Source organism: Hordeum vulgare, chromosome 2H (assembly GCF_904849725.1).
Source record: "Hordeum vulgare subsp. vulgare chromosome 2H, MorexV3_pseudomolecules_assembly, whole genome shotgun sequence".
NCBI lineage: Eukaryota > Viridiplantae > Streptophyta > Magnoliopsida > Poales > Poaceae > Hordeum > Hordeum vulgare.
Genome location: NC_058519.1, coordinates 500,479,306 through 500,551,394, shown reverse-complemented (window position 1 = coordinate 500,551,394; position 72,089 = coordinate 500,479,306). Strand labels below are relative to the sequence as shown.

Sequence of the window (72,089 nt, the reverse complement as noted above, 5' to 3'; positions counted from 1 at the left end):
GCCGCCGCCACGAGGCGGAACTTGAGCACAACCAATCTAGAGCTCCAACAGGGTCGTCCTGCCTGGGAAACTTCACTCCCGGAGGGGGAAATCGCCGCCATCGTCATCACCAACACCCCTCTCATCGGAGGGGACTGGTCACCATCAACATCTTCATCAGCACCATCTCATCTCCAAACCCTAGTTCATCTCTTGAAACCAATCTCCGTCTCGCGACTCCGATTGGGACTTGTAAGGTTGCTAGTAGTGTTAATTACTCTTTGTAGTTGATGCTAGTTGGATTACTTGGTGGAAGATTATATGTTAAGATCCTTGATGCTACTCATTACCTCTCTGGTCATGAACATGATTATGCTTTGTGAGTAGTTACTTTTGTTCCTGAGGACATGGGATAAGTCATGCTATAAGTTGGTATTCGTTCGATATTTTGATGTGTTGTATGTTGTCTCTCCTCTAGTGGTGTTATGTGAACGTCGACTACATAACACTTCACCATTATTTGGGCCTAGAGGAAGGCATTGGGAAGTAGTAAGTCGATGATGGGTTGCTAGAGTGACAGAAGCTTAAACCCTAGTTTATGTGTTGCTTCGTAAGGGGCTGAGTTGGATCCACTAGTTTAATGCTATGGTTAGACTTTGTCTTAATTCTTCTTTCGTAGTTGTGGATGTTTGTGATAGGGGTTAATCATAAGTGGTATGCTTGTCCAAGTAAGGGAAGTACCCAAGCACCGGTCCACCCACATATCAAACTATCAAAGTAGCGAACGCGAATCATATGAACATGATGAAAACTAGCTTGACAGAAATTCCCATGTGTCCTCGGGAGCGCTTTACCTCCTATAAGACTTTGTTCAGGATTGTCCCTTACTACAAAAGGGATTGGGCCACTTTGCTGCATGCTAGCTCAAAAAGATCCCCGGCAATGGGCCGGAAATACTTCTGATTGTTCTGCTGTGTATCCCTTGCAACGGCGCTAGGAAGTAGTTGTGTCGACGGCACCAGGAATCCTTCAGCTACGGCTACGCCTTAAGGGACTTCTAGGCAAGTATGCAAAGAGTTTCCCCCGTGGCCTTGGAGCCTTGCATTGGTGTTCCCTCGAAGCGGAAAGGGTGATGTAGCACAGCGGTGGTAAGTATTTCCCTCAGTTTGAGAACCAAGGTATCAATCCGGCGGAAGAGTATCTCAAGATCCTGCACAAACACAAAAGGTTGCAGCCAACGCTATGAAGGGGTTTTCAATCCCTTATAGATTGTTTGCCAAGTGAGAACTTAAAGCAACAAAGCAAAGTAAAAGCGGATATGTAAACCATGGATGTGAATAGACCCGGGGGCCATAGTGTTTACTAGTGGCTTCTCTCATGAAAGCAAGTAGACGGTGGGTGAACAAATTACTGTCGAGCAATTGATAGAAGTGTGCAGAGTCGTGACGATATCTATGCAATGATTATTTCTATAGGCATCACGTCCGAAACAAGTAGACCGATACTTTCTGCATCTACTACTATTACTCCACACGTCGACCGATATCCAGCATGCATCTAGTGTATTAAGTCCATAAGAACAGAGTAACGCCTTATGCAAGATGACGTGATGTAGAGGGATAATCTCAAACCAATGATAAAAAACCCCATCTTTTTACCTTGATGGCAACTGCTTGATGTGTGCCTTGCTGCCCCTACTGTCGCTGGGAAAGGTCACCACATGGCAGAACCCAAAACCAAGCACTTCTCCCATTGCAAGAATCATAGATCTAGTTGGCCAAACAAAACCCAATACTCTGAGAGACTTACAAGGATATCAAATCATGCATATAAGAAATCAGCAAAGACTTAAATATATATCATAGATAATCTGATCACAAGTCCACAATTCATCGGATCTCGACAAACACACTGCCAAAGAAGATTACATCGGATAGATCTCCATGAAGATCATGGAGAACTTTGTATTGAAGATCCAAGAGAGAGAAGAAGCCATCTAGCTACTAACTACGGACCCGTAGGTCTGAAGTGAACTACTCACGAGTCATTGGAGGGGCGATGATGATGATGAAGAAGCCCTCCAGCTCCAAAGTCCCCTCCGACAGGGTACCGGGAAGGGTCTCCAGATGAGATCTCGCGGAAACGGAAGCTTGCGGCGGCGGAAAAGTATTTTCGAGGCTCCCTTGATTTTTTGCGGAATATTTGGGAATATATAGGCGCAAGATCTAGGTCAGGGGGCGGCCAGGGTGGCCACAAGCTTGCCCACCGCCGCTTCCCCCCTGGTGGCGTGGTGGGAGCTTGTGGGCTCCCTGGGGCCCACCTGGCTTGGCCCAAAGGCTCCCTGGTCTTCTTTCGTTCGTGAAAAAATTATTTCGGGGTTTTTATTCCGTTTGGACTCTGTTCCAAAATCAGATCTGAAAAGAGTCAAAAACACGGAAAAAACAGGAACTGGCACTTGGCACTGAATTAATAAGTTAGTCCCAAAAAGATATAAAAAGGTACATAAAACATACAAAGAAGGCAAGATAACAGCGTGAAACCATCAAAAATTATAGATACGTTTGAGACGTATCACTGCACCATTGTTACTTTTGTTACTTGCTACTTGTTGCGAATCATCTTGTTACACAACTACTTGTTACCGATAATTTCAGTGCTTGCAGAGATTACCTTGCTGAAAACCACTTGTCAGATCCTTCTGCTCCTCGTTGGGTTCGACACTCTTACTTATTGAAAGAACTACGATAGATCCCCTATACTTGTGGGTCATCAGAGACCAAAAGCACAAAATAATAATGGTTATATCATGTCACTTTTATGATTTGCATGTGATGTTAATCCTTTTATGCATCTTATTTTGGTTAGGACGACGGTAGCATTATAAGATGATCCGTCACTAAAATTTCAATATGAAATTCTCCCCAATCATGCACCATTGTGAAGGTTCGTCGTTTCAAAGCACCACGCGTTGATTGGGTGCAATAGATTCTACGTTCGCATACAATGGGTGTAAGCTAGTTTTGCACATGCATAATTGATAACCCATAATTATATGGGATCGCAATAGTTTTCTAGGGTAGAGTATTCAACCCTAATTTATATATTCGACACAAGGGGAGCCATGGAATATTTGCAGGTATTAGCAGCTGAGTTGTCGATTTAATCACACTTGGAGATTTAGTATCTGCAGCACACTCGTCAGTAGCACAGTAATATGATAGTTTTGATAACAGCGGTAACAGCAGTAGCAACAGTAACGATAAGAGTGATAGCAGTTTTGTAACAGTTGTAAGAGCAGTAGCAACAATAGTAACTTAGCAAGAATAATATATGAAAATCGTAGGCACTGGATCAATGATATTGCTTGATGATATTCATGATGTATTAGTCATAACATAGGGCGACACAGAACTAGCTCCCGTTAGTCAATATACTATAGGCATGTATTCCGTAGATAGTCATACGTGCTTATGGAAAAGAACTTGCATGGCATCTTTTGTCCTACCCTCCCGTGGCAGCGGGGTCCATAAGGAAACTAAGGGATATTAAGGACTCCTTTTAATAGACAGCCGGAATGAAGCATTAATACATAGTGAATACATGAACTCCTCATACTATGGTAATAACCTGAAAGAATCCCAATTATTGTCACTTTTGGGTACATGGATCCTAACACGTAATAGTTGCATATGACTTACGAGATCGGATCAAGAACATAGATATAATGGTTTCAGACCTGAAATCATGGCACTCGGGGCCTAGTGGAAAGCATTAAGCATAGCAAAGTCGCAGCAACATCAATCTCCGATAGTGGATACTAGGGATTCAGCCCTAAGAAAACTAACTCGACTACATGATGAATCTCATCCGGCTCCTCACCGATCGGCAAGTCTACGAAGGGATTACTCACTCCCGGTGCAGAGCATCATGTAATTGACGATGATGGAGGGTTGGTAATGACGAAGACCGAAGATTCCCCTCTGCACAGCCCCAAACAGACTCTAGATTTGGCGTGCCGATGAACAACAATAGATGGTGGCGGTTTGTATCGTGAAACGCGATGAAACTTCCTCTCCTATTTTTTCCCCGAAAATAGGATTTTATAGTGCTGGAGTTAGGGTCATCCAAGCCCCGTGGTCCCCACTAGCCAGCAGGACGCGCCATGGGGGCTGGCGCGCCCTTGTGCCTAGTGAGCGCTAGGGGCCTCCTCTCTAGTGGGTCTTGGTTCCAGTATTTTTCTTTTATTCCATAAAAAATCTCCAAAAAGTTTCGTTCCATTCTGAGAACTTTTATTTCTACACAAAAACAACACCATGGTCTTTGAGCAAAGACCTATCCTTAAACAGAACATGCCCTTGAAACTCTAGGGGGTCCTCCTCCACACAAGGGTGATCGTGTGTTTGAATTAAAGCAATTACCTGCCACTTTGAAATATGCTTATCTTGATGAAAGGAAGATATATCCTAGTATTATTAGTGCTAACCTTAGAGAGCATGAAGAAGAAAGATTGTTAAAAACTTTAAGGAAGCACCGAGCTGGTATTGGGTATACTCTTGATGATCTTAAGGGCATTGCTCCCACTCTGTGTCAGCACAAGATTAATATGGAACCAGATGCTAAACATGTTGTTGATCACCAACGAAGACCGAATCCCAAAATGAAAAAGTGTTAAGAAATGAAATATTAAAGCTTCTTGAAGCAGGTATAAATTATCCCATAGCTGATAGTAGATGGGTAAGTCCCGTTCATTGTGTCCCTAAGAAAGGAGGTATTACTGTTGTTCCTAATGATAAAAATGAACTCATTCCACAAAGAATTGTGACTGGTTATAGAATGTTAATTGATTTTAGAAAATTAAACAAAGCTACTAAAAATATCGTTATCCTTTACTTTTCATAGACCAAATGCTAGAAAGATTATCGAAGCACGCACATTTTTGCTTTCTAGGTGGTTATTCCGGTTTCTCTCAAATACCTGTGTCACATCTTGATCAAGAGAAAACCACCTTTACTTGTCCTTTTCGAACTTATTCTTATAGACGTATTCCTTTTGGATTATGTAGTGCACCTACTTCCTTTCAAAGATGTATGACTACTATATTCTTTGATTTTTGTGAAAAGATTGTTGAAGTCTTCATGGATGATTTTTCTGTTTACGAAACTTCTTTTGATGATTGCTTAAGAAACATTGATCAATTTTTGCACAGACGTGAGCAAACTAACCTTGTCTTGAATTGTGAGAAGTGCCACTTTATGGTAAATGAAGGTATTGTCTTGGGTCATAAAATCTCTGAACGAGGTATTGAGGTGGATAATGCTAAAGTTGATGCAATTGAGAAGATGCCATGTCCTAAAGAAATTAAAGGTATCCGTAGTTTCCTTGGTCATGCTGGTTTATATAGGAGGTTTATCAAAGACTTCTCTGAAATTTCTAGGCCTCTTACTAATTTATTACAAAAGGATGTTCCTTTTTTTATGATGATTGTGTAGTAGCCATTAAAAGACTTAAGAAAGCCTAAACTTTTGCACCTATTGTTCAACCGCCTGATTGGAACTTGCCTTTTGAAATTATGTGTGATGCTAGTGATTATGTTGTTGGTGTTGTTCTAGGACAAAGAGTTGATAAGAAATTAAATGTTATCCATTATGCTAGTAAAACTCTAGACAGTGCCCACAGAAATTATGCTAGCACTAAAAAAGAATTCTTAGCAGTTGTGTTTGCTTGTGATAAATTCAGATCTTACATTGTTTACTCCAAAGTAATTGTTCACACTGATCATGCTTATATTAAATATCTTATGGAAAAGAAAGATGTTAAGCCTAGACTTATTAGGTGGGTTCTCTTGCTACAAGAATTTGATTTGCATATCATTGATAGGAAAGGAGGTGAGGACCCCGTAGTTGATAACTTGTCTAGGTTAGAAAATGTTCTTGATGACCCACTACCTATCGATGATAGCTTTCTTGATGAAAAACTAGTTGTGGTCAATGTTTCTCATAACACATCATGCTTTGCCGATTATGCTAATTACATTGTTGCTAAATACATACCACCTAGTTTCACCTATAAACAAAAGAAGAAAAATCTTCTTTGATTTAAGACATTACTTTTGAAATGACCCACATCTTTATAACGAGAGAGTAGATGGTGTTATTAGACGTTGTATACCCGAGCATGAAGAGGAAAAATCCTTCAGAAATGTCACTCCTAGGCTTATGGAGGACACCATGTGGGAGATAGAATTGCACACAAGGTATTACAGTCTGTATTTTATTGGCCTACTCTTTTCAAAGATGCTCGTAAGTTTGTTCTCTATTGTCATGAATGTCAAAGAATTGGTAACATTAGTAGACGTCGAGAAATGCCTATTAATTATTCACTTCTTATTGAACCATTTGATGTTTGGGGATTTGATTATATGGGAACTTTTCCTTCCTCTAATGGGTATACACATATTTTGGTTGTTGTTGATTGTGTCACTAAATGGGTAGAAGCTATTCCAACCAATAGTGTTGATCATAACAAATCTATAATTCTTAAGGAAGTTATTTTCCCATGTTTTGGTGTCCCTAGATACTTAATGACTGATGGTGGTTCACATTTTATTCATGGTGCTTTTTGTAAGTTGCTTGCTAGATATGATGTTAACCTAGAATTGCATCTCAGTATCATCATAAGTCTATTGGTCAAGTAGAATTAACCAATAGATAAATAAAATTAATATTGCAAAAGACTGTCAATAGGTCCCGAAAGAATTGTTCTAAGAAATTAGATGATGCATTGTGGGCCTACAGAACAGCTTATAAAAATCTCATGGGTATGTCTCCTTATAAAATGGTTTATGGGAAAGCATGTCATTTACCTCTCGAGTTCGAACATAAAGCTTATTGGGCAATTAAAGAACTCAACTATGATTTCAAACTTGTTGGTGAAAGAGGTTATTTGATATTAGCTCATTAGATGAATGGAGAACCCAAGCCTATGAAAATTCCAAACTATTCAAAGAAAAAGTAAAAAGATGGCATGACAAATGAATCCAAAAGAGAGAATTCAAAGTTGGTGAATACGTTCTATTGTACAATTCTCGTCTTAGATTTTTTGCAGCAAAACTTATCTCCAAATGGGAAGGACCATATATCATCGAAGAAGTTTATCGATCTGGAGCTATTATGATCAATAATCCCGAAGGCACTAACCCGAAGGTGGTCAATGGACAAATAATAAAGCATTATATTTCAGGTACACCAATTAATGTTGAAACAAATATTATCCAGACCATGAGACTGGAGGAGTACATTAGGGAGACTTCCAGAACACTCTAGAACCCTTAAAAAGGAAGAGGTATGTGATATGGTAAGTAAAGGGGCAAGAAAAAATCCGCAAAAATATTTTTCTGGCAGTTTTTGAATATTAGAAAAATTAGGAAACTGAGAAACACACGGGAAGGCAACCTAGGTGTCCACTAGACACCAGGGAGTGCGAGGCACCCCTAACATGGCCTGATGTCTAGTGGGCCCCTCAGGTACCTTCCTGACTCCGTTTTATTGTGTAACACATATTCCCTTGTATAAAAATTCTCTATATGCACTTCCCGATGATTTGACCCCTATACCATGGAGAAATCCTATGTTCTTGTTTTGTGTTGGTTTTCTCACAAATCAAGATTACCATGACCTCATCAAGCTCCTCCAAGGACAAGTTCTTTGAGAGGGTCATCAACCCCTAGTTACCGGGATGTTCAAGGGCCGAAGAAGATGGGAACCATGGAAGCTAGGCTTGAGGCTGTGGATCAGGAGACCTTCACGTGTCAAGGCGTGGTGGAGAGTGGACTCAGTGCCAACCACACCATGATCACGGAATTCACCCGTGATCTAAAGGTGTATGGCAAGCCCTTGCAGGATATCGTCTTCACCCTCAACGATAAAATCAATTTTCTGCAAGGCCAAGTCTTTCAAAACCAAATCTTTGAGTATGAAGTAATGTTTAAAGGTATGAGTTTAGGTGCCACTTGTAGGACTATGGAGACTCATGTATCTTCTTATAATGGTGACGCTGCCAAGGAAGCCGGAGGACAAGTTTGACGCTACCTCATCATCTACACCACCACCTCCATCTTCACCACCAAAGAAGGAGACTTGAGTACATGGGTATGGGCACTCCCCTTGGCTTGTGCCAAGCTTGGGGGAGGCATCCCGGTATCATATCATCATCACTCTTATTTATCTTTATCCATCTTAGTTTGATCTTTAGCTATTTTTAAATTTAGTCAAATAAAAGTTTAGTTCGATCTTTTCCCTTAAAGTGCTAGTTTTGTGCTCTATCATGTTGGAAATATGCCCTAGAGGCAATAATAAATTAGTTATTATTATATTTCTTTGTTCATGATAATCATTTATTATCCATGCTATAATTGTATTGATTGAAAACAAAAATACATGTGTGGATACATAGACAAAACACTGTCCCTAGTAAGCCTCTAGTTGACTAGCTCGTTGATCAAAGATGATTAAGGTTTCCTAACCATAGACAAGTGTTGTCACTTGATAACGGGATCACATCATTAGGAGAATGATGTGATGGACAAGACCCAAACTATAAACGTAGCGTATGATCGTGTCAGTTTATTGCTACTGTTTTCTGCATGTCAATGTATCTGTTACTATGACCATGAGATCATGCAACTCCCGGACACCGGAGGAATACCTTGTAGGTTATCAAACGTTGCAATGTAACTGGGTGACTATAAGGTGCTCTACATGTATCTCCAAAGGTGTGTGTTGGGTTGGCATGGATCAAGACTGGGATTTGTCACTCCAGATGACGGAGAGGCATCTCGGGGCCCACTCGGTAATACAACATCACAACAAACCTCGCAAGCAATGTGACTAAGGAGTTAGTCACGAGATCTTGTATTAAGGAACGAGTAAATAGACTTGCCAGTAACGAGATTGAACTAGGTATGGAGATACCGACGATCGAATCTCGGGCAAGTAACATACCGAAGGACAAAGGGAATAGTATAAGGGATTATATGAATCCTTGACATAGAGGTTCAACCGATAGAGATCTTCGTAGAATATGTAGGAGCCAATATGGACATCCAGGTCCCGCTGTTGGTTATTGACCGGGGAGTGTCTCAGGTCATGTCTGCATAGTTCTCGAACCCGCAGGGTCTGCACACTTAAGGTACGGTGACGTTCAGTATAGTTGAGTTATATGTGTTGGTGACCGAAGGTTCTTTGAAGTCCCGCATGAGATCCCGGACGTCACGAGGGTTTCCGTAATGGTCCGGAAATGAAGATTGATATATAGGAAGTCCTGTTTTTGTCATCAGAAAAGTTTCGGGCTCATCGGTAGTGTACCGGTAGTGCCGGGAGGGGTGCCGGGGACCATCGGGAGGGGTGTCACGCCCCAATGGGCATCATGGGCTGTGGGAAGAGATAAACCAGCCCCTAGTGGGCTGGAATAAGTTCCCACTAAGGCCCACAAGGTTTGAGAAGGAAAAAAACAAGGTGGAAAGAGTTTCCAAGTGGGAAGGAGGAATCCTACTCCAAATAGGATTGGAGTAGGACTCCTCCTCGTCCTCTCCCTTGCGCAAGGGAAGAGAAGGCTGCCCTAGGGCACAACCCTCTCCCTCCTCTCCTCCTATATATACTAAGTGTTTTCAGGGTTTCGGACATAACAGAAAACAGCCACGTGATGCCCTCTCTCTCTAGATGTGTTTCTCCTCTAGTTTCAGCGGTGCTTAGGCGAAGCCCTCCTGGAATAGCACCACCACCACCACCACCACCACGTCGCCGTGCTGGAGAACTCATCTACCTCTCCGCCATCAAGAAGGAGGAGATCGTCATCGAGTTGTACGTGTGCGGAACGCGGAGGTGTCGTCCGTTCAACTCTTGATCGGGGCGGATCGTGGGACGGATCGTGAGACGGTTCGTGGGACGGATCGTGGGACAGTTTGTGGGACGGATCGTGAAGACGTACCACTACATCAACCGCGTTTTTAACACTTCTGCTTAGAGATCTACAAGGGTATGTCGATCCGATCTCCCTCTCGTAGATGATCATCACCATGATAGGTCTTCGTGTGCGTACGAATTTTTTTGTTTCCCATGCGATGTTCCCCAACATATCTATCTATGTATGTAATCGAGTGAGAGTTATATAATAAAGTTTAGTTTGAGTTTTGCTTCTCTACTTTCATGCTGCAATGAAAATAAAGGAAAATGATGAAAAATATCATATGCCAATCTTATAATAAGTAGTGACATCACATAAGGAAAAGTATAAGTGGTAAAATTTGTTGAAGGTTGACAAACATAGCATTGGTCGGCGATGCAACATATGAAATAATTAATAAGGGGAGAGAATATTTACATTCAAATACACTATCCTTGACATCTCTTGTGATTGTGAGCCCCCGTTAATTATAATATGCCAAAATTGTTGACATTGGACAAGGGAGACAACGTAATGATTTATGTTTGTTCACATTCACATACAAGTTATATTGTTATAAATAATCTAATATGTGGTGCTTTCCCAATACCTTTGCTAGCCAAAACTCCGCACTAAGTAGAGATACTACTTGTGCATCCAAAACCTTAAACCCAAATCCATGTTTCATGAGTCCACCATTCCTACCTACGGATTGAGTAAGATCCTTCAAGTAATTTGTCATCGGTGCACAAAGCAATAAAAATTGCTTCTAAACATGGTTTATCATTTAGAGTAAGGGAAATTAAGGATTGTACAATCTTGTGATGGCGATAATAAAAGCGATGGGCTGTATAATAAAGGTTGCCATCACAAGGGGCAATATAACGTAATGTTCCTTTGCACTAAGAGATTTAGCATACAACCAAAAAGCGCATGTCAACTTCTCCTTCACTCTGCGAAGGGCCTATCCTTTACCTTTATGTGTTTACTTTTGTGCAACAGTCAAAGTATTTTCTTCTACTTCCTTTATCTTCTCTTTGGCAAGCATCATGTGGTGGGGAAAGATCTAAACATATATATCCAGCTGAATGTGGGTGGTCATGAGTTATTATTGTTGACATCACCCTTGAGGTGAATACGTTGGGAGGCAACACTATAAGCACCTATCTTTCTATGTGTCCGACTGAAACCTTTTGCTTGTATATATGCGGTGAGTGTTAGCAATCATAGAAGAGTAAATGATGGTTGAGTATGTAGACTTGCTTAAAAGCTCTGACATGTGACCCTTCGTGAAAATATGATGAATTGCGTTGCAAAGTTGACTAAGAACGTAGTTTGTTAGTTTTTAAAAGATTTTATGCTTCATACTTAAATGTTGTAATGAATTGCTACTTGTTTATAAGAATCCTTTATGATAAAAGTTATATGATGAAAATATTGTGATGAAGTATTTTATAAAGTTTTATTTGTTGTTATAATAATGAGCATGTTGTTGCTATGTTTGTATTTTGTTTTTATCAACACCTCTCTCTCTCTCTCTCTCTCAAAGCATGTGGTCATGATTTTCGTTATCGGCTTTCTCTTGAGGACAAGCGAGGTCTAAGCTTGCAGGAATTGATACGTCCATTTTGCATAATGTTTTGTTACTGTTATTTATAGTGTTTTATGCACTTTTCCACTTGGTGGAGTAACTTTAATGCCTTTTCTCTCATAATATGAAAGGTTTACATCAAATGGGAGAATACCGGCAGATGGAATTCTGAACCTGAAAATCCTATGTCACAAATACCTATTCTGCACATATCCAATTCAGCTGAAAATTTATGGAGATTTTTTTATAAAAAATAAAAAATACTGGAGCAAAGAAGTGTCGGAGGTGGGCCACCAGGCGGCCACTATACATGAGGGCCTGCCAGGCACCACTCGCGCGGCCTGATGTCTAGTGGGCCACCTAGCCCACCTCTGGCGATCATCTTCTCGTATAAATTCGCCTTCAACCTAAAAAACTAAGCGGAGGACTTCCGGGACCATGCGCCACCGTCTCGAGGCGGGACCTAGGCAGGAGCACTTTTGCCCTCCGGCGGAGCGACTCCGCCGGAGGAACTTCCCTCTCGGAGGGGGAAATCGAGGCCATTATCATCACCAACAACCCTCTCATCTTGGGGAGGTCAATATTCATCAACATATTCATCATCACCATCTCCTATCAAAACCCGAGTTCATCTCTTGTACTCAATCTTGTACCGGAACCTCGGATTGGTACCTGGGGTGTGTCTAGTAGAGTTGATTACATGTTGTAGTTGATGTTTTATGGTTTATTTGGTGGAAGATCATATGTTTAGATCCATTATGATATTCAATATACCTCTCTGATCATGAACATGTTTATCACTTGTGAGTAGTTACTTTTGTTCTTGAGAAATCATGTTGCAAGTAGTCATGTGAAGTTGATATTCGTTTGATATTTTGATGATTAGAATGTTGTGATTCCCTTATTGGTGTTATGTGAACGTCGACTACATAACACTTCACCATCTTTGGGACTAAGGGAATGCATTGTGGAGTAGTAATTAGAGGGTGGGTTGCGAGAGTGACTGAAACTTAAACCCGAGTCTATGCACTACTTTGTAAGGGGCTGATTTGGATCACTATGTTTAATGCTATGGTTAGAATTTATTCTTAATACTTTTGTCGTGGTTGCAGATGCATGTGGGAGGGTTAATCATAAGGGGGGTTTGTTCAAGTAGGAACAACACCCAAGCACCAATCCACCGACATATCAAATTATCAAAATACCGAACGCGAATTAACCCAACATGACGAAAGTGGCTAGATGAAATTCTCGTGTGCCCTCAAGAATGCTTTGCCTATTATAAGAAATTGTTTTGGACTGTCCTTTGCCACAAAAGGATTGGGCTACCTTGCTGCACCTATTGTTACTATTGCTACTTGTCACTTGTTACAATTACCTTGCTATCAAACAACTTGTTACCGCTATTTCAGTGCTTGCAAAAATTACCTTGTTGAAAACCGCTTGTCACTTCCATCTGCTCCTCGTTGGGTTCGACACTCTTACTTATCGAAAGGACTATGATTGACCCCCTATACTTTTGGGTCACCAGTAACCTCACTAAAAACCAATTTATAACGAATGTTATCGAAGGAATCATCACTGTCAATAAAATGGTGATCCACCATAGGCTGGTGGTCTAGATAAACTCGTGGTAAAAGATAATCATCATGATGAAAGGGGATGTTTAAGTGTTTCGCTAAGTGAGTGGCATAAATACCACTATGGATTTTACCCTTAGATCTGTTAGTGTGTAAACGACGAGCAATAATAGCTCCCAAATTAAAGGTGTGATTGTTATGGAGTGCTCGGCCAACAATGGCAAGGTCACGAGCGCTAAGTATACTACCCTCCTCCCTAGCAGTTAAACACTTTATGACAAATAAAGCAAAGTAATGCACCGAAGGAAATTGCAGGCTAGTGGCAGTGGCTTTTGACACACCTCTTACCTCACCCACTGTTAAAGTGAGCAGGAAGTCCTCGAACTCAGTGGGCTTGGGTTCTCTTAATTCCCCGTCAGAGGGAATTAAATATATCTCACAGAATTCAGTAAGCGGATTTTTGCGAATTCAGCAAATAAACTAAACCGCACAAAAGGTGGATCATGCCTATTCAGAAAATAGAAATTTTGCACAAAGGAATTAGTGAGGGTATGGAATTGGCCACACTCATGTGCGATGAAGTTGGTTAACCTAGCATTTGCTACGAATTGTGTGCACCCGTGGTGGAATCTTGCTTGTTCCACGAAGGGAATGTGTGGCCATTCGCACGACCCGGCTTCCATCAATCGCGGGATGGTGAGTCCAACAGCAGATGATTCACCAACAACCCCCTTGGCATTCTTCTTAGATGAACCCCCCCTGAAGAGATTCATTTTCCTAAGAACAAGTTTCTAAATTTTTTGGGTCATAACATAAAGTTAAGAAAGCTTCACAAGAATGATAGAAACTACTCATAAGGATGCCTAGAGCTTAAAACAAGCATTCAAACTACTTGGAACTTCAAGAATTCAACATGCAAGCTCATCTACAGCAGCACCTAGAGTAGCTAATTACTTCTAAGATAAATCACTAAAGGAAAAACTAATTGGAGGAGTGGGGGAGTTACATACCAAGGAGCAATTCACCAAAACAGTTTCAGAAACGGAGTTTCGAGCAAATAGATCAAAATTTGCGGGATTGAGAGCAAGAACACTCGAGAGAGAGAGATACAGAGATTTTTTTTCTAGAGGTACGTGATTGAGTGAGCTAAAGGGATAAGTGAGGGGACCCCCGAGGGGCCCACTACCCACCAGGGCGCGCTTGGTGGCGGTGGCGCACCCTCATGTCTAGTGGACACCTAGGACACCATCCTGTGATGTTTTTAGTGCCAGATATTCTCAAGTATTCATTAAAAATTGTGCGAAAATTTTAGGTCATTTGGAGGACTTTTGTTTTGGGGCACTTTTCTATTGTACGAAAAATTCAGAAAACACGATAATCATGGAATTTATTGTATTTAACTAAAAAACAGGAAAAATAAAGTGGGTATAGAAAGTTGTGCCTACTGAATTCATGGACCTCATGCCTCTTGAAAATGATTCACTAACAAGGTTGATCAAGTCTTATTAACAATCACTTCCCGATTTTCGTAAAACACCAAGTTACCTCAACAGGGATGTCATATCCCCAACAATAAATATCTCATGTTTATTTTTGGCACTAGGTAGAGGTAATTGAAAACTTCCATTGGTGATAGTCGGAGATTTTTCAATAACATTAACACCATTCACTTGGAATTGTTTCCTCGGAAAGTGCACCATATGTTCTTTACCACTGACAAGAAAAGTGACTTTGCTTTTATTGCAATTAATAACATCCCCTTGCAGTGTTTAAGAAATATCTACCAAGGATAATTGACATGTTGTTGTCCTCGGGCATATCAAGTATAACAAAGTGTGTCAAGATAGTAACATTTGCAACAACAATGGGTACATCCTCACAAATACCGATAGGTATGGCAGTTGATTTGTCATCTGTTTGCAATAAAATTTCAGTAGATGTGAGTTTATTCAACTCAAGTATTTTATATAAATAGAAAGGCATAACACTAACACGAGCTCCTATATCACATAAAGCATTTTTTACATAGTTTCTTTTAATGGAACATGGTATAGTTGTTATTCCTCGATCTCCTAGTTTTTTAGGTACTCCATCCTTAAAATAATAGTTAGCAAGCATGGTGGAGATTTCAGCTTCCGGTATTTTTCTTTTATTAGTGATGATGTCTTTCATATACTTAGCATAAGGGGCCATCTTTAAAAGATCGATTAAACGAGTACGGAAAAAGACTGGCCTAAGAATTTCAGAAAAGCGTTCAAATTCTTCATCATCTTTTTCCTTAGTTGGTTTGGGTGGATAAGGCATGGGTTTTTGAACCCATGGCTCTTTTTGTTTGCCATTATTTCTAGCAACAAAATCTCTTTTATCATAACGTTTATTCTTAGGTTGTGGATTATCAAGATCAACAACACGTTCTATCTCAACATCATTATCTGGTTCCTTATCATTGTCAGGTTGAGCATCTACATGAGCATCATCATTATCATTTTCATTATCACTAGGTGAATTCTCACTACCAGGTTGAGTTCTGCATCAGAGATAGATATATCATTAGCATTAGCAGAAGGTATTTCTCGGTTTCACTAGAAGTATGCAAGGTCCTATCTTTTTTATTTTTCTTTTTCTTCCTAGAAGGATTAGGTGCATCAATATTAACTCTTTGTGAATATTGTTCAGTTCTTTTAGGATGACCTTCTCGATATAGTGGATCTTGAGTCATTGTTCCTCCTCTAGTCATTACTCTAACAACATTATCATTCATATTATTATTCATTTCATGAAGTAGCTCACTTTGGGATTTAACAACTTGTTCTAATTGGGTTGAACCATAGAAGCATGTTTTCCTATGCCTCTTACATCATTGGTGATTCTAAATAACAAGTCACTTAAGCGAGCAATCATATCAGAGTTTTGTTTCAATTGTTTCAAGACATAGGAGTTGAAATGATCTTGCTTTCTAATATAATTATCAAACTCATATAAGCATCGACTAGGATGTTTGTTGTAAGGGATGTCACCTTCATCACTTTAAAAGAGAATTTACCTCCGCCACTTGTGGTGGTGTGTTGAAACCATGTATTTCTTCGATAGGTGGTAAATTCTTAACATCTTTACCTTTAATGCCTTTTTCCTTCATACATTTCTTTGCCTCTTGCATAGTTTCAAGACTACGGAATAAGATACCCCTCTTCTTTGGAGTAGGTTTAGGCGGTGGTCCAAGAAGTGTCCACTCATCATGGTTCTTCAATATATTAGTGTCACGCCCAAGATGCGACCCTATCCTCAATCTGGCACGGGGGCCTCGTCAGGGATAGAAGCGCATCTTGTCGTGTCGCCAGAATGGATATCATTACAAGTACATGTACTAAAAAGAAGAGATATATATATATATATAATTGGCTTACACTCGCCACAAGCTACATCAGAGTCACATCAGAACAATACACAATCATCATGAATAAGAGCAGGGTCCGACTACGTACGGAAACAAACGAGAAAATAAGAACGACGTCCATCCTTCCTATCCCAGGCTGCCGGCATGGAACCCATCCTAGATCGAAGAAGAAGAAGAAGAAGCAACTCCAAATGAACAATCAATGCGCTCGCATCAAATAATCTTTACCTGTACCTGCAACTGGTGTTGTAGTAATCTGTGAGCCACACGGGACTCAGCAATCTCATTTCCAAAGGTATCAAGACTAGCAAAGCTTAATGGGTGAGGCATGGTTAAGTGGTGAGGTTGCGGCAGCGGCTAAGCATATATTTGGTGGATAAACTTACGAGTACAAGAAATAAGAGGGGGGAGATCTACGCATAGCGGACGTGAGCTACTGATGATCAAATGAATGATCCTGAACACCTACCTACGTCAGTCATACCCCACCGTGTCCTCGATCGGAGAAGGATCTCACGAAAGAGACAGTCATGGTTACGCACACAGTTGGCAAGTTTTAATTAAATTAACTTCAAGTTATCTAGAACCAGTGTTAAACAAAGTTTCCATGTTGCCACATAACCGCGGGCACGGCTTTTCGAAAAGATTTAACCCTGCAGGGGTGCTCCAACTAGTCCATCACAAATTACCACAAGCCGCATAGAAATCCTCAATCACGAAGCTCGCGATCTTGTCGGATTCCCTAGTGGAAAACCTCAACTCTGAGATCACCCAAAGCATCACCGGAATCCCGATGCACAAGATATTTCGTCAACGGTAAAACTAATCCAGCAAGGCCGACCGACGTGTCGACGATCCCGATAGGAGTCGCGTATCTTGTTCTCTGGACACGACGGATGAGCTAGACATCGGGATCGCTAAACCTCTGGGTGACCAGAGGGGCGCCGGACATCGCTCAGGTGGGGCCAACACTCATGAGGAGCACTAGCCCGGGGGTTGATTAAATTTCCTCGGGTTAATTACTCCCTATGCAGTTCATTAGTTATTAGGCAAATGTAGTACCAAAGTTGGGCCTTGCCAGACCAGCTTTAATCTAAAACAAATTATCAAGGGGTCCCCATAACAACCCCGATCGTGTTAGGAGCGCTCATTTATGGAACATAACACCGGTAGCCGAAACTAAGGGGGGCAAAGGTGGAACAAAACACCAGGCTAGAAAGGCCGAGCCTTCCACCTTTTACCAAGTATATAGGTGCATTAAATTAAATAGCATTTAAATATGGTGATAAGACAAGGAACCCATGTTATCACATGGAAGCAACTACACCTGCAACTAGCAACGCTAACAACATGGTTAAGCAAGCGGTAACATAGCCAATCAGTGGTTTGCTAGGTCGAACAGGTTGAATGTAATCATGGCATTGTTGAGAGGCTGATATTTAACCTGTGGTAGGCAACAAGACATAATCGATAGAAGCGATAAAACTAGCATGGCAATGATAGTAATGGTATCTGGGGAAATGGTCATCTTGCCTGAGATCCCGCTTGGAAGAAGAACAACTTCGTGAAGTCGGTGAACCAACGTAGTTGAACGGGTCCTCACATTCCGACACTCTTGCGGAACTCTATCGAGACGGAGCAAACCGGAAACAAACATCAACACAGATATTCACCACACGATGCACAACATGATGCACACCCTACTATGATGCATGATCAGGTCAAAATGCAAGGCATGGCATGGCAATTCACCTCACACAAACTCTACACATTTTGCATATCAACGAAAATCCACGTTTAAATATTTAATTTACTCCCGGTTATTTAAGCAACAATATTAAATTGTTGTTAACATGGCAAGGGGTGAAGCGGGTGATTCTACCGGACATCCTAGTCGGTTAACACGCGGAGCATAGATCGGAGCTACGTCACAAGAAGCATGCAACACAAGATATATGCCATGAATGCGTCATGCATGCAAGTTCATAACATCACGGCAAGAAGACAAAGAAACATGACTCGCCACGGCGAATGAAAGGGAACCATGGCGGTAAAAACGGAAATGATGCCACGGCAACATTCCTATCCCGATACTCAACGAGATATCGGTGCCACGATCTGGAAGCGTGTGCGGGGACGCTAAATAACGATGGGGTGATCCCGGTTACCGGGTTCCCATGTGTCGAGGGCACGACGAAAAGGAAGACACCGTGCAACGGGCAAACATATATAGGCGCATACATACGTTACATCTCATACACCATATGCGTTCGGTACACGACGCGTCTCATCGGTATACCTTCGAAGCGCGCATATCGGAGGGGATCGGTTCGTAGCGGTGAAGGTGAACAAAGATCGCCGTGGTCGTCGTGGAAGTGGTGGAAGTCGTGGTACTCGGGTCTCGTCGACGGTAGTCATACTCTTGGCGTCGGTAGACGAACACGGTTCCGAAGATTTCCGGGGGTCGTCGAGGACGTCGTGGACTCGGCGAACTTGTCTACGACCCACGGTGGCGGGGATGGTGCACGCGGTCTTCGGCGACGGAAACCAGCGACACCATAGCAACACCGGCGGCAGCAACTAACAGCAAGCTACGGCATCTAGCACTATAGCTAGCAACAGCATCTAACAACAACTAGCCATAGCAGCTACTAGCAAACAGCAAGAGCAATAAACTACCTAGCAGCAGCAAACAACTAGCAGGCAAGCAAGCGACTAGCAAGCAAAACAAGCAGCAGCTACAGCATGCAGCCAGTAACAACATGCACCGGCTACTAGCAGCAGCACAAGCAACATCTACAATGGCTAAGCAACAGCTCGAGAACAGCAACTAGCGGCGACGGCAGCTAATAGCAGCAGCTAGCAACCTATAGGAACATGCCAGCCATCACGGCGCGCAACAACAGCATAAAGCAGCGGCACAGTAGCTAGGCATCGCTAGCAAAACGGCAAGCAACAACATCTATAGCAGCAGCAGCAAAACGCATCAGCGACAGGTATGTTGCATAGCCACGGCAACTAGCTGGCAGCAAGGCAACTAGCCTAGCATGCAGGCAGCAGCAACACTAAGCAACGGCACCTAAGCACAAGGGCGGTAGCAGCAACTCAGCGACAACAACACGCACGCATCCAGCACAGCGACGACTTGAGGGCGGCTACCGGGACCTCGGCATGGGGCAGCGGGCAGGAGGAGCTCACAAAGAGGAGGCGGACGGGACCCTGGAGGGCTCGAGGCGAGGGCGAGCACGGTGAACGGGTGCGCACCGACGGGGAGAGGGAGAATGCGACACGGCAAGGGACAGCGGCGCACGCGAGCTCGAGGCCATGGCAGGGCAGCGAGCCACCGGCGTAGGCGGCATGGCGGCGCGGGGCCACGCGCGGAGGTGTTGCAGCTGAGGCCGACGGCGACCACGAGCACGGCGGGGTCGGGGCTAGGTAGGCATGCACGGGCACCGGCAAGGCGCAGCACGACGAGGGTGCCATGGGGAGGCGGCCAACGGCGACCTAGGGCACGGAGGCGAGGGGAATCGGGAGGAGAGGGGAAGAACAGAGGGGATCGGGGGAAGACGGGAGGAAGAAGGAGGCGCTGGGAGGAGGAAGACACGAGAGGGAGAGAAGGGGATCGGGAGGGTGAGCCTCCTCTCGCTAGGGCTAGCACGGGCCAGTTGGGCCTGGGCCGGCTGGCGTGGGCAGGCTCCTCTCATCCCCTCCTTTTGGTTTTTTACCTTTTTTTAAAAACAGCAACACACACAAGAAAGGAAAAGGATTAAACAAAGTAGGAAAATACTTTTGGCTCCTTTTTAAAATATACCCCAACTATAAAATAGATTGGGCATTTTTTCAACGAATAAAAATAAAACCTTTTGAAGAATAAAATAAAACCCTTTTTACAAAAGAATAAAATGAAACCCCTTTTATAAATAAAATGCGACTCTAGTGTTGAAATAAAAGACAAGAAGAAATAAAAGAAAAACCCAAGGGGTTGCCTCCACATTTAATAAAAGGGATTTTTTTAAAGTAGACTAACCTTATTTTTAAATAGAGGTTAAAACGGAAACTTTAGCAAAACCACAAAAATGAAACAAGAGGGGAGAGAAGGTTTTAGGTCCGCGGTGTAACATGGTTTAAAGCGGCTGTGCTGCACCCACTCTCATCACTCCAACAACACAATGCCACTCACAAGGCACTAACACCCACAACAAGGAGCAACAAGCAACACCGACAAATAACACAGTTGACACGATGCCATGCAAGATGCCATGATGCAAACTAAATGACGATGCAACAAATAAAAATAACACACGACGGAAACGGAAATAAAGGGGAATCTTCTAGAACGTCGGTCTCGGGCTGTCACAATTAGTCAATAATTTCTTAGCTTGTTCGATGGTTTGTTCCCTGAAAACACAACCAGCACAACTATCTAGGTGGTCCCTAGAAGCATCGGTTAGTCCATTATAAAATATATCAAGTATTTCGTTCTTCTTAAGAAGAAGATCAGGCAAAGCATTAAGTAATTGGAGAAGCCTCCCCTGAGCTTGTGGGATACTGTCTTCTTCAATTTGCACAAAGTTAAATATTTCCTGTAAGGAAGCTTGTTTCTTATGAGCAGAAAAATATTTTTCACGAAGTAATAAATCATATCCTCGGGACTGCACACACAAGCAAGAGCAAGAGTATTGTACCAAGTTTTAGCATCACCCTTTAATGAGAACGGAAATAACTTGAGAATATAGTAGTAGCAATTTTTCTCATCATGAGTAAATAGGGTGGCTATATCATTTAACTTAGTGAGATGTGCCGCAATAGTTTCATTTTCATAGCCATGAAAAGGATTAGATTCAACCAAAGTAATTATCTCTAGATCAACAACGAATTCATAATCCCTATCGGTAACAAAGATTGGTGAAGTAGCAAAGTTAGGATCGTATTTCATTCTAGCATTCAAGGATTTTTCTTTCAACTTGCATAGTAATTTATTAGGATCTTCTCTGTCCTCACAAGTAGGAAAGCTTGTAGTTGTTTCTTCATACATAACATAAAATTCAGGTACTTGAGGCATTTCAATTCTAGGATAGTCATGTCTAAAAGGTGTTTCAATATTTTCAGTTTCAAAGATTTCATCAGTTTCAACATGCTCAATTTCTTTAGCTTTAGCAAGTTGTTCATCAAGAAATGCACTTAGTGGCATAGTATCATCAAGCAAGGTACTAGCATCATCATTAGCATCATTCATAGCAGAGGTAGCATCATGAATAACGTGCGACATATGAGGGTTAATAGCATGTGGTGGTGGTGTTGCAAGTCTATTCAAAACAGAAGGTGAATCAAGTGCAGAGCTAGATGGCAATTCCTTACCTCCCCTCGTCTTAGAGGGAACGACCTTGGTTTTTGTATCTTTCAGATTATTCATAGTGATCAATAAATAAATATCCCAACTGACTCAACAAATATAGTTATGCTCCCCGGCATCAGCGCTAAAAACGTTCTTGATAACCACAAGTATATGGGCCGCAATAGTTTTCGAGGGTAGAGTATTCAACCCAAATTTATAGATTCGACACAAGGGGAGCCAAAGAATATTTGCAGGTATTAGCAGATGAGTTGTCTATTCAACCACACTTGGAGATTTAGTATCTGCAGCATAGTGATCAGTAGCACGCTAATATGATAGTTTTGATAGCAGTGGTAACAGTAGTAGCAATAGTAACGGTAACAGTAATAACAGTTTTGTAGCAGTTGTAACAACAGCATCAACAGTAGTAACTTAGCAAGATCAATATGTGGAAAACTCGTAGGCACTGGGTCAGTGATATTGTTGGATGATACTCATCATGTATCAGTCATAACATAGGGCGACACAGAACTAGCTCATGTTCATCAATATACTTTAGGCATGTATTTTTTAGATAGTCATACATGCTTATGGAAAAGAACTTGCATGACATGTTTTGTCCTACCCTCCCATGGCAGTGGGGTCCATAAGAAAACTAAGGGATATTAAGGCCTCCTTTTAATAGACATCCAGAACAAAGCATTGACACATAGTGAATACATGAACTCCTCATACTACGGTAATCACCGGAAAGAATCCCAATTATTGTCCCTTTGGGGTATGCATATCCTAACACGTAGTAGGTGCATATACTTGCAAGATGAGATCAAGAACATATATATAATGGTGAAAACATAAACGGTTCAGATGTGAAATAATGGCACTCTAGCCCTAGTGAAAAGCATTAAGCATAGCAAAGTCATAGCAACATCAATCTCCGAACAAAGTGGATACTAGGGATCAAGTCCTAACAAAACTAACTCGACTAACAAAACTAACTCGATTACATGATGAATCTCATCCAGTTCCTCACAGACCAGCAAGCCTGTGATGAGATTACTCACTCATGGTGGAGAGCATCATGGAATTGGCGATGAAGGAGGGTTGGTGATGACGAAGACCGAAGATTCCCTCTCCGGAGCCCCAAACAAACTCCACATTTGGCCTCCCGATGAAGAACACAAGGTGGCGGTGGATCCGTATCGTGAAATGCAACGAAACTTTCTCTCCTGTTTTTCTGAAAAAGGTTTTTATAGTGCTTGAGTTACGGTCAACCGAGCCCCATGGGCCCCAATAGCCAGGTTGCGCTAGGGGGATTGGCACGCCCTGGTGCCTAGTGGGCGAGTGGGTCCTCCCCTTTAGTGCGTCCTAGTTCCAATATTTTGCTTTTATTCCATAAAAAATCTCCAAAAAGTTTCGTTCCATTCTGTAAACTTTTATTTCTGCACAAAAATAATACCATGGTAGTTCTGCTGAAAGCAGCGTGAGTCCGGGTTAGTTTCATTCAAATCATGAAAATTAGAGTCCAAAACAAGAGCAAAAGCGTTAGGAAAAGTAGATGCGATGGAGACGTATCAAGAACACTTGGGTTAAATTTGGTGAGCCTAGCATGTATAGACATGGCCTCCGAACACAGGAGACTGAAAGGTAGAATATGAGTCATATAGTAGATATGACCAACATGAAGTTGCTCACCATTAAACCGCCTCATCTCGCATGATGATCGAACTTGGGTTGGTGTATTTGGATCATGTTACACCCGAAAAAACCCGAGGGATGTTGATTTTAGTGGGAGTTCTTTAGTAATATGATTAATTCAACTCATTATCATGAACATAGTCTAAATTGTCTTCCCAAATAATGATGTAGATCAATAGCTCGCGTTGTAGCTCTCGTGTATTTTTTGATGCGTTCCTAGATAAAAACTAAGTTGAAAGATGATAGTAGCAATTATGCGGACTGGGTCCGTAAACTGAGGATTGTCCTCATTGCTGCATAGAAGGCTCATTTCCTTGATGCACTACTAGGTGTGCCACCCCCAAGTGTTGTATGTGGATGTTGTGAACATCTGAGAGACACGCTTTTGATTACTACTTGATAGTTCTGTGTGTCATGCTTTACGTCTTTGAACTGAGGCTCCAAAGACATTTTGAACGTCATGGGGCATATGATATGTTCTAATAGCTGAAATTGGGATTTCAGGCTCGTACACGTGTTGAGAGGTATGAGACCTCTGACAAAGATTATTTGCCTAAAAGATGAAAGAGAATAGCTCAATCGGTGAGCATGTGCTCAGATTGTCAGGGTACTAATCACTTGAATCAAGTGGGAGTTGATCTTCCAGATAAGATAGTGATTGGCATTGTTCTCCAAGTCACTGCCACCAAGCTACTATATCTCCATGATGAACTATAACATGCGAGGGATGGATATGATGATCCCTGAGCTAATCGCTATGTTTTACACCATGAAAGTTGAAAACAAGAAGGAGCATGAAATGTTGATAGTTAGTAAAACCACTAGTTTCACGAAGGGCAAGGGCAAAAAGGGAAACTTTGAGAATGGCAAGCTAGTTGTCGCTCTAGTGAAGAAACCCAAGGTTGAATCCAAACCTGAGATTGAGTGCTTCTGTTCGGAGGAAAGCGGTCACTGAAAGCGGAAATGCCACACATACTTGACAGATAAGAAGGCTAGCAATGTCAACCAAAGTATATTTAATATACATGTTATTGATGTGCGGCTGACTAGTGCTCATTGTAGCCTGTGGGTATTCGATACCGATTCAGTTGCTAATATTAGTAACTCAAAATAGGAGTTGTGGAATAAACGAAGACTAGCTAAGGGCGAGGTGTCGATGTGTGTTGGAAGTGTTTCCAAGGTTGATGTGATCACCATCGCACACTCTATATACCTACGGGGTCAGTGGTAAACCTACATAAATGTTATTTGGTGTCTGCGTTGAGCATGGACCTTATAATGATTTTGTTTATTCTAAAAAAATTATTTATGTAAGTTAAATAATAATGTGTTATTCTATTTACATGAATAATATCTTATATGATCATGCACCCAAGATGAATGGTTTATTAAATCTTGATTGTAATGATACTATTGATGCCAAAAAGATGTAAAGTTAGTAATGATAATACCACTTACTTGTGGCACTGCCTCTTAGGTCATATTGGTGTAAAACGCATAAAGAAACTCCATGCTGATGGATCTTTCGTCAACCTCAAATTCTTCATACTAATAAATCTTCACCTGCTTATTTTGTGCCTGCATACTGTGCAAACCGATTCTCATAATCTTCATCAAGTAAATTGTTGTTGTAATCTTTACACCTCTGATCCTGCGCTATTTCCACTGCACGTTATTCATCGGTGAGGAATTTCCTCAAAAGGAATTTCCTCAGCATTGAAATTCTAAAAATCGCCTATTCACCCCCCCCCCCTCTAGTCGATATAACGCACTTTCAGTACTGCTCGTGAGTGGTACAGTAATCCTGTCTTAGAGGTCATGTTGTTGCACAACAATGAACCTACAAGCTATGGAGAAGCGATGGTGGGCCCGACTTCCGACAAATGGCTGGAGGCCATGAAATACAAGATAGGATCCATGCATGAAAACAAAGTATAGACTTTGGAAGAATTACATGATGGTTGTTGTTAGACTATTAAGTACAAATGGATCTTAAAGAGGAAGAGAGACGATGATGGTAAATGTCACCATTTATAAACCTCAAGTTGTTGCAAAGAGGTTTCCGACAAGTTCAAGGAGTTGACTACGATGAGACTGTCTCACCCGAAGCAATGTTAAAGTCTGTTGGAATTATGTTAGCAGTTGCTGCATTTTTCAATTATGAAATTTGGAACATGGATATCGAAACATTGGTTCCTTATCGGTTTCCTTGGCAAAAGGTTGTATGTGATACAACCATAAGGTTTTGTCGATCCTAGGGATGCTAAAAGGCATGCGAGGTCCAGCAATCCATTTATGGACTGGTGCAAGCATCTCGGAGTAGGAATAAGTGCTTTGATGAGTAATCAAGGCTTTTGGTTTATACATAGTTTATGAAGAAACTTGTATTTACAAGAAAGTGAGTGGCAGCACTATAGAATTTATTATAAGTATATGTGGATGCCATATTGTTGATCGGAAATGACGTAGAATTTCTGGAAAACACATAGGGTTATTTGAAAGGAGTCTTTCAAAGGAAAACCCTGGATAAATCTACTTAAATATTGGGCATCAAGATCTATAAAAGATAGATCAAGACGCTTGATTAAACTTTCAATAAATACATACCTTCACAAGATTTTTGAAGGAGTTCAAAAATAAACCACTCAAAGAAAGGAGTTCTTGGCTGTATTGTAAGGTGTGAATTTGATTAAGACTCAAAACTCGACCACGACAGAAGAAAGAGAAAGGATGAAGGTCGTCCCCTATACCTTAGTCATAGGTTCTATAGTATGCCATGATGTGTACTGCCCTGGTGTGTGCCTTGCCATGAGTGCGTCGAGGGGTATAAGAGTGATCTAGGAGTGGATCATTGGACAATGGTTAAAATTATCCTTAGTAACTAGAGGAATAAGAAAATGTTTCTCGATTATGGAGGTGATAAAAGAGTTATTCATAAAGGGTTACGTCGATGCAAGCTTTGACACCAATCCGGATGACTGTGAGTAGCAAACCGGGTTCGTATAGTGGAGTCGTCGTTTGGAATAGTTCCAAGTGGAACATGGTAACATCATCTACAATATGACATGGAGATTTGCAAAGTACACACGATCTGAATGTTGCAGACTCGTTGACTAAAACCTCTCTCACAAGCAAAAATGATCAACCCAGAACTCATTGGGTGTTAATCACATGGTGATGTGAACTAGATTATTGACTCTTGTGCAAGTGGGAGACTGTTGTAAATATGCCCTAGGGGCAATAATAAATTGGTTATTATCATATTTCCTTGTTCATAATAATCATTTATTATGAATGCTATAATTTGATTGGAAACTCAAATACATATGTGGATAGATAGACAACACCGTGTCCCTAGTAAGCTACTAAACTAGCTCATTGATCAAAGATGTTTAAGGTTTCCTAGCCATAGACATGAGTTGGCATTTGATAACATGATCACATCATTAGGAGAATGTTGTGATGAACAAGACCCAACCGTAAGCATAGCATTTGATCGTATGACTAACTTTATTGCTATTTCCTTCTACATGTCTGTCTATCTGTTCCTAAGACCATGAGATCATGCAACTCAGTGACACTAGAGGAATGCCTTGTGTGTATCAAATGTCACAACATAACTGGGTGATTATAAAGATGCTCTACACGTATATGTGAGGGTGTTTGTTGAGTTGGCATGGATCAACACTGGGATTTGTCACTCTGTATGACGGAGAGGTATCTCTGGGCCCACTCGGTGATACAACATCAACAAGCTTTCAAGCAATGTCACTAAGGAGTTAGTCACTGGATCTTCTATTACGGAACAAGTAAAGAGACCTAGTGATAATGATATTGAACTAGGTATGGAGATACCGACGATCGAATCTCGAGCAAGTAACATACCACTGGACAAAGGGAACTGCATACGGGATTGATTGAATCCTTGGCATCGTGGTTCGACCAATGAAGATCTTCATGGAATATGTAGGAACCAATATGGGCACCCAGGTCCCTCTATTGGTTATTCACCAAAGCAGTGTCTCGGTCATGTCTACAAGATTCTCGAACCCGCTGGGTCCACATGCTTAACATTCGGTGACGCTGGAGTAGTATTGGGATATGTACATTGGTAACCGAATGTTGTTTGGAGTCCCGAATGAGATCTGAGATGACACGAAGAGATCCAAAATGGTCCTGAGGTAACGATTTAAATATGGGAAGTCCTATTTTGTCTACCAGAAAAGTTTTGGGCATTACGAGTAGTGTACCGGGGGGGGTCCATCTGTGAAGAACAAATATGCGCTCCCCAAAAAGTGAAAAGCACATCCGTGCTATCAAACAAAAAGTGAGAAGCACAGTTGTGCTTCTGTTTTTCTGGGTTTTTTTACTTTTTTGGGGAAAAAATTGTTGAAACCTATTAACATGGGATTTTAGTTTTGATGATATCGATGCAAGAAATAGAACGATGAAAGTGGTTCATGATTTGAATGCACACTTCATAAAATAAAATGTTTTAGAACAACAAAAACAAACACACGTAAAACTTCAAAATTACCACAAGTGTTGTACAACCACTTCACGACTTCAACACAAAGGACAACGGGAGTGATCTTTATAGGGAGTTGTGACGCCCTAGATTTAATCATACGCTAATCATACACGCAAATACGTACGATCAAACTCAAGGACTCACGGGAAGATATATCACAACACAACACTAGACACAAATAAAACATACAAGCTTCATATTACAAGCCAGGGGCCTCGAGGGCTAGAATACAAAAGCTCGATAAACACACAAGTTAGCGGAAGCAACAATATCTGAGTACAAACATTAAACATGGGGTGCCTTCGAGAAGGCTAGCATAAACGATACAACGATCGAACGAGGCGAGGCCTCTCATACGTCCATTTGGCATCATGCTTTCATGTTGATACTTATCGCTTTATGGACTGTTATTATACTTTGTGGTACTATACTTATGCCTTTTCTCTCTTATTTTGCAAGGTTTATTTGAAGAGGGAGAATACCGGCAGCTGGAATTCTGGACTGGAAAAGGAGCAAGTGTGAATCCTCTATTCTGCGCAACTCCAAATGCCCTGAAAATCAACGTGGAATTTTTTGGGATTATATAAAAAATATTGGGCGAAAGAAGTGCGAGAGGGGAGCTGCCAGGGGCCCACAAGCCTGGTGGCCGCGGCCTGCCCCCTGGCCGCGGCCTGCCCCCCTGGCCGCGGCAACAGGGCTTGTGGGCACCCTGGTGGCCCACTGGCCCCCCTCTTCTGCTATATGAAGGGTTTCGTTCGGAAAAAAATTAGGGCGGAGCTTTTTCGTGGATTCTCCGCCGCCACGAGGCGGAACTTGAGCAGAACCAATCTAGAGCTCCGGCAGGACGATCCTGCCGGGGAAACTTCCCTCCCGGAGGGGGAAATCGTCGCCATCGTCATCACCAACACTCCTCTCATCGGAGGGGACTCGTCACCATCAACATCTTCATCAGCACCATCTCATCTCCAAACCCTAGTTCATCTCTTGTAACCAATCTCCGTCTTGCGACTCCGATTGGTACTTGTAAGGTTGCTAGTAGTGTTGATTACTCTTTGTAGTTGATGCTAGTTGGATTACTTGGTGGAAGAGTTTATGTTCAGATCCTTGATGCTACTCATTACACATCTGATCATGATTATGATTATGCTTTGCGAGTAGTTACTTTTGTTCCTCAGGACATGGGATAAGTCATGCTAATAATAGTCATGTGAATTTGGTATTCATTCGGTATTTTGATATGTTGTATGTTGTTTTTCCTCTAGTGATGTTATGTGAACATCGACTACATAACACTTCACCATTATTTGGGCCTAGAGGAAGGCATTGGGGAGTAGTAAGTAGATGATGGGTTGCTAGAGTGATAGAAGCTTAAACCCCAGTCTATGCGTTGCTTCGTAAGGGGCTGATTTGGATCCACTAGTTTAATGCTATGGTTAGACGTTGTCTTAATTCTTCTTTCGTAGTTGCGGATGCTTGCGAGAGGGGTTAATCATAAGTGGGATGCTTGTCCAAGTAAGGGCAGTACCCAAGCGCCGGTCCACCCACATATCAAACTATCAAAGTAACGAACGCGAATCATATGAACATGATGAAACTAGCATGACAGAAATTCCCGTGTGTCCTCGGGAGCGTTTTTCCTCCTATAAGACTTTGTTCACGCTTTTCCCTTGCTACAAAAGGGATTGGGCCACTTAGTTGCACCGTTTCTATTACTTGTTACTTGTTACTTTTCACCTGCTACGTTTCACCTCACTACACCATCACTTGTTACCGCTACTTTCAGTGCTTGCAGTTATTACCTTGCTGAAAACCGTTTATCAGAGCCTTCTGCTCCTCGTTGGGTTCGACACTCTTACTTATCGAAAGGACTATGATTGATCCCCTATACTTGTGGGTCATCAAGACTCTATTCTGGCGCCGTTGCCGGGGAGTGGAGCGCCTTTGGTAAGTGGAATTTGGTAAGGAAACATTTATATACTGTGCTGAAATTTATTGTCACTTGTCACTATGGAAACTGTTCCTTTGAGGAATTTGTTCGGGGTATCTTTACCATGAACGGAAGCACGAGGAGTTTCTCCTCAACCTAAGGTACCTACTAAAAATATCTTTTATGAAATTCCTTCGGGTATGCTTGAGAAACTGCTGGCTAATCCTTTTACAAGAGATGGATCATCACATCCAGACTTGCATCTAATCTATGTAGATGAAGTTTGTGGTTTGTTTAAGCTTGCAGGTTTGCCCAAGGATGAGGTAAATAAGAAAGTCTTTCCTTTATCTTTGAAGGATAAGGCATTGACATGCTATATGCTATGTGATGATACTGGTTCATGGGACTACAATCGGTTGAAATTGGAATTTCATCAAAAGTTTTATCCTATGCATTTAGTACATCGTGATCGGAATTATATTTATAACTTTTGGCCTCGTGACAAGGAAAGCATATCTCAAGCTTGGGGGAGGCTTAAATCAATGCTATATTCATGCCCCAATCATGAGCTCTCGAGAGAAATTATCACTCAAAACTTTTATGCTCGGCTTTCTCATGAAGATCGTACCATGCTTGACACTTCTTGTACCGGTTCTTTTATGAAGAAGGATGTTGACCACAAGTGGAATTTATTGGAAAGAATCAAATGTAACTCTGAAGATTGGGAGCTTGAAGAAGCTAAGGAGTCAGGTATGAATTTCCAGTTTGATCGCGTTAAATCTTTTGTTGAAACAAACACTTCTAGAGATTTTAGCGCTAAGTATGGACTTGACTCTGAGATAGTAGCCTCTCTATGTGAATCTTTTGCTGCTCATATTGATCTTCCCAAAGAGAAGTGGTTTAAGTATCATCCTCCTCTAGAAGTCAACATAGTTAAATCCAATCTAGTTGAAGAGAAAGTCATTGCCTATAATGATCCTACTGTTCCTTGTGCCTACACTGAGAAACCACCTTACCCTCCTAGGAGAAAGTATTATTCTAAAGCTCCAACTGTGATACGTAGGGGTTACATTAGACCACTTGCACCCCCTGAGGAAATTAGAGTTGAACCTAATGTTGCTATTATCAAAGATCTCTTAGCCGAAGACATAGACGGGCATGTTATCAAATTCTGTGAGGACTCCGCTAGAATTGCTAAACCTCACGCGAAAGACAAATACGGACCTGTAGTTGGCCTGCCCGTTGTTTCTGTCAAGATAGGAGATCACTATTATCATGGTTTATGTCATATGGGTGCTAGTGTTAGTGCAATACCCCGGTCCCTTTATGATGAAATCAAAGATGAGATTGCACCTGCTGAGTTAGAACCTATTGATGTCACTATTACGCTAGCTAATAGAGACACTATCTGCCCTGTGGGAATTGTGAGAGATGTAGAGGTCCTCTGTGGTAAGACGAAGTATCCTACTGATTTCCTCGTCCTTGCTACTGCACAAGATAACTTTTGTCCTATCATATTTGGTAGACCCTTTCTCAACATTGTCAATGCTCATATTGATTGTGTTAAACAGATTGTCACTGTTAGTTTCGAGGGTGTGTCTCATGAATTTAACTTCTCCAAGTTTGGAAGACAACCCCATGAAAAAGAGTCGTCTGGTAGGGATGAAATCATTGTTCTTGCCTCTATTGTCGTGCCTCCTATGGATCCTTTAGAGCAATATCTACTTGAGCATGAAAATGATATGCATATGGATGAAAGAGATGAGATAGATAAAATTGTTTTAGAACAATATCCTATTCTTAAGAATAATCTGCCTGCTGAGTTGCTTGGGGATCCTCCCCCACCAAAGGGTGATCCTGTGGTTGAGCTAAAACAATTACCAGATACACTTAAGTATGCCTATATTGATGAGAAGGAGATATATCATGTTATAATTAGTGCTCGCCTATTGAATCACGAAGAGAAGAAGTTATTAAAAACTTTGAGGAAGCACCGTGCTGCTATTGGATATACTCTTGATGATCTTAATGGTATTAGTCCCACTCTATGTCAGCACAAGATTAAAACCGATCCTGATTCTAAGCCAGTCGTTGATCATCAACGGAGGTTAAATCCTAGGATGAAAGAGGTCGTGAGAAAAGAAATATTAAAGCTTCTGGAAGCACGAATCATTTATCATGTTGCTCATAGTGATTGGGTAAGTCCAGTACATTGCGTACCTAAGAAGGGAGGTATCACCGTCGTTACTAATGATAAGAATGAACTAATCCCACAGAGGATTATTACTAGCTATAGGATGGTGATAGACTTCCGGAAATTGAACAAGGCAACCATGAAAGACCATTATGCTTTGACGTTTATCGACCAAATGCTAGAAAGGCTATCTAAACACACACACTTCTGCTTTCTAGACGGTTATTCAGGTTTCTCGCAAATACCTGTTGCACAGTCTGATCAAGAGAAAACCACTTTCACCAGCCCCTTCGGTACCTTTGCGTATAGACGTATGCCTTTTGGCTTATGCAATTCACCTGCCACCTTTCAAAGATGTATGATGGCTATATTCTCTGACTTTTGTGAAAAGATTGTTGAGGTTTTCATGGATGATTTCTCCATTTATGGTTCTTCTTTTGACGATTGCCTTAGCAACCTTGATCGAGTCTTACAGAGATGCAAAGATACCAACCTCGTCTTGAACTGGGAGAAGTGCCACTTCATGGTTAATGAAGGCATCATCTTAGGACACAAAATTTCTGAGAAAGGCATTGAAGTTGATAAGGCTAAGGTTGATGCAATTGAGAAAATGCCTTGCCCCACAGATATCAGAGGTATACGAAGTTTCCTAGGTCATACTGGTTTCTATAGAAGGTTCATTAAAGACTTCTCTAAGATTTCTAGGCCTCTTACCAACCTCTTGCAGAAAGATGTTCCTTTTGTTTTTGATGAGGATTGTGAGGAAGCTTTCGAAATACTTAAGAAGGCCTTGATAACCGCACCTATTGTTCGACCACCTGATTGGAACTTGCCCTTTGAAATCATGTGCGATGCTAGTGATTATGTTGTTGGTGTTGTTCTAGGACAAAGAGTTGACAAGAAGTTGAATGTCATTCACTACGCTAGTAAAACTCTAGAAAGTGCCCAAAGAAACTATGCCACTACGGAGAAGGAATTTTTAGCAGTCGTGTTTGCATGTGAAAAGTTCAGATCTTATATAGTTGACTCCAAAGTCATTATTCACTCTGATCATGCTGCTATTAAGTACCTTATGGAGAAGAAGGATGCTAAGCCTAGGCTAATCAGATGGGTTCTCCTGCTAAACGAATTTGATTTGCACGTTGTTGATCGAAAGGGTGCTGATAACCCTGTAGAAGATAAGTTATCCAGGCTAGAGAATGTCCTTGATGACCCACGACCTATTGATGACAGCTTTCCCGATGAGCAATTGAATGTTATCCGCACTTCACATAGTGCACCGTGGTATGCTGATTACGCAAACTATATCGTAGCCAAATACATACCACCCAGTTTCACCTACCAGCAAAAGAAGAAATTATTCTTTGATGTGAGACACTACTTTTGGGATGATCCTCGCCTTTATAAGGAAGGAGTAGATGGTGTTATTAGACGTTGTGTGCCTGAACATGAACAGGGACAGATCCTGCAGAAGTGTCATTCCGAAGCCTACGGAGGACACCATGTTGGAGATAAAACTGCTCATAAGGTACTGCAATCAGGTTTCTATTGGCCCACTCTCTTCAAGGATGCACGTAAGTTTGTCTTCTCTTGTGACGAATGTCAAAGAATAGGGAACATCAGTAAACGTCAGGAAATGCCTATGAACTATTCACTTGTCATTGAACCATTTGATGTGTGGGGCTTTGATTATATGGGACCCTTCCCGAGTTCCAATGGGTATACTCACATCTTAGTTGCTGTTTATTACGTCACTAAGTGGGTAGAAGCTATCACCACTAGAAATGCTGATCACCACACCTCTATTAAGATGCTTAAAGAAGTCATTTTCCCAAGATTTGGAGTCCCTAGATATCTGATGACTGATGGCGGTTCACACTTCATTGATGGTGTTTTCCGCAAGATTCGCTAAGTATGATGTCAACCATAGAGTTGCATCTCCTTATCATCCTCAGTCTAGTGGTCAAGTGGAGTTGAGTAATAGGGAGATCAAATTGATCTTACAAAAGACTGTCAATAGATCTTGAAAGAATTGGTCTAGCAAACTTGACGATGCACTATGGGCTTATAGGACTGCTTATAAGAATCCCATGGGCATGTCGTCATATAAAATGGTTTACGGTAAGGCCTGTCATTTACCTCTTGAGCTAGAACACAAAGCTTATTGGGCAATCGAAGAGCTCAACTTCGATTTCAAACTTGTCGGTGAGAAGCGGTTGTTTGATATCAGCTCATTAGATGAATGGAGGGCCCAGGCATATGAGAATGCCAAGTTGTTCAAGGAAAAGGTTAAGAGATGGCACGATAAAAGAATACAAAAACGTGAGTTCAATGTAGGTGATTATGTCCTGCTATACAATTCTCGCTTGAGATTCTTCGCAGGCAAACTTCTCTCTAAATGGGAAGGTCCCTACGTTGTCGAGGAAGTATATCGTTTTGGTGCCATCAAAATCAATAACACGGAAGGTAATTTTCCGAGAGTGGTAAATGGGCAAAGAATCAAGCATTATATCTCTGGTACTCCCATAAATGTTGAGAGCAATATCATCAATATCATAACTCCAAAGGAGTACATAATGGATGTTTATCAGCCTGTTTCAGACTCTGAAAACGAAGAGGTATGTGTTTCAGTAAGTAATTGGACTCCAAAACTTTTCCAGTAGGAAATTTTCTCCGTTTTGGAATTTATGGAAAAATAGAAAAATAAAAAGCAGTCCGGAGAGCGCACGAGGCGGCCACAAGCCTGGTGGCCGCGGCTACACGGCTTGTGGGCACCTCATGTGCCTCCCGGACTCCGTTTTCTTGCGGAGCACTCCTTCTGGTCCAGAAAAAATCATTATATATACGCCCAAGGGTTTTGATCTCCGTATCGCACAGTTTTCCTCTGTTTTCGTTTCGAGCCTGTTTTCTGCCGCAGATCTAGGTCAAGATGTCTTCTCAGGATTCAGAGGGGGAGAGCTATGTGGCTGATTACCTTGCTAACCCCAAGGTTTATGGGGACTTGGAACCATATGGCTGGACCACTGACGAGGAAGAGGACTATGATCCCAAGGGGAAGGACCAAACGAGTTCCGATGAAGAGGAGGCTCCTCTACCTCAACCTGGACGCACTCATGTGGAGTTCAAGAAGTCGAGCCTCCCTGACTCAAGGAAGAAGCCTAAGAACTTGTTTATCCCTTCTCATTTCTTGCAGGAGAGTAAGCAGGAACTTTGTCAAAGGGTGTTGAAGCTTGAGGAGGAAAATGATGATCTGAGAGAGCAGAATTTTATGCTCAAGTGGAAATTAGACAAGCTCAAAACCTCTGCAACAACTCCTCCGCCCCCACCAAAGGAAGACAACTGAGCATTGGTATGGACAACTCCCTTGGCTTGTGCCAAGCTTGGGGGAGTTGCCCTGGTATCGTATCACCTTTATATATTTTGCTTTTACCTTTATTTTAGTTCTTTCCTTTTCAGATTTTATTTCTCCTCTTAGTGGAATAAGCTTTAGTGTTTAGTTTGAGTCTTTTGCATTGTGTCTCCCCCGATGTATTCGAGCTTGCGAGCTATATAATAAAGAGTATCTTAGTCATGGGCTTTGTTTTGTGCCGTGATCAAAAGTATGAAAAGAACGATAGCATGAAAGATCATGAGATGATCTTATGGAAAGTGATAGCTTGACATATAACAAGTATGATGATTGAAACTTGTTGAGAATAGCCCAACATAGACCCCAGTCATTGTTGCAATTAATAAGGAGTAATAAGGAAAGAGAGGTTCACAAATAAATATATCATCTTAGACACTTTCTATAATTGTGAGCACTCACCAAACTATTACATGCTTAGAAGTAGATGTTGGATAAGGAAGACAACATAATGAATTGTGTTTGCTTGGTTCCAAACAATGTTATATGTCTAGAGATCCCTTAGCATGTGACGATTGCTTCCACCTCATATTAGCCAAAACTCCCGCACCAAGTAGAGTACTACTTGTGCATCCATAAACCTTCAACCCAGTTTTGCCATGAGTGTCCACCATACCTACCTATGGATTGAATAAGATCCCTCAAGTAAGTTGTCATCGGTGCAAGCAATAAAAAATGATCTCTAATATGTATGATCTATTAGTGTGTGGAAAATAAGCTTTATACGAACCTGTGATGAGGAAGACATAAAAGCGACATACCGCATAATGAAGTTCTTTATCACAAGAGGCAATATAAAGTGACGTTCCTCCGCACTAAGAGGACACGCATCCAACCTCAAAAGCGCATGACAACCTCTGTTTCCCTCTGCGAAGGGCCTATCTTGTACCTCTACCTTTTGTCCTTGTGAAAGTCATGGTGATCAACACTAATTCCCTATTCCGTCTTCATCTTGGTGAACGTCATATGCTAGGGAAAGATCTATATTCATATATCAACTTGGAGATGAGTACTTATGCTTTATTATTGTTGAATTTACCCTTGAGGTAAATGGTTGGGAGGCAAAATTATAAGCCCCTATCTTTCTCTGTGTCCAACTGAAACTTTGATACCATGAGTACCACGTGAGTTGTAACAATTGTGGAAAACAAAAGAGATGATTGAGTATGTGTATTTGCTTTACAAGCACTTATTTGGCTCTTTCTGATGTTATGATAAATTGCAATTGCTTCAATGACTATGGACTGTTGTTGGCTACTTCTCGGTAAGGTTTTTGTTTCATACTTTGCTTTGTGAAGGAATTGTTACTTTCCCATAAGAATCTTTATGATGTATTGTTGTTCTATGTGTAATCATGATGCCCTCATGTCCGTATTATGTTTTATCGACACCTTCGTCCCTAAACTTGTGGACATGTTTATGGATCTTGGTTTTCGCTTGAGGACAAGCGGGGTCTAAGCTTGGGGGAGTTGATACGTCCATTCTGCATCATGCTTTCATGTTGATATTTATCGCTTTACGAACTGTTATTGTACTTTGTGGTACTATACTTATGCCTTCTATCTCTTATTTTGCAAGGTTTATTTGAAGAGGGAGAATACTGGCAGCTGGAATTCTAGACTTGAAAAGGAGCAAGTCTGAGTCCCCTATTCTGCGCAACTCCAAATGACCTGAAAATCAACGTGGAATTTTTTGGGATTATACAAAAAATATTGGGCGAAAGAAGTGCCACAGGGGAGCTGCCAGGGGCCCACAAGCCTCGTGGTCGCGGCCTGCCCCCCTAGCCGCGGCAACAGGGCTTGTGGGCGCCCTGGTGGCCCACTGGCCCCCTCTTCTGCTATATGAAGGGTTTCGTCCGGATAAAAATTAGGGCGGAGCTTTTTCATGGATTCTCCGCCGCCACGAGGCGGAACTTGAGCAGAACCAATCTAGAGCTCCGGCAGGACGATCCTGCCGGGGAAACTTCCCTCCCGGAGGGGGGATCCGTCGCCATCGTCATCACCAACACTCCTCTCATCGGAGGGGACTCGTCACCATCAACATCTTCATTAGAACCATCTCATCTCCAAACCCTAGTTCATCTCTTGTAACCAATCTCCGTCTCGCGACTCCGATTGGTACTTGTAAGGTTGCTAGTAGTGTTGATTACTCTTTGTAGTTGATGCTAGTTGGATTACTTGGTGGAAGAGTTTATGTTCAGATCCTTGATGCTACTCATTACACCTCTGATCATGATTATGACTATGCTTTGTGAGTAGTTACTTTTGTTCCTGAGGACATGGGATAAGTCATGCTAATAATAGTCATGTGAATTTGGTATTCATTCGGTATTTTGATATGTTGTATGTTGTTTTTCCTCTAGTGGTGTTATGTGAACGTCGACTACATAACACTTCACCATTATTTGGGCCTAGAGGAAGGCATTGGGGAGTAGTAAGTAGATGATGGGTTGCTAGAGTGATAGAAGCTTAAACCCCAGTCTATGCGTTGCTTCGTAAGGGGCTGATTTGGATCCACTAGTTTAATGCTATGGTTAGACGTTGTCTTAATTCTTCTTTCGCAGCTGCGGATGCTTGCGAGAGGGGTTAATCATAAGTGGGATGCTTGTCCAAGTAAGGGCAGTACCCAAGCGCCGGTCCACCCACATATCAAACTATCAAAGTAACGAACGCGAATCATATGAACATGATGAAACTAGCATGACAGAAATTCCCGTGTGTCCTTGGGACCGTTTTTCTTCCTATAAGACTTTGTTCAGGCTTGTCCCTTGCTACAAAAGGGATTGGGCCACTTTGCTGCACCGTTGCTATTACTTGTTACTTGTTACTTTTCACCTGCTACGTTTCACCTCACTACACCATCATTTGTTACCGCTACTTTCAGTGCTTGCAGTTATTACCTTGCTGAAAACCGTTTATCAGAGCCTTCTGCTCCTCGTTGGGTTCGACACTCTTACTTATCGAAAGGACTACGATTGATCCCCTATAGTTGTGGGTCATCAGCCTCCTGCCTCGGAACCTCCTAAACTACTCCTGGTCTTCAGCGATCTCCACGAAGGAGTCACCATCGGGGTGGAAGGCGTCGGCAGGAAGCTCCATCTCCCGGGCTCCATCATCTGGTCGCAGCAACGGATCAAAGGGACAAAGGGGGAGCAAAGCAACGGTGAGTATTCATCCGAAGTACTCGCAAGTCTTACATCATAACTAAGCTAAGTATGCATCAATATCAAAGAAGGGGTTTATATATGTGGACTGACTGCAACAATGCGAGAATAGGGAGAGAAGCCTAGTCCTATCAAAGACTAGCATCTTCAGGGTCTTGCAGCAATAGACGAGAGTAGATCAAGGTAACACAATTAATAGTCATATTGTTGCAGCAAAATTCATATGAGATCACGCCCAGAGATCCTCCCTCGACTCCCTGCGAGGAAGCAATCCCAGGGCAACTAATTCGAGTTAAGTAACAGTTGTAGTTGTATAAGATCAGGGCACAACTCCAAGTCCTCCTGTAACCGTGGACACAGCTATCCGAATAGTTAATTTTCATCCCTGCAGGGGTGCACCAAGTTTCCTGTCACGCTCGATAACACTCTGGCCGGACACACTTTTCTGGATCATGCCCGGCCTCAGAATATCGACATGTCGCAGCCCCACCTAAGCTCAGCAGAGAGGCCAGCCCGCTGGTCTAACTCCTAAGCACAAAGGGTTCGTGGCCCACTTGCCCTCCGCACTCCTCCACGATGCGTGGGCGAGCGAGGTCAGTCCAAGCACCCCTTAATCACAAGCACAATGCATCTCGGGACCACTCGGGTGCGCGACGCTCCATTGCTGACGTCTGAAGAGCTTCGGCTAATACCGCGACGTCGAGTACCCATAATTCTTCCCGCGTAGCCGGTTAGTGCGAAAAGGTCTCCGACCAACCCAGATCAAATACCCAAATCCATTGTCATTTTAATTATGGTCATCAACACAAACACGCGGGAGTCCACCCGCCTAACATCTATTCATCAAAGATCCCAGTAACATGGTCAAGTAACTGCGTGGTTGAAACATCGGGGGAATCCGAGGTGTCACCCTCGTTGGATTCCGAATGATGTAATCCGTCAAGGTGGACTTAGAGGAATCACCCTCGAGGGTTCCACACTTGAGGGGTTGCACGACAGAGGCATCGTCGGGAATGGTGACAGAGGAATCACCCTCAATAACCACGACCGACTAGCTGTACTACAGAGATTTCATGAGGAGTACTTCGCGAGGTGTCACCCTCGGTACCCGATATTATCTCTGTAGCCTCGCAACAACTAAGGGGGTGTAAGTGTTGTGCCGGGTCTGGCTCGTCGATCAGGGATCGAGATTTGAAAACAAAGCGGGGCAACTGGACTACGGGATCAGAGGGGAAGACTGTTCCACCTATACTAAACAGTATAAAATTACAGTACTGAAAGTAGCAGTTTATCAAAAATAGGCTATGCATCAGATATATGAGCTAACTACAACAGTAGCAAAATTCTAATGCAAGAGGAGGAAGAAAAACATAGGCGATATAGGGATGATCAAGGGAGGTTTGCTTGCCTTGTTGCTCTGCGACAAAGGGCTGGTCGACAGGGTCGTAGATGTACCCGGCAGCAGCGTCAGTCTCGGAGTCTATCGGTAAGAAGATGGGGGAGAAACAATAAATAACAGCAAAAGGTGCAACACTAAGCATGACATGACAATATGCAGACTAGGCATGAGCTAACGCAGTAACATCCGTCATAGACGGGTCGGGAAAATATCAGATGATATTTCCCGGGTATGTGGCTACTACCGGTTAGACTGAAAACGATGGAAAAGTTCCACGTTTGCTATACTAGGAATGCGTGATACACAAATGCACCGTGTATCCGGGTTCGTCTCGTTCTGCTGATCAACTTTCATGTTGAAAATATATTGATCTGACTTACGGTTTATATTATATTAATTTTTTTAAAGTTTTATTAATATTTAGCAATTAAAAACAGATTTAATTAATTATTAAAAACTTAAATATGACATCGCGATGATATCAGCATGACATCATCAATCAACAGAGTTTGACTGGTCAAATATGACGAGTGAGCCCCGTCGTCATAGGCACATTTTAAATGTTTAGATTAACTAATTAATTAATCAGATTAATTAGTGGGGGCCCAGTTGTCATACACTGATTATGTTATTTTAGTTAGCTTAAATAACAGATTAACTAATGATTTATTTATTTAATTATATATAATCTTTAAACATTATATTTAATCATGTCTTGCATGGTAGGGATCTCCTTAGGGAAGGACACATTTGGCGTATTGGTGATGGGTCCATGATAAATATACATCAGGCTGGTTGTAATGAGGAGTATCATATACTAGTATCATGCATATGATACTAGTGTATGATAGTACACCCGTAATGAATAGTATAATATGTTACTAGGATAGGTCATTTATTGTCATGCATGACACATAGTAGCACAACATTTAATATGATACGGTATCATGATATGATACTCAATCCTCTCTTTCTTCATTTAATTCTATGCCACCTCATCAAAATTGCTTAGTTGGTATGCATGATACTAGCTGTGGTACTCCCATTACGACAAGCCTCGTGCAAGCTGGATACCGAGAAGTGGTAGTATGGCACCAATTGGGCAGGTGCACTTGCAGGGTGTGACAAAAGTGGCAGACTTAATTTCTAGGGATGGGCGTGCTTGGAATGATGGAAAGTGGATGTCATGTTCACAAGTGATGATGCCAAGGACATCTAGCAGATAGCAATTGGTGGACCGGGTACACAAGATTACGTGGCAAGAAACTTCATCAAGAATGAAAATTTCAATGTCAGGTCCGCCTACCAACTGAAGATGTCAATGGGCAGATCAAGAACTGGACAGCCGGAGGAATCCAGCTCGGTGTACAAGCATATTTTTTAGCGCTGTGGGATACGAGTTTACTGGCTAAGGCCAAGATTCATATGTGAAGGTTGGTTAAGAATGGACTGGCGGTTGGAGCGGAATTATATCGGTGTGTTATTAAGACAGTAGTTTTTTGTGTTGCATGCGGGAGGGAAGAAACAATCTACCACCGTTTCTGGGCATGCCAACATTCAACCCAGTTCTGGCAGCTTCTTCACTCAGAGAAGGGAGATGCGGTGGCGATCCCACCGTGCACGTTTGACTCCTAGAGTGGTTTGGCCGCGTGGTTGCTTGGTTGGTTCGCTGGTGTATGTGATGACGAAAGGGAAATGATGATATGCGCTAGTTACGAGTTGTGGCTCGCATGAAATGAAGTACGGGATGGGAAGAGAATTGCCCCTCCACATGATATATTGACCTGTGTGGTCATGAACATGGAAAAATGGAAGACTGTCCATGCTATTCCTCCTAAGGCACCGGTGCAGAAAGTGACACAAAAATGGGAACCTCCTGATGAGGGGTGGCGCAAGGTGAATTCGGATGAGGCAGACGCTCGACATGGCGAACAGGGCGACGGCGGTGCTATGATTAGGGATCACAATGTTGCGTTTCAGGGTGCAATGTGCCATCTATTCCAAAACAACGAGGATGCGGAAGTGGTGGAAATCCCAGCCTGCAAACGTGCACTGGAGGTAGCAACACAGGTTGAGGCACACATGATGCACTTGGAGCTGGACTCCCAAGGGGTGGTGCAGATGTTGAATCAAGCTCACAGGAACTTGTGTGCTTCTCGAAATCAAAGGCACTACTTCGGTCTTTTGCCGAGTTCAAAGTTTGTTGGGTTCGTCGGTTGACTAACGACGTCGCGCATAAGTTAGCTAAGGTAGGGGTTAGTCATGAACTATGTAAGGTTTGGTTGTAGGATCCCCCGGACTTTGTCCTAGATGTAATTTCGGATGAGATTCTAACGTTTGAATTTTAAATAAAGCAACGACCTTAGCCTAAAAAAAAATGCTTCACAAACACCCACGCTGTTGTGGGCCTGACCAGCATACTGTGGTTTCAGGTCCTTGTGCGGGGCCGAACTGCTGTGATTCAAGCCCAAAAGGCCGCAGCCCGCAGGGCAGCGTATCGTTTTCTCTCGAACGAGCGAAGCACAGGGGTAATTATGCCAATTCACGATGGCTAGGGCAGCCCCCACTCGTTGCCACCCCCTATATAAGCGCACCCAGCATCATCCAAAGCCTCATCTATCCTCCGCCGCCAGTTGAGTTCTCCATCTTTTGCCTTCCGTTTATTATCTTTGTTGATTTGTTGGCGACTCTGCTTCGCGATTTCTTTTCTCCACGGAGCATCTTGATCGGGGCATGTGACGATGATGATCTTTTCAACTTACCATCAAACTCTGAATCGGTACTATGTCGATTACACCAAGTTTTCGTGAGTCTAATGCTATCTCATGTATTCGTTTTGTTGGCAGCTTTGCTTCGCTATTTCTCTTCTCCACTGAGCATCTTGATTGGGGCGTTAGACGATGATGATCTTTTCAACTTACCATCAAACTCTGAATCGATACTATGTCGATTACACCAAGTTTTCGTGAGTCTAATGCGTTCTCATGTATTCGTTTTGTTGTCCTTTTTTTGGTTTCTAGATTCGATTTACATCCTTTGAAGGCAATAAATTAGAGTCTCTGGTGCGCTTCTTAATAGCGTAATTCAGCGCTGTACGTTGCCAATATGAATCTTTGGGCTAAGATTCTGGCACAGACCATTCTTCGAGATGGTTTGTGCATTCAACTTGTCCATACATATCTTCTATGTTTTCGAGATTTGTTTGTGTCTTTTTTTGGTGATTTTGTTCATAGTCTTTTGATATTTTTATCTGGTATTTCAGACTTCTTTACCCAAATCAGGAAAAATAACAGGACAATTTACTGAAATGAGATGCTTATATATGCCAATTTAAGTGCAATGTAAGCATACTTGGTTAAACAATTCCAATGCAATGAGATTGGATTAATTTCAAGGGATGATAGTTTCACAGTAAAACCCCAACCCTGTCTATACTTTCACTTCGATCTGATAGATCCATCGCACGAAATGGGTGGTATGAGATTTGTGTTTGGCTAAGCTAGCCCTTTGCAGAGAAACCTGATGCAGTGATCTATGTGAATGTTTGTTTTTGCAAGATCAGCTTCTTGTCTGGATGTTGTAACTTGCCATTCCAGCCAATCGGCAAATCGTCCTGCCATCTTGCTAGATTGAAAACACAGTCGGCTTTCAACTCACCTGGATCTGATTACTCAATGATTTTCCGGGCCCTTTCCGTCGGCATATGACCTAATAGTTTTTATCTTGTTATGATGCGATGATGATCCATATAGGTTTTTGGCAGTGGTGGCTACTGTCACCGTGAGCCTTCAAACCAAAAACGACTTCTCTTTCCACTGAGCATAACATTGTTCCAACCAATTCCGTCTTTTATAGGTTTCTCATTTCTGCAATGCCAGCATCTTGTCTCGGTGAAGAGCTCTAGACCAGGAAGTGCCGTATGACACTGTAAACAGCAGCTGCTTCTATGTTTCTGCAAGTGTCCATCCCTGTATCATAACCTTTGTGGTTTGCTCTGGGATGGAAATACCCATTTGCACCAGCTTGATTCAGCTGTGTGCGTGATTTTAAACGGGTCTCTGAGAGATTTCTGAAATGCTTTATAGTTTATTTTCTTTGGCCCGATGCCACGTCTCCAGTAGCCACAAGCCTTGATCGGAGATGCTACATTGTGCCAACAGTGAGTTTTTGGACGTCTCACATTTGATAGGAACCTGTGGCTGTGATTCTGTCGGTGCACAGAGCCGTTTTTTGTGACTACACTTTAATTGGCATACTTAAATCGTGACACCTCGGTATTTGTTGTAGGTTTATTTCATTGAAAATAGGTGAAATGGATGGCTGTGATGATAGAACTAAGGCTTGTTTCTCAAAACATTCGCAGATGCCGCCTAAGAGCTTTCGCCCTGCCAGGCTTGAGAGCTTATGCTGCTAATTCCTTCCTTGGATGTCTGAGCCATGCTTATTTCCTCACCTTTTAGTTAACCAATCGTTGCAAAAAAAACCAATGTGCTTAGACTGTTTTTGATGCAAGTAGACTTGCTGAAGATTCATCAGAGCTGGATGTGATCATGCTGTTGAGGTAGATACTCATGACGTTGTTTCTCAGAACATTTGAGCTGCTCCTGCTAATTGCTTGATTTCTTTGAACCATGCCAAGTTGTTTTTTTTAGATGAACAGGGAGGCAACCTTTCATTGGAAAACGAAACCAGCATGAGTACAAACAGCCTAAATCTGTCTAAGGATATTTAAGACTGAAAAAGTAAAAGCGCAGGCAAGCAAAAGGATCACAGAGCAATAGTTCATCCCTAGATGCATGGGTGCAAGACCTCCTAGAATAGTTGGCTTGTGAACTCCAGCTTGAAGACGCATCGTCAGAGGAATTGAAAATCAGACTGATGCTTGAAGATGGAATCACCAGAGAGGATTCCACTACAAGTCCGCCACAATCCAGGTGCAGAAATAGCTAAAGGCAATGCAAGCCTGATCCTCTCAAGAACGAGGCTAGAAGGGGAAACTGACCGACCATGGGGCACCACGGGCGAGTAGAAGGCGACCCAACAGCCTCATCTTGCGAAGGATTATGCAGGTCCAGGCACCTTTGGCACGCTTTGTCCGGGCGAGTCAGCCACCGGCGCCGACAGTTCCTATAAAGCAGGGATTAACCCATAATTATTTGTAACACTCCTAATCTTGGCTTATTTTATGAGCATCATCTTCATAGAAACTTCTCCAAAAACGTGGGAAAGATATGATAAGAAAGTTGTTTGATATGTGACGGCTTTGAAATCATAAAAGTTTCTAATGAGGTATCAACATGACATATTTTCTATTTTTACCCTTTGGGCTTTTTAGACAAGTATATACATCATTTTCTTCTTATTTCCCCCATCAAATTCCATATTTTTGAAATGTAAAAGTTGTTACCTCACGTTATTGTGCATATAGCAATTTGCTTATTGCATAATCTATTTTCATCTAGGTTACACAAGAAAGATGTAGATCTTGGCAACACTAAGTAGAAACACTAAGCTTGTCTATGATTTGACATAGCGGAGATCTCATCAATGTATCCAGATTTGTCCGTAATGAATTTCTAACTTGAAAAACATCAATGTATCCAGATTTGTCCGTAATGAATTTCTAACTTGAAAAACGATACTCCCTTCGTCTTGGTGCATTAGATATCTTATGAAAATCAAATAATCCCAAAATGATAAGGCACATTACATGCATATTAATTAGACCTCATCTATTAATTCAAGGACCAATGCATGCAATTTATGCGACATGTTTTTTGGATTTAAAGAGGTCTTCTAATTCATAGCATGTTTTTAGTTTAGAAAGGAATAGTGTGATTGGCTTCCTCTACAATTTAATTTCTTCTCCTACCCAATCTCTACATGCCAGATTGCAGTGCACCTTCTAAGGCCCTTCCGAGTGCATGAGAGATTGAGCTTAGCAACAACAAGTAAAACACCTATGCATTGAAAAGTTGAGTTGCTAAGCTATTCAATGCTCTTAGCATCACATCTTAGCACCTTTGCATTGGAAGCAGCCTACTATGCCTAATGCATCAAGACGGAGGGAGTATCGATAGACATTCTTGAGTCCCATCCAATTATGTTTGGTGGATCCAACGACATTATGGAATGTTGAGTTCCAATATATCATTTTCATCATCTCTTGATCTAAATAGATCTTTCTCTACATTTAGAGCATGAACTACTATGAGAATTATGGATGGATAAGATTCGTCCATAATGAATTTCTCTAATATATTTTGGATATAGAAAACACCATAATGTATGAATGAAGGTGCTCAAGTTGTAGTAGGTATTTTGGTTTATCCAAAACCTTCATTTTAAATCTGTCATTTAGATGATTACATGTGTCGTCATTACAAACACAACAATAATTGAATAATCATCGTTGTAGGAGTAATCCTTCTGTATAAGGAACTCATTATGTCGGTTGTACCATATGTACTTATTGATTTTTTTACACATTGCGTTTTGCATTTTGCATTTTGATTCAGAAGCGAGATTCCAACATGAACCATTTATGTCTGAATCTAGTGATCCACATGGATACGTAATCAGTACATCTATCCACTGCATAGATAGATGATTTTGTATTGCCAATGATATAAGTTAGCAAAAAGAGATTCCAACCGTGAAGAATAGTTGGGTATCTGCGTGAATCCTTGCACTACAATGCTTGCTCTATGTTTCACCACCTCATCGTTCTCAATTCTGTTTCCAGAAGAAACTAGTGTAGGTATTGTTTATTTAGGATTATAACCTTGTGCTACAAGCTGTTACCCACCATGCATGCAAACCTTCCCATTATTGAGAAAGATTATTTCTATCAGATTATAACCTTTGCTTGAGTTAAGTCCGAGTGTTGTTCATACCTTGCCATGAGCATGGTCTTTGGACCTGAATCATGTGAAAGGTTTTGCAATGTAGTTGAGAAATGTATGTCAACGATTGTAGACTTCCGGTTATATGATTCTTCAAAATCTATATAACATTATAGAGTTGATGAAAATATCGTTACCCATGATGAGTGCTTGCGATTTCCCAATGCGATTGAGTCGGTATTTCGATGTCCCGGTCATTATATGCACTATGACCTGGATTGGTGGAGGTTTCCCATCCACTGGGTATACTACCCATTAGGTGTGTGTCAACGTGAAGTTGATTTGCATTTACCGATTCAGAGGCCATGATATCCTTGTTTGCAAGAAACTGAATCCTGATGTACTATTGTTGTACTTCTCCCCCTGTTGCTTTGAAGGGGAGTTGAGTGGTTTTAGTTGGTACCTCCACTCTTTTCGACATATTTTTGCAGGATTGTAGGATTGCATGACACCTTTACGTCGAGTAAATGAATTTGGCAGGTTATTTGCAGTGTTTTTCAAATATGCTAAACACATAGTTTAGATCTTTGAGTACGTGGATTTGAGGCACAAATGTGTTCAATATTCCACTAATTTCCTTGCATTCTTCATGGTAATTCTCTCCCTAATTCCCGGAAATATTCCTCATTGAATCAGCATACTAGCCTTGAATAACTCCCCACGCGAGGGCTTGAGGTATTGACGGAAATACAGTTATTCCTCACATAGATCCCAATTATATGTTGATGACCAGTGATGTATGCGAGGTGGTGATATTGGTATGCAATCGAATTACCGTAGATGGGAAATACTTGGTAGATTTCCACGTATCAAAGATAAAGGGGAATAATACTATGAAGTCTGGTCATGAGCGTGTAAAACTGCATGACTCCAACGTAAAGTTGGTAAATTGCAATTTCAAAGTAAAGATCCCGTATTGAGGTTAATTCTTTGGATAGGATTATACCAAACCATTTTGAGTCTAGACTAATAGGACAGAGTGCAAAACTTCAATTATAGGGCCAAGTTGAAGGCACACAAGGAGAATTCTACAACTTGTCCCTTCAATTTGCTTGAAATCGATGTCAGGATAATGAGCCAATGGTTCCGTGTGAATAAAGCACACACTTAAGCCAATGGATGTGGAAGATGCACTCACCTCGACTTGATCCATTCAAGGAGTTTGAGTGGTTCAACATAGACTTTAAGGTGCGCGAGCCTTAAAATTTCGACGGACACCTCTATAGTTTAGTAGGGTACGAGTTAAACTAGGAGCAATAAAGCATCGTGACGTTACTCGAGTACCGAGAGGGATAGTAAATTTCACTCGAGCTGTCAACAAATACCTCATCGCGTCTAGCGATTTTAAAATATCTCCTTTTTCTAAATGAGATTGGAATTTTTTTACTTCCCTCGGTATAGAGTTTGTGGTGCATATGTCCACGAGGCACATATCATCTTTCATCAGATTGACTCCCGTAGACATGAAGGTTCTCAATATGAAAATCATTGTCAGATATATAGAATAAATATAACAATACTTATGTTGTTAATACAACATCATAGATGGACATAGATAAATATTGACCACTTAAGAGATTGAGAGACTATTTATAGTCTCCAAATATGTCGGTTGAGGCATATTCAACCATCACATTCTCCGTGCCCATAGGGTCACATCATCATTATTGATGTGAGGTTGAAGGTTGAAGTGAACTTCAAACCTTTGCCATTGAGGTTCATTGTGTCCGAGGAATTGCTCATACAGAATAACCAGATGTTGAGATGTGAATCAATATATCGCCTTATGATGTATAAGACAACATTCTTCTGTTAGCAGCGTGATCCTGACGAGAGATGAATCTTACTGTCTTGGATTTCGCACATTATCCCACGAGACACAAGAGTGATCATGTTGTCCTTCGCCCAGGAAGGGCAGCGGTGGCCGTTGAGGGCGATGCCTCGAATTCTCTAGCCATCGGTTACTAGAGATAATTAATTTACGATGAGTAAATTAAAGACCATCATATTTGATGTTCTAATGAACTTAGCAAAATCAATGGGTATTTTAAGAAGTTATCTTGAAACCATTAGTGTGAATCTGAAATTGCTAAATATGACACCTTGGAGATAATTTTTAAAATGGAGTGGATCTCTGAGCACTAGGGAGTATAATGTGATGAAATAAGTAGATACTCACTCGTAATGCCTTATGTCATGACTTAGAAAAAATGTGTGGGAGAGCACTTTGTAAAGCAATCATAATGTCGAAGACAAAATGTAGGCTTTATGAGTAGTCATCGATAATCTGCGTAGGCACTAGATCCATATGACTACCTTGTAATCCCAAGCATCAATTTAAAGAAATCACTTTGAATTTTGCATCTGTCTTTGCAAGAAATTGAAAATCTCAATTGCAAATAGACGTATTAATCTCGACATGTAGCGAACATGAAGATACATACATTCCGGAATACATAGTACTCAACACAAATACACTATTATTATAATGAATAGTAATGATGTTGGAGACTTGATATTCAAGTGAAAAACTTGAATTATATGGACCTCTAAATTAAATGAGATGATCTTGTATCTAGTTGCAAGATAATTCAGCAAAATAAATTAATATTTTGTAAGAAAAAATAAATAATCTCAGTCGCAATGATGTTGTTTTGCGAGAGAAGAAAATTCTCAATTGTAAATCTATACTTTAGAGGTATTGAATTTATCTTCACGAGGGGTAAAAATCTCAATTGCAAATAATAGATGTAATTAGTCTCAACATGTAAGAAACATGAAGATATATTACATCAACATATTATATGGAATACATAGTACTCAATATATTTACAGAAATTTAAGCACTAGTGTGGTCAACTAGTCGGATAAGAGAGAGAGCGACTAAAGAAATCCAGTAGCTTTCTATCCCAAATGCACATCGAGGCAGGAGGCGACGCCAGCGCCGGCCGGATGGCCGCATCACCGGAGATGAGAAAATATCCCGCCGCGCTCATCCACAGAGGAGGAGCCACCATGGAGGTGTATGCCAGGCGCAACAACTTTGAAGGCGCTGTTCGCGAGCCCGAGCGTCGCTGGGCTCCATGTGCCAGCGCGGTCGGAGTGGCCGCTCGACGGTGGGCTAGCCACCAGGACGGCGAGGGACATGAGGCAGTGGTGAGCGCTTCACAGCGAAGGCGGACCGCGGCGGTGCTAGAGGAGCCGCTCACGCGGAAGCCAAAGCTTAGGACGGAGGCCCTAGTCGACACTAACACGAAGGCGAGTGCGTGATAGGTAGCGACTCGACGTCGACGACCACGGAGGTCGGAGACGGCAGCGATGGTGCCAAAGATGGCCGGGCAATGGGCTGCACACCGCTCGCCGTCCTCAAGAAGCCAAGCTAGGAGGAGTGCTCGCAGCCGCCGAATCGGCTGCCCACCGCATCGTAAATAGCTTTGGCCGTTTCAGCGGCTGCGCTGCACGGATGGCGAGTGGCCGCTAGTTCCAACGCAATGGAAAATAGGAAATCACATGCTACTTACTTCCCTTTGCATTAGTGGTTGTTTACGTTGATGTGCCTGAATACGTGGAAAATGGAGAACCACTTCATTGCTGTATGGCACAGATCCAGTCCTTGAATCAATGTTGGAAATAAGTCGTGACGAAGCACGGTGCGACAAGCGTCGGTGTGCTAGGTCGGGTTCGTAGCGGTGCGGTCGGCGTCGGTGCGTCAGGTCGGTTCCACGAGCTGGGTCATGACAGTGCGTACATGTGTTGCGATGGTGTGTGTGCATCTGAGTCCGCTGCAGCCATTGGCGATCTGTTGGAAGGCCAAGTCATAGTAGACTAGTGTGAGCACGTCGTGCGCTTGGCCGCAACGGAATCGAGCAAGTGATGTTAGTCGTGCATGCACAAGTGGCGGTTGTGGCCGTGCATGTAGGTTGTTAATGCATGCATGGGTGGATTAGTTAGCCAGAGACCGATTAGTTAGTGCGTGCGTGGTTAGCAGTCGGATGTGACGGCAAGGTTAGTGTGCACGCATGCGAGTCGTGGAGTTTGTGGCTCGGGCTGTACGTGTAGGTCAGCTATTTAAGTTGTAACTCTGGTTGCTTTGAGGGGGGAGTTAGAGCTCTTGAGTAAAAGGCTGTACGTGCAGCCGGCCGTTGGTCGGCGGAAAATTTCCTGTGTTCAGTGTTCAACTCGCTCTTCTTCTTCTTCCTTCGTCCAGGCCAAGAGTGAGAGAGCAGTCCCAACATTTGGTATACAGAGCTTCGTTGCGATCCACTACGTCGACCATGTCCATCGTCCCGTACGGCGCCGGAGGGAGCACGTTGTCGCTCCCCGTGCCGATGCTCACCGGTGACAACTATACCGTGTGGGCGATCAAGGTGGAGGCCAACCTCGACGCGCAAGGGTTGTGGGAAGCGGTGGTTCCGGCGGAGGACTCGGCGGCGGCGGTCATCGCGAAGAAGGACAAGCCGGCGAGGGCATACCTCCTCGGAGCGCTCTCCGAAGACATCCTGCTGCAGGTGTCATCGAAGAAGACGGCGGCGGAGCTATGGGCGAGCCTGAAGACGCGGTTCGTCGGTGCGGACCGGGTGAGGGCGGCGCGGCTCTCCACTCTCCGTGGTGAGTTCGATCGCCTGCGCATGAAGGACGGCGACGAGCTGGACGCGTACGCCGGAAGGATCAGCGGCATGGCAGCAAGGTATGCGGCCCTCGGAGCGACGCTTGACGACGCGGCAATGGTGAAGAAACTGCTCGACACTGCGCCGGACCGGCTGTACGCAGCGGTGGCCGGATTTGAGCAGTTCTGCGACGTCGACAAGATGCCGTTCGAGGAGGCGCTCGGTCGGCTGAAGGCGTTCGAGGAGCGAATGAGGCGGCGCGCTCAGGACAATAGCGGACGTGGCGGTGACCAGCTCCTACTCACGGCGGCTCAATGGGCGGCAAGGCGACGTCAGCACGGCGGTGGCTTCGACCACGATGATGACGGCGCGGGCAGCACGACGTCGGGCGGCGCAACAAAGCGACGAGGAGGCCGTGGGCGCTGCTACAACTGTGGCCAGCGTGGACATTTCCGGCGGGAGTGCCTGAAGCCACGTCAGGCAGAGGCGGCGGAGCACGCGCTTGTCGCGGCGGTCGACGACGACGTCGGGCCGGCACTCCTCTAGGTCACGACTTAGGGGGTGATTGTTGGAAATAAGTCGTGACGGAGCACGGTGCGACAAGCGTCGGTGCGCTAGGTCGGGTTCGTAGCGGTGCGATCGGCGTCGGTGCGCCAGGTCGGTTCCACGAGCTGGGTCATGACAGTGCGTACATGTGTTGCGATGGTGTGTGTGCATCTGAGTCCGCTGCAGCCGTTGGCGATCTGTTGGAAGGCCAAGTCATAGTAGACTAGTGTGAGCACGTCGTGTGCTTGGCCGCAACGGAATCGAGCAAGTGATGTTAGTCGTGCATGCACAAGTGGCGGTTGTGGCCGTGCATGTAGGTTGTTAATGCATGCATGGGTGGATTAGTTAGCCAGAGATCGATTAGTTAGTGCGTGCGTGGTTAGCAGCCGGATGTGACGGCAAGGTTAGTGTGCGCGCATGCGAGTCGTGGAGTTTGTGGCTCCGGCTGTACGTGTAGGTCAGCTATTTAAGTTGTAACTCTGGTTGCTTTGAGGGGGGAGTTAGAGCTCTTGAGTAAAAGGCTGTACGTGCAGCCGACCGTTGGTCGGCGGAAAATTTCCTGTGTTCAGTGTTCAACTCGCTCTTCTTCTTCTTCCTTCGTCCAGGCCAAGAGTGAGAGAGCAGTCCCAACAATCAACACATCATTGTCAGGTTTTCCCCTCGCCAGCAGTAGCTCTCCTACGCGCTCTCTCTTCTCCAGCTCGAACCGGTGGAAGGAGAAGGAAGAAGTGGGGGTAGACGAGGGGTAGACTTAGGGTTTCTGGCGCACGAACGCCACCTCGTGTATTCCCTGAGCTCGGACTCAATACACTCCCCGCTGTCCATTACATCACGTGAGGGAGGAGTGTTTATAGCCGCGATCGCAGCGCTCCACACCGCGCCCACGACGCACACTCACCCCACGTCCCTGCGCTCTGGCCCGCGCTCCCGCCGCGCGCGCACGCGATCCGCGCGGCCAATTCCAACGCCACGACGCGGTCCATCCTCGCGCCCGTTGCGCCAACAGACACCCTGCACACGCGACACCTGCGTAGACATGCCCACGCAGCTCCTACACGCACGCACGCACGCCTACGTCGCGGACCCGACGCGTCCAGCGTGCCCGGCGCGCGCCCATACACGTGCCCGGCTCGTTCGACGCCTCGCCGCGACTTATTTCCCAACAATCATGTCGCCGTCGATGAACTTTTCTTATTCGGATTTCTTCTCTATCGAGATTGTTGCAGCTACGGACATGTATCATGGCCTGGCCGTTGGCGTCATCTCCGACAAGCATGCGTCGTCATCACTTCTTCAATTTCTTCTGGATTTCTATGCTAGGCAAAGCGGTTAGTTTCTCAATTAATCATGGAAAGAAGTACTAAATCAAATTCATATTCTTGATTGATTTCTCCTTTGCACGAGCATGCATTCCCTTGCCAACACATGCTCGGATGATGTGGTTGCAGCGTCAGAACGCCATCGAGAGGAATCTCCTTTCTTTTGACCTCTGTAGAGGGCCGACGGCTTCTAGCGTCGCCGATCTACACGGCTGCTCTTCGGACGTCGCCGGCGGGACCTCCTACTTCCCTCGTTGCGGTCAACTATTGAGCGGACGCACACGGGGTCGTCCGACTGGGCCGACCTAGATTTTTTTTTCTGTTCCTTTTTTTCGTTTCTGTTTTTTTTCTTTTTTCCTTTTCTTTTCTAATTTGAAGCAAATTTTTTTTAGATTTTGTAGAATATTTTTTGAAAATTCAGAACATTTTTTGAAATAGCAAACATGTTTTGATTTTTTAACAAATTTTGAAATATGAACAAATTTCAAATTCACGAACAAAATTATAAAACCGTGAATAATTTTTGAATCTGGAAAACTATTTTGTAACCATGAACAGTTTTCAAATTGTGAACATGATTTTAAACATGAACACATTTTGAAACCATAAGACATTTTTTCAACTATAAAATTATAAAATTGATTTTTTTTCAAATTTTGAAACATTTTTTAAAATTTCAGAATATTTTTTCAAAATCCGGAATATTCATCAAATTACGGAACATATTTTCAAATTATGAAACATTTTTTTGAAAAAGCTGAAATATTTTGATAAAAATTCCAGAACAAATTTTCAAATTCAGGAATATTTTTTCAGAATTACGGAACAATTTTTTAAATTTCGGAACATTTTTTAAAATCCGGAACATTTTTTCAAATTCAGAAACATTTTTCAAATTGCGGAACTTTTTTGCAAATTCCGCAACACCTTTTCAGATTCTGGAACTTTTTTGCAAATTTGGAACATTTTTTCAAATTCCGGAACACTTTTTCAATTTTGGAACATTTTTTCAAATTAAGGAACATTTGTTGAAAATCCGGAACATTTTTTCAAATTCCGGAACATTTTTTCAAATTTCAGATCCATTTTTCAAATTCTGGAACATATTTTCAAATCCCGAATATTTTTTAAAATTCCGGAACATTTTTTCAAATTCCAAATCTTTTTTGAAAATCCAAACATTTTTAAACAGAAACAGAAAAAAAGAAACAAAAAAGAATAGAGAAAAAAGTTAAAAAATGAAAAATCGGTTCGGGGAATCTTCTAGAAAGTTCTTAAAACCGAAAGAACCGGTTGGAAAACTCTAGAAAGTTCACAAAACCGGGATTGCTAATGGCCGGCCTGAACCCGTCGGTGGCTGGGAGCTTGTGTGCGTTTGCCCGCCTATTTGACGCAAAGAGCGTCAAATAGGGTTTTCCGTCACCGGCCTTAGACTTCCGCGTCGCGTTGTGAGGCCGATGGGATTGCTCCACCGGGAGCGTGCTGATAACGTGTTTGAAGTTGAAAAGAGAGAGATAATGAGAATCGTTAATCCTTATTGATGAGAGTGTTGTTATATATACAATGTCAAGTGTAGAAGATTATGTTTAGGGTGTGCAAATATTGATTGATGCACTAGGCACATATATATAGGTACAAGATGGGCCTCTATCTCAACTATAGAAAGGACTACATCCACAAATATATATTCAATACCCCGTGCAGTCGAAGCGTCATGAGAGACACACACTGGAACGAAACTCCTCAAAGGTGGAAGTAGGCAGTCCCTTAGTCATCACATCGGCGAACTGTTGTGCAGTCTGAACATGAAGGACTCGGATGTGACCAAGGGCGACTTGTTCGCGCACAAAGTGGATATCAAGCTCGATGTGCTTCATTCGGCGATGATGAACTGGGTTGGCAGAAAGATACACAACAGAAACAATGTCACAGTAGACAACCGTGGCCTTGGCGACACCGTGATGCAACTCCTGGAGAAGCCGTTGAAGCCAGGATCACTCGATGACGACATTAGCGACTGCTCGGTACTCAGCCTCCGCGCTGGAGCGCGAAACGGTTGGCTATTGCTTGGACGACCATGAAATGAGTGAAGGAGCGAGGTAGACACAGTAGCTGGATGTGGAGTGTCGTGTGTCAGGACAACCGGCCCAATCAGCATTAGAATAGGCCACCAGATCCAAAGAGGGAGACGCCGTGAGGGTGAGTCCGAGGGACATCTTGCCACGGATATACCGGAGAATTCGTTTCGCGAGAGTCCAATGGGAGTCACGAGGGGCATGCATATGAAGGCACATCTCATGCACAACATACTGCAAGTCTGGTCTGGTGAGCGTCAGATACTGAAGACCACCAACGATGGAGCGATAGAATGGAGCATCCGACGCCAGCTTACCCTCCTGAGCAGAAACCTTGGCCTTCGTGTCAATAGGAGTAGCAAGAGGATGACAGTTGAGCATACCAGCGCGCTCAAGCAGTTCATGCGCATACTTCTGTTGATGAAGAAAGAACCCGTTGGGTCGAAGAACGACCTCAATGCCAAGGAAGCAATGAAGAGCACCCAAATCCTTGATGGCAAAATCGTCACGTAGTCGCAGTGTGATCTGTTGAAGGAGAGCTGCCGAGGAGTCCGTGAGGATGATGTCATCGACATATAGTAGCAGGTAGGCAGTGGTGTCGACGTGGTGGAGAACAAACAAGGAGGCGTCCGACCGAGTAACATGGAAGCCGAGTGTTTGTAGAAATCACGCAATACGCTGGTACCAGGCGCGTGGGGCTTGCTTCAGGCCGTAGAGAGACCGGGACAACAAGCACACATGACTGGGAAGTGTGGCGTCGATGAAACCAGTGGGTTGTTCACAGTAAACCTACTCAGCAAGGTGACTATGAAGGAAGGCGTTGGAGACAACCATCTGATGAACGGGCCAGCCACGAGAGACCGCTAACTGTAGAACAGTGGGGATCGTGCCTGGTTTCACAACCGACGCAAACGTCTCGGAGAAGTCAACACCAGCTCGTTGACGGAAACCGCGGACCACCGAGCGAGCCTTGCATCGCCCGAGAGTGCCATCTCAGCGGGTCTTATGGCGAAAAACCCATTTGCCGTTAATGACATAGGCGTGAGGGGGCCGCGGAACCAAAGTCCAAGTGCGATTCCGCTGAAGGGCGTTGAACTCTTCCTGCATCGTGGCTAGCTAGTGAGGATCACGGAGCGCTATCCGCAGAGAAACAGGAAGCGGCGACGGCTCGGAGCTGGATGCTGCAAGAAGATATTCATCGCTGGAGTACCGCTGGTTCGGTCGGTGGACACCGGCCCGAGCCCACGTCAGGGGGCCAACTGTAGAGGGGCCGACTGGCAAGTGACCGGCTGTCGAGGGGCTGGCGGACGAGGGGCCGACTGTGAAGGAGCCGGCAGCCGAGGGGACAACAGAGGAGCCGGTCGTGGAGGAGTCCGAAGCCATGGTTGTTGAAGAGGAGTGGTCGACAGTCCGGTCCACGGCGCGAGGAGTGTTGAACCCTGGCGGTGGTCCAGGAGCCAACCAAGACCGGCCACTAGAAGAGGGTGTCGAAGGGTCGCCGGTGGCCGGCGGTAATGCGACAGCTGCAGGTACCTACTGAAATGGAAACACCTTCTCATCAAAGTAAACGTGCCGTGAGGTGAAGACACGGTGGGAGACGGGATCATAGCAACGGTATCCTTTTGTGTTGGGTGGGTAGCCAAGAAAGATGCAAGTGACGGAGCGAGGTCCGAGCTTATGGGGCGGAGTGGTGGCGATGCTAGGGTAGTAGAGACAGCCGAAGATGCGAAGCTCAGCATAGGAGGGTGGTGAACCAAAGAGAAGACGGTGAGGTGCTGTAACACCCAAGATGCGATCCTATCCTTATTTAGGCACGAGGGCCTTGATAGGGATAAAAGCGCATCTCGTCGTTTCGCAAGAATGGATATCATTACAAGTACATGTACCGAAAAGATGAGATATATGGAATTGGCTTACACTCGCCACATGCTACATCAGAGTCACATCAGTACAATATATAAACATCATGAAGAAGAGAAGGGTCCGACTACGGACCAAAACAAACGAGAAAAGAAAACGACGTCCATCCTTGCTATCCCAAGCTGCCGGCCTAGAACCCATCCTAGATCGATGATGATGAAGAAGAAGAAGCAACTCCAAATGAACAATCAACGCGCTCGCGTCAAGTAACCTTTACCTGTACCTGCAACTGGTGTTGTAGTAATCTGTGAGCCACAGGGGACTCAACAATCTCATTTCCAAAGGTATCAAGACTAGCAAAGCTTAATAGGTGAGGTATGGTTAAGTGGTGAGGCCGCAACAAGCGGCTAAGCATATATCTAGTGGCTAACTTATGAGTACAAGAATAAAGAGGGGGATGATCTACGCATAGGGGACGTGAACTACCGATGATCAAGTGAATGATCCTGAACACCTACCTACGTCAAACATAACCCCACCGTGTCCTCGACCGGAGAAGGAACTCGCGAAAGAGACAGTCACGGTTACGCACTCAGTTGGCATATTTTAATTAAGTTAACTTCAAGTTATCTAGAACCAGTGTTAAACAAAGTTTCCACGTTGCCACATAACCGCAGGCACGGCTTTCCGAAAGATTTAACCCTACAGGGCTGCTCCAACTAGTCCATCACAAATTACCACCAGCCGCATAAAAATCCTCGATCACAAAACTCGCGATCTCGTCGGACTCCTTAGTGGAAAATCTCAACTCTGAGATTACCTAAAGCATCACTGGAATCCCGATGCACAAGATATTTCTTCAAAGGTAAAACTAATCTAGCAAGGCCGCCCGACGTGTCGACGAACCCGATAGGAGCCGCATATCTCGTTCTGAGGACACGACGGATGGGTCACACTAGGAGAAACCAAACCTCGGGTTGCCCTGCGGTGGCCCCGTAGTCTGCCAGTTTGGACCAACACTCAAGGGGAGCACTGGCCCGGGGGGTTGATTAATTATCCTCGGGGTCCGGAAAGTCCCTATGCAATTTTATTAGGTTATTAGGCAAATGTAAAACCAATGTTGGGCCTTGCCAGACGAGCTTTAATCTAAAACGAATTATCAAGGGGGTCCCCATAACAACCCCGATCGTGTTAGGAGCGCTCAATTATAGAACATAACACCGATAGCCGAAAACTAAGGGGGCAAAGGTGGAACAAAACACAAGGCTAGAAAGGCCAAGCCTTCCACCTTTTACCAATATATAGGTGCATTAAATTAAATAGCATTTAATATGATGATACGACAAGGAACCCATGTTATCACATGGAAGCAACTGCACCTGCAACTAGCAATGCTAACACATGGTTAAGCAAGCGGTAACATAGCCAAACAGTGGTTTGCTAGGTTGTGAACAGGTTGAAGGTTTTCATGGCAATGTTGGGAGGCTGATATTAAACATGTGGTAGGCAACGAGACATAGCGACAAAAACGATATTACTAGCATGGAAATGATAGTAATGGTATCTGGAGAAATGGTCATCTTGCCTGAGATCCCGCTTGGAAGAAGAATGACTCCGTGAAGCAGACGAACCGATGTAGTCGAACGGGTCCTCACTTTCCGACACGCTTGCGAAACTCTATCGAGACGAAGGAAACCGGAAACAAGCATCAACACATATATTCACCACGGCACATGCACAACAAGATGCAATCCACATATGATGCATGATGAGTTGAATATATGCAAGACATGGCATGACAATTCACAACAATCAAACACTATACATTAAGTGAAGTTCAATATGCAATGAAACTCCACATATAAATTATTTAGTTCTATCCCGATTAGGTACACAACAATATTAAATGGGGTTAAACATGGCAAGAGGTTAAGCGTAATTAATCTACCTATATAGGCATTTTAAATGAGGTCGGAAATGACATATAACATCTCCGAGATGACCTCATGCGTTAATTTATAATTCTGACCAGATCTGAATTAACATGTTTTAATGTTTGTTAAACAACAAAATAAATAGGTTCACATGGTTCTCCGCGTCGTTACAATCAATTTGCACATAGAGAACATCTCCAACGAAGCTACAGTTCAAAAGATACGAACACTGCAAGATATGATGACATGAATGCAAAATGTTTGCAACAACAGTCACAAGCATCCCAAGACATACAATCAGCAAGATAATATGAAACTACACGAAATTCTAAGAAAGTTTCATATAGAACACGACCAAAACGGAGCAACGGTTCAACAACTACGAGCTAAACAAGAAATAGACATAATCTGCCAAAATTATCCACATAGCATTTTCTACACCCTCGAACAACTAGCTACACAAATCCAAAATGCTCAACCAAGGCATGAGGAAATATAGGTCAAGATTAACTACAACATACAACTAATAACATTTAGCACGGAAGCATGGATCACTAGGAAAAGAACTCACAAAATGGCATCTCACACATAGTTTCAGACTTGATGAAAATATCAGGTTTGACAATGTAGTTTTCGATCTGAAGGCATATCTACAACAGCAAAACTATAAGCTACAGGAATCCAAATGTCATGAAAATTGACAGCATGCTAGACAATCTTAAGGTCTACAACTAACTCCATTGTACCAACCTCAAAACAGCTACACATCACCAGATAAACTCATGACAAGACATGAACAAAATATAACAGATTTCAGACTTAGAAATATTTCAGCATCTCCAAATCAGCATTATTTTCTAGCAAGTTTAGAACAAGCAAACGACACCTAAACATGGATTTCTATCGCAACCAAAATTACCAGAGGCTAGCCTACACATCCAAGGACAAATCTCAAGTTGACAACCCCTTCATATCATGCATGGATTAAATCACATAAAATAAACAAAAGGGCAACATGACAAAATATCACGCGCACTAGTTTGCTCAAAAGATAAAACTAAATGCACAGTTAAATTCTATGAATTTTTCTATCCCGAAAACATATATAACAAGTGGGGTGGCAAAATAAAAATATTGCCACACGTATATGCGGGAATATGTTCTAAACATGATATAACAAACTAGCGATGGAACCTACATGCGAAAATGCAAACAACTACTCTAAAATACCTGGAAAAAGGTCCCTAAAAATGTGAGCATTTAAACTACGGGTTTTGAGCAATCCGGACACGCACGAAAATAAATACGGGTGACTAACAATATTAGGACATCACACTAAACTAGGCATACGACAAGTCAAACTATTCCAAACATGCATACAAATTGCAAAATATTATTCTACGTGAAAAACTACACGAGTTACATATATAATTCAATGCGATCCCACACACGGTTAAATAACTACGGCCGTTTGAAAATCATGCAATTTTCTGAAATTAATACATCTGAAAAAATCCCTAAAACATATATACTAACGGGCCTAATCTGATGCGCAAATTAACTGTACAGCGCATGGGCGAAAAATAGGGGTGATTCTCACCTCGGGCCTGGGCCCGGTTGAAGAAGAGGTCGAGCTGGGCTGAGGCAACCGAAGGAGCTGGGCCAGCGACTGGGCCAAGGGAGGGAGGCTGGCCTGGGCGGCGCGGCCCAAGCACGCGAGCCGACCCAGTTGCGCGGCGATGCGGTCAACGCGGGCGAGCGGGAGGCTCACGCGAGCGAGCCGCTCCTCCCGATCCCAATCGGGATCGATGGGGAGCTCGGCAACAGTGGCTCTAGCAGCCGACGGGCCTGGAGGATGCGACGACGCCGGCGGGATTGAGGCGAGGCCGACCGGATTTGGCAGCTCGAGGACCGACGGGTCCGTTCCCGACGGTGGAAGGGCCGACGGCGAGGCGGCAAGGTCGACGGCGAGCTCGGAAGTTCGGCTAGTCGGCGGGGATCCGGCGTCGGAGGCAGGGCGCGGCGGGGCAGCTGGCCGACACGGCGGCTGGCAGCAAGATGCGGCGGCGCATGGCGGCAGGGAGGCTCTCGGGAGGAGCTCGCAGTGTGGAGGAGAGAGGGACTGTAGATCGGGGCGGCGCGATCCGGGCCTGGGCGGGCCCCGGATGGGTTTCGGTGGGCCCGGTGCGCTGGTGGGAGGAGAGAGAGAGGAAGTGCCGGCTAGGGTTTGGTGGGGGTGGCGCGGTTTTCGAGGCAAGGGGGGTTGGTTGTCTAAAAATGACATGTGGGCCTATTTATAAAAATGGGGGGGGGAGGGCTAGGTTTAGCAGAATTTCGCTCCGGTCTCAACGCGCAATCTAAATCGGACGGTTTCGCACGCGGGGACGGGTAAGTGGATGTGTAGAGTAGGTTAGCCGGAGATGAGAGGGAAAGCGGGCACCCGACAACTATTTGAAAACACCGAAAAACGTCCGACGATAGACCGAATACGGTGCCGTTACGGTCACCCTTCGGGTACCAGACGGACTCCGATTGCGAAGAAATTTGGCAGACGACCTACCTACATCTAAATAAGACCGCACGTCAAGTTTCAACCCAATCAGAGGAAGTTTTATACACCCTTCTAAAAACAAGATTTAGACGAAGCCGCGGGCGCGTGCGAGTGTGGTCGGGCTCAGAACGGGCAACGACGAACACGGAGCGAACCGACAACTAATAGCAAATGCAAGTTTGAAAACTGGCGGCAACAGAGATGCCTATGCAATGCAGATGATGCAAATGATGTGAAAAATAAAATAAGCCACATGACGAAAACGGAATAAAAGGGGAATCTTCTGGAACGTCGGTCTCGGGCTGTCACAACAATCGTACACTACAAGAGGATCTCGACGCGAGATCCAAGAATGAAAGGGGGAAGAGGATGAGAAAAGCAAAAGGTAAAACTTAATTGCTTCTTAGACAACGAGTGAAACCAACGATCCTTGAAGGTTGCAAAGAGATGAAGAATGACATGAGGAACTAGAAAGAATTCACACAAAATTTCGACAGCACTTCGGTAGGACAAGGGGAACAAAAATTCACAAGATGGAAAGATGTTGAAAAGATTCACAACAAACTAACTAAATTGAATAAGCAAGGAGAGAACATGATCTTGATAGAACAACAAGATTGACCCAAAAGAGCAACATCACAATGCCTCCGGAACAAGAGAATAAAACTAGATCATTGGGATCAAGGAATGAATAAGAGAATGACAATTACTATCACAATAGAATTTAAGATCCTCCAGACAAGAAGAATTGACATAGTTGTTGGAAAACAACAACGAAAAGAACAAGCTTGTAGTGGACTTATGAAAATCATCTCAACATTTATGAAGTGACAACCAACCACTAAAAGAAACAAGGATAGTTTGAGAGCAAAGATATCAAAACTTCTTACACGAAGAGGAAACATTGACAACTTGGATCAATGAAAATCACCATAATAGCATCATTCCATAGGAAAAGCTTTGGTGAAAACTTTGCTAACCCTTGCACCAGTGGGGGGAGGGTGGCTTATATAGAGTGCGCTGCCCTCCACAATGGTCCGGTGTACAGGGGTGGAGTAGTGGCGATTAAATGCCTACGTTACAGGTAACGTACGTCTTAAATGCTAATAAAGGCACATGGAAACGTATGACCGTTTCCCTCCAAGGGGGTTACGATGCACAGAGTGGAATCCAGTCGATTAGTTTGATATACTCCGAATGCTAGTCTCCGACTGGATGGTCGAGGACCTGTTACCGACTGGACGATGGGAACTCCTTAGTTCAGTCGGAACTGACTAAGGGCCTTGTCCCTTATGAGGGGTAGTCCTTGGGTAGGACCTACAGGGCAGGCCTATGACCCTACCCTAGGACTATAACCCCATCAATGATGAAAGAATAAGATTAAAGGCCTTGCAATGATTTAGATGAAGCTTCTCAAGGAGATACTTGATAGAACTTGGAACTTCGGAAAAGAAAGATAAGCACTTGAGAAAAGAATTGATATCACGAGCCACTTCGAAAGAAAAATTTAAACCATTTGATGAAGCAAGAATAAGAATTATGTTATGCTTATCCTTCATCAAGTTAAATTGATGACAAGCAACGAATTTAGCATACCACTTACTCTTCTTGGAAAGATTGAGGAGATATGAGCACAAACTGAAGAAATCTTCAATGAAGCACCGGTAAGAATGCAAGCGAAATGGATACCAAGAATGCATGGAGACACATGATAATGAAGAGATCATGATCCACCTGAGAGAAAACTGGAACAAGGCACCCGAATAAATGAGAGATGAACGAAGAGACAACAATTGAGAAAAATTGAGGATGAAAGCTGAAAGCTGAGAACGAAGAAATCTTCTAAATGATGGCCTTCAGAGGATCAAGAAATAAAAACAACTCAAAAATGCACCGGATAGCAAGAAAGAGATTCTCATGACTGGGAACAATTAATATGATGGCACACAGCTGAAATGATGAATCTTCAAGAGAATGAACCAAGATTTGAGAGAAACACTCCTTCGGTCTTCCAAGCTGAAAAAAGATGAGGAGAACACCACCAAGAATAACTGAGACACTCTGGAATAAAGAAGAATGAAAGGTTGAGCGAAATATGAGAATTAATTCAAATAGATCTTGGAGAAGGGATATGACTGACGGAAATCATTCTTATGTCATATTTGAAAAGAATTAAAGAGCTCCGGAAAGATTACAGGAGCCAGACCAGATCCTGGGAAAGAACCTGTGGGTTATGGGCCCACTCAAAGAAATCACCGTTGAACAGATAGCTTAGAAAGAGAGATATTGCACCGGTACCAATGAAAACTAGATGATATGAGATCCTCGAAATAATATAAAGAATTGAAAACAAGAAACTTCTGAGATAACTTCAATGTTCCGGATAGAATAGAGAGAAATGACAACAAGAAGACTGATAAGACTTTCCAACACAGGAAAGAATTACAAGGATGAATAGGATATGATGAACACGGAAAACTAAATTGGATTCACCGGAAAAGACCACAAGAATGAAGAAAGATGAACATGAAGCTCCTGAGAATATTCAAAATGAATCACCGAATACGATACGGAAGAGAAGAGAGTGGAAGCATTGATGAAAAGAAAGGCATTGGATTATAACGAATCATCGAAGAAAAGGGCGGGAGGGCAGGAAAACAACGACCACTTGGGGCAGACGAGATGAACTCCGGAAAGAAAAGAGAGCTTGATCTTGCAAAATTGGAGAGGATAGAATTCACTGAAGAGAAGCACACCGGTTGGAAAAGAATTGATATGACGACTCCGGTTGACAAGAATTGAAAAGACACTTGATGGAGCAAGGAAATTGCACTCCCATAAAAATATGAGAACACCTTTTGAAAAAGATATGAATTCACCATTTTACATCGAAGCAACTCGAATTACCATATTCCAACAAAACAAAGGGGTGAGGCTTATGAAACAAGCCGGAACAAATTCATGAGAGAGATTTCGCTCGATATTTTCGTGGACAGGATCGCACGAGCTCGATCATTATAGTAGCCATCCTGTGCAAGGCAGCGCACACGACACACGAAGGGTTCCCGAGTCGTAGCAAGCTACAAGGACTCTTTAAGACACAACAAGAACCTCTGTAAGTCGACCGTGAACAAACGAATCTGCTAGATGTGGAACCCCAACCTAACATCATGCATTTGTTGGAAGATTGTCCTATAAGTAACTACTTGAATTCCCACCTAAGAACTCCTGAAATTTCTGGTCATGCAATCTGGTCCACGGATACAAGGAGTAATATATCACTCAACTCCTATACTAACCCATCCAGTGTATCACATCCGTCAACACATAACCAGAATCTCGGAACTTCATCTATCACAGACCCTCGTAATCACAATGATACTAAGTATGGCGATACATCCGGAACTCTTTGCACCAGTACTGGGGAAGCCGGACTCCTCTCGCCACTACTAGTATTGAAGCAATTTCGAACATCCTTCGTCCTGAGATACTAAGAAATCCGAATGATAACGATGTGCTCAAGAATCCCGTGGAGCTCAACTTCCCGAAAGAAATCAAGTCAGACAGGAGGCACCAAGACAGAACTCCGTCACATCGACATCATATAGATTCCAAAAATATCCGCATGATCCTAATTTTTTTGAGTGAGAAGAGGAGTAGAATTAAATTATTACGTCAAGATTCCTCACGAGAGCATAGAAGAGGAGAAAAAAGAATCCTACTCTCCGATATATAACTAGACTCAAAGCAGTTTTCACTAGACTCGACTCGGCCAAGTTCGATCAATCAAGGGGGCTCCTAGGTCGGTACTTCTCTGATACCAACTTGTAACGCCCAAGATGCGATCCTATCCTTATTTAGGCACGAGGGCCTCGACAGGGATAGAAGCGCATCTCGTCGTTTCGCAAGAATGGATATCGTTACAAGTACATGTACCAAAAAGATGAGATATATGGAATTGGCTTACACTCGCCACATGCTACATCAAAGTCACATCAGTACAATACATAAACATCATGAAGAAGAGCAGGGTCCGACTATGGATGAAAACAAACGAGAAAAGAAAATGACGTCCATCCTTGCTATCCCAGGCTGTCGGCCTGGAACCCATCCTAGATCGATGATGAAGAAGAAGAAGAAGCAACTCCAAATGAACAATCAACGCGCTCGCGTCAAGTAACCTTTACATGTACCTGCAACTGGTGTTGTAGTAATCTGTGAGCCACAGGGGACTCAGCAATCTCATTTCCAAAGGTATCAAGACTAGCAAAGCTTAATAGGTGAGGTATGGTTAAGTGGTGAGGCTGTAGCAAGCGACAAAGCATATATCTAGTGGCTAACTTACCAGTACAAGAATAAAGAGGGGCATGATCTACGCATAGCGGACGTGCACTACCGATGATCAAGTGAATTATCCTGAACACCTACCTACGTCAAACATAACCCCACCGTGTCCTCGATCAGAGAAGGAACTCACGAAAGAGACAACCACGGTTACGCACTCAGTTGGCATATTTTAATTAAGTTAACTTCAAGTTATCTAGAACCAGTGTTAAACAAAGTTTCCACGTTGCCACATAACTGCGAGCACGGCTTTCTGAAAGATTTAACCATGCAGGGGTGTGATACGTCCATTTTGCATCATGCTTTCATGTTGATATTTATCGCTTTTTGGGTTGTTATTACACTTCATGGTATAATACTTATGCCTTTTCTCTCTTATTTTACAAGGTTTACATGAAGAGGGAGAATCCCGGCAGCTGGAATCCCGGCAGAAGGAGGGTTTTGTTCCAGAAAAAATCAGGAGGAGGTTTTCGGGAGGAATCGCCACCGCCAAGAGGCGGAACTTGAGCAGAACCAATCTAGAGCTCCGACAGGGTCGTCCTGCCGGCGAAGCTTCCCTCCCGGAGGGGGAAATCGTCGCCATCGTCATCACCAACACTCCTCTCATCGGAGGGGACTCATCACCATCGACATCTTCATCAGCACCATCTCATCTCCTAACCCTAGTTCATCTCTTGTAACCAATCTCCGTCTCGCGACTCCAATTGGTACTTGTGAGGTTGCTAGTAGTGTTAATTACTCCTTTTAGTTGATAAGAAGTTGAATGTTATTCACTATGCTAGTAAAACTCTAGACAGTGCCCAAAGAAACTATGCTACTACTGAAAAGGAATTTTTAGCAGTCGTGTTTGCATGTGAAAAGTTGAGATCTTACATAGTTGATTCCAAAGTCACTATTCACACTGATCACGCTACTATTAAGTACCTCATGGAAAAGAAAGATGCTAAACCTAGACTTATCAGATGGGTTCTCTTGCTACAAGAATTTGATTTGCATGTTGTCGATAGGAAGGGTGCTGAGAACCCAGTAGCAGATAACTTGTCTAGGTTGGAGAATGTTCTTGATGACCCACAACCTATTGATGATAGCTTTCCTGATGAGCAACTAAATGTCATCAATACTTCACGTAGTACACCGTGGTATGCTGATTATGCAAATTATATCGTTGCCAAATATATACCACCTAGTCTCACATACCAGCAAAAGAAGAAATTCTTCTTTGATTTGAGACATTACTTCTGGGATGATCCTCACCTTTATAAGGAAGGAGTAGATGGTGTTATTAGACGTTGTGTACCTGAACATGAACAGGGACAGATCCTACAGAAGTTTCACTCCGAGGCTTACGGAGGACACCATGCGGGAGATAGAACTGCACACAAGGTATTGCAATCAGGTTTCTATTGGCCCACTCTCTTCAAGGATGCCCGTAAGTTTGTCTTGTCTTGTGACGAATGTCAAAGAATAGGTAATATGAGTAAACGTCAGGAAATGCCTATGAATTATTCACTTGTCATTGAACCATTTGATGTTTGGGGCTTTGATTATATGGGACCTTTTCCAAAATCCAACGGGTATACTCATATCCTAGTTGCTGTTGATTATGTCACTAAGTGGGTAGAAGCTATCCCAACTAGTAGTGCTGATCACAACACCTCTATCAGGATGGTTAAAGAAGTTATTTTCCCTAGATTTGGAGTCCCTAGATATCTAATGACTGATGGTGGTTCACATTTCATTCATGGTGCTTTCCGTAAAACGCTTGCTAAGTACGATGTGAATCATAGAATTGCGTATCCCTATCATCCTCAGTCTAGCGGTCAAGTAGAGCTAAGTAATAGAGAGATTAAACTAATTCTGCAAAAGACTGTCAATAGGTCTAGAAAGAATTGGTCTAAGAAGCTCGATGATGCACTGTGGGCTTATAGAACTGCTTATAGGAATCCCATGGGCATGTCTCCGTACAAAATGGTTTACGGTAAAGCATGTCATTTACCTCTTGAGCTAGAGCATAAGGCTTATTGGGCAATCAAAGAGCTCAACTTTGATTTCAAACTTGCTGGTGAGAAGAGGTTATTTGATATTATCTCACTTGATGAATGGAGAGCTCAGGCATATGAAAATGCCAAGTTGTTCAAAGAAAAGGTTAAGAGGTGGCATGATAAAAGGATACAAAAACATGAGTTCAATGTAGGTGATTATGTCTTGCTATATAATTCTCGTTTAAGATTTTTTGCAGGCAAGCTTCTCTCTAAATGGGAAGGTCCTTACATTGTTGAGGAAGTATATCGTTCCGGTGCCATCAAGATCAACAACACGGAAGGTAATTTTCCGAGAGTGGTAAATGGGCAAATATTTTGATGCGTTGTATGTTGTTTTTCCTCTAGTGGTGCTATGTGAATGTCGACTACATAACACTTCACCATTATTTGGGCCTAGAGGAAGGCATTGGGAAGTAGTAAGTAGATGATGGGTTGCTAGAGTGACAGAAGCTTAAACCCTAGTTTATGCGTTGCTTCGTAAGGGGCTGATTTGGATCCACTAGTTTAATGCTATCGTTAGAATTTGTCTTAATTCTTCTTTTGTAGTTTCGGATGCTTGCGAGAGGGGTTAATCATAAGTGGGATGTTTGTCCAAGTAAGGACAGCACCCAAGATCCGGTCCACCCACATATCGAACTATCAAAGTAGCGAACGCGAATCATATGAACATGATGAAAACTAGCTTGACAGAAATTCCCATGTGTCCTCGGGAGCGCTTTATCTCCTATAAGAGTTTGCCCAGGCTTGTCCCTTGCTACAAAAGGGATTGGGCCACTTTGCTGAACCGTTGTTACTGTTGTTACTTGCTACTTGCTACGAATCATCTTATCACACCACTATCTGTTACTGATAATTTGAGTGCTTGCAGAGAATACCTTGCTGAAACCACTTGTCAGATCCTTCTGCTCCTTGTTGGGTCATCAAGACTCTTTTCTGGCGCCGTTGCTGGGGAGTGAAGCGCCTTTGGTAAGTGGAATTTGGTAAGGAAACATTTATATAGTGTGCTGAAATTTATTGTGACTTATCACTATGGAAACTAATCCTTTGAGGAGCTTGTCCGAGGTATCTTCACCTCAAACGGAAGCACAAGGAGTTTCTCGTCAACCTACTGCATCTACTGAAAATATTTTCTATGAATTTCCTTCGGGTATGCTTGAGAAACTGCTGGCTAATCCTTTTACAGGAGATGGAACATCACATCCCGACTTGCATCTAATCTATGTAGATGAAGTTTGTGGTTTATTTAAGCTTGCAGGTTTGCCCGAGGATGAGGTCAACAAGAAGGTCTTTCCCTTATCTTTGAGGGATAAAGCATTGACATGGTATAGGCTATGTGATGATACTGGATCATGGAACTACAACCGGTTGAAATTGGAATTTCATCAAAAGTTTTATCCTATGCATCTAGTACATCGTGATCGGAATTATATTTATAATTTTTGGCCTCGTGACAGAGAAAGCATCGCTCAAGCTTGGGGGAGGCTTAAATCAATGTTATATTCATGCCTCAACCATGATCTCTCGAGAGAAATTATCACTCAGAACTTCTATGCTCGGCTTTCTCATGATGATCGCACCATGCTTGACACTTCTTGCACCGGTTCTTTTATGAAGAGAGATATTGACTTCAAATGGAATTTATTGGAAAGAATTAAACGCAACTCTGAAGATTGGGAGTTGGATGAAGGTAAGGAGTCAGGTATGAATTTCAAGTTTGATTGCGTTAAATCCTTTGTTGAAACAAATACTTTTTGTGATTTTAGCGCTAAGTATGGACTTGACTCTGAAATAGTAGCTTCATTGTGTGAATCAGTTGCTGCTCATATTGATCTCCCTAAAGAGAAGTGGTTTAAATATCATCCTCCCTTAGAAGTCAATGTAGTTAAACACAATCCAGTTGAAGAGAAAGTCATTGCCTATAATGATCCTATTGTTCCCAGTGCTTACATTGAGAAACCACCTTTCCGTGTTAGGATAAAGGATCATTCTAAAGTTTCAACAGTGATACATAGGGGATACATTAGAACACCTACACCCCCTGAGCAAATTTGAGTTGAACCTAGAATTGCTATTATCAATGATCTCCTGTCCGACAATGTTGATGGCCATGACATTCACTTCTGTGAAGATGCTGCTAGAATTGCTAAACCACATGCTAGAGACAAACATAGGCCTGTTGTTGGCACACCTGTTGTTTCTGTTAAGATAGAAGATCATTGTTATCATGGTTTATGTGACGTGGGTGCTAGTGTTAGTGAAATACCTCAATCCTTATATGATGAAATTAAAGACGATATTGCACCCGTTGAGATGGAACCTATTGATGTCACTATCCAACTTGCCAATAGAGATACTATCTGCCCTTTGGGAATTGTGAGAGATGTTGAAGTCTTGTGTGGTAAAACAAAGTATCCTGCTGATTTTCTTGTTCTTGCTACCACACAAGATATCTTTTGTCCCTTCATATTTGGCAGACCTTTCCTCAATACTGTCAATGCTCATATTGACTGTGAGAAGCAAACTGTTACTATCGGCTTTGAAGGTGTGTCACATGAGTTCAATTTCTCCAAGTTTGGTAGACAACCACATGAAAAAGAGTTGCCTAGTAAGGATGAAATTATTGCCCTAGCCTCTACTGCCGTGCCTCCTACTGATCCCTTAGAGCAATACCTACTTGAGCATGAAAATGATATGCATATGGATGAAAGGGATGAGATAGATAGAGTTATCTTTGAACAATATCCTATCCTTAAGAATAATTTGCCTGTTGAATTGCTTGGAGAACCACCCCCACCAAAGGGTGATCCTGTGTTCTAGCTTAAACAATTGCCAGATACTCTTAAGTATGCTTATCTTGATGAAAAAGAGATATATCCTGTTATTATTAGTGCTAGCCTCTCAGAGCATGAAGAAAAGAAGTTACTAAAAACTCTGAGGAAGCATTGTGCTGCTATTGGATATACTCTTGATGATCTTAAGGGCATTAGTCCCACTCTATGCCAGCACAAGATTAAAACCGATCCTGATTCCAAACAAGTTGCCGATCATCAACGGAGATTAAATCCTAAGATGAAAGAGGTAGTAAGAAAAGAAATACTAAAGCTCCTGGAAGCAGGTATTATCTATCCTGTTGCTCATAGTGATTGGGTGAGTCCGGTGCATTGCGTCCCTAAGAAGGGAGGTATTACCGTTGTCCCTAATGATATAGATGAATTGATCCCACAGAGGATTATTACTGGCTATAGGATGGTAATCGATTTTAGGAAATTGAATAAAGCCACTAGGAAAGATCATTACCCTTTGCCTTTTATCGACCAAATGCTAGAAATACTGTCTAAACACACATACTTCTGCTTTCTAGATGGTTATTCTGGTTTCACCCAAATACCTGTTGCACAATCCGATCAGGAGAAAACCACTTTCACCTGCCCTTTCGGTACATTTGCTTACATACATATGCCTTTTGGCTTATGTAATGCACCTGCCACCTTTCAAAGATGTACGATGGCTATATTCTCTGACTTTTGTGAAAAGATTGTTGAGGTTTCCATGGATGACTTCTTCGTTTACGGGTCTTCTTTTGATGATTGCCTCAGCAACCTTGATCGAGTCTTGCAGAGATGTAAAGATACCAATCTTGTCTTGAATTGGGAGAAGTGCCACTTTATGGTTAATGAAGGCATCGTCTTAGGACATAAAATTTCTGAAAGAGGTATTGAAGTCGATAACGCTAAGGTTCATGCGATCGAGAAAATGCCATGCCCCACAGA

At 42.9% G+C, this 72,089-nt stretch overlaps 1 long non-coding RNA gene and 4 other non-coding genes across 5 annotated transcripts; all 5 read left to right on the top strand.

Annotated features, from left to right (window-relative positions):
* The first annotated feature begins 42,763 nt into the window (after positions 1–42,763).
* LOC123426846 lies at positions 42,764–45,389 on the top strand. Its single transcript, XR_006622324.1, has 2 exons — positions 42,764–44,697; positions 44,789–45,389. It is a non-coding gene; the product is annotated as an uncharacterized LOC123426846 (long non-coding RNA).
* Positions 43,867–43,960, top strand: LOC123433797. The gene has a single exon (XR_006625107.1). It is a non-coding gene; the product is annotated as a small nucleolar RNA Z152/R70/R12 (small nucleolar RNA).
* On the top strand, positions 44,021–44,203 carry LOC123433796. The gene has a single exon (XR_006625106.1). It is a non-coding gene; the product is annotated as a small nucleolar RNA Z112 (small nucleolar RNA).
* On the top strand, positions 44,234–44,380 carry LOC123433841. The gene has a single exon (XR_006625145.1). It is a non-coding gene; the product is annotated as a small nucleolar RNA snoR2/U65 (small nucleolar RNA).
* LOC123433634 lies at positions 44,454–44,574 on the top strand. Its single transcript, XR_006624975.1, has one exon. It is a non-coding gene; the product is annotated as a small nucleolar RNA SNORD14 (small nucleolar RNA).
* Positions 45,390–72,089: the final 26,700 nt, after the last annotated feature.